Genomic DNA, 72,089 nt, shown 5'->3' on the forward strand with positions numbered 1-72,089 from the left:
TAAAGAAAAAATCTAAATAAAACTGGGGATGAATCCTCATAAAAGCTATATACAACAAAATTTTAGCGTCAACGAGGATCATCAAATAACATGGCTAAAAATATAGCATGGAGACAAACACTGCAATTGGGCGCTCAATGCAATGCTGCAACACTAGTAGTAGATCATGGAGGCTTCTTAATCCTTTTGGTCTTCCTCCGTCTAAAGCTAGGTAGGCCGGCTCTATCTAGCATGTAGTATCCTCGTGTACCCCGAGGTAGCTGTTGTAGGGTGGTGTAGTGGCCTGGAGTGGTAAGAGTGTGACTGTGCTTGGAGAGAGCATCCGCAGTGAAGTTTGCCTCCCTGTATACATGCTTGCAAGAAAAGAAAACAAATAATTCGGAAATATCAACAAGGTCATGAGTTATCCGGTGAAGGCTCCACGGAGGTTTCGTCTGATGATTGATCCATTTAGTGATCAACTCCGAGTCGACTTCTAGGATAACGTGCTGAAAGCCCTGTTGAATGCACCATTTAAGCCCATAAACTGCCGCCTCTAGTTCGGCTTGATTGTTGGTTCCCTTCCCTAACGGTATGGCGTAGGCGAAGATGAATCTACCCATATGATCTCTTAAGATGCCACCCCCCCAATTGCCCCTGGATTACCCAACGCGCTTCCGTCAGTGTTCAGCTTAACGAAACCGAGTTGTGGTTTAGTCCACGAGACTTGGGTGATCTTCATTTCATGAGCACACTTATCTATGTAGGAAATAGTGTGGATCCAGTTCGAAGGCCAATGGATATAGGGGTACGCGATTCTAAGTAGATTAGAGATGTCTTTGAAAATGGCAAATTTCACTCTCGCCAGGCTAGAATTCTTTCCCCCGTATTTGCTCGCGCACCTATTCTTCCATAAATTCCAATATACAAATATTGGGGTGGAGTGAAAGATAAGTTTGTGAGCTTCTGTGTGGTACTTGTGAAGCCACCAGCTCATAACAAGAGGTTTGAGGGGTGTGGCTTCATGCTTTATCCCTAGGGAGTCAGAGAAGTAGCGCCAAATATTCCTAGCGAAGTGGCCCGTGTTGAAAATGTGCTCTATGGTGTCTGGACCTAGACTGTGGCAGCAATAGCATGGAGTGGAAACCTGACCGAATGCAATGATCTTTTCCTCCGTTGGCAGCTTGCCTCTAAAAGCCCTCCACAGCAAAAAAGAGCATTTAAAGGGGATGTTTTTGTGCCAAGTGTAATGGTCGGAAAGTGTCTTGGTCCTATGTTCTCTCACAAGCTGCCATGCCGAGGAGCATGTGAAGTTCCCATTGGTATTCAGCTTCCAAATGGCCTGGTCCGGTGTGTTTCCTTGCAGCTGAAGTGTGGAAGAAGTGATAAGAGGAACTAGTTGCGCTGGTGCCAATTGATTTAGCATATCGATGTTCCATTGTCCATCTATAAGAAAATCAGCCACCCTAGCATTGCTTGCTCTTCCCAACTCCTGCCTATAGTTGGCTAAGGGTCCGATACCTAGCCAATCGTCCCACCAAAAACAACATGAACCCGAGTAAATCCTCCATTGAATGTGAGGTTCGGCAATGTATTTGTTGTGCATCATGTGTCTCCACACAAGCGACTGGCCAGAATGGAATTTTTTGATGATGGGGTTGGCTCTCTGACAGTATTTGGCTCTAAGGAAATCACCCCACAACGTTGGTTTAGCTCTAAAGATCCACCATTGCTTTAACTGGAGAGATTTGCACACATCTATAGTTCTCCTTAACCCAATACCTCCTTCGTCATAAGGGTAACAAAGTTTTTTCCATGAAGCCCAATGGTATTTTTTTTTGTTATCCTTCCACCCCCAGAAAAAATCAGCGGTGACTCTCTCAATCTGTTTGAGAGTGGTACGGGGGGGAGTAATGGCCGAAAGAAGGTGAATGGGGAGCGACTGAAGTACGTATTTCACGAGTGTAGCTCTACCGCCGTAGCTGAGGATTTTGGAGTGCCACCCTCTAATTCTGTTGACAACCTTAGAGACCATGTCCGTGTAGTACATGACTCTCTGCCTGCCAATGTACAGAGGGCATCCTAAGTAGGTAATGGGACTATGCTTCTGAGTGAAACCCGTAACCTGTTTTACCGTTTCCACATTGTCTTGGAGCGCACTGGGATGCATCATGAAGTGGCTCTTATTCTTGTTTATAAGCTGCCCCGATGTCTTTTCATACAGAGTCAAGGTCTTCATGATAATTTGAAGAATTTCCCTCCTTCCGGAGGAAAAGATGATAATGTCATCCGCAAAACTCAAATGATTAATCTATCGGCCTCTTTTCTCCATATGAAAACCACGGTAGAAGTGGTAACAATGAAGACTATTCAACATTCTTGACAGCACCTCCGCTCCCAAAATAAATAAGGCGGGAGAAAGAGGATCACCCTGTTTGAGCCCTCTGGTGGAGTGGAAAAAACCATGTCTAGACCCATTAACGATAACAGAGTACCAGTTGTTAGACATGATTCGCCAAATCATATCAATAAAGGTCTCACCAAAGCCCATCCTTCTCAGTACCAGACAAGTATAGGACCAGGAGACTCTATCATATGCTTTGGCCATGTCTAACATGATAACCACGTTGTCGCCAATAACAGGCTTTCGGATATCGTGGATAATCTCCTGTGCTAGCATGATATTTTCGGAGATGCTTCTTCCTTTTACAAACCCGGACTGATTGGGAGAAATAAGACCGGGGAGAATCGGAGCAAGCCTGAGCCAAATGAGTTTTGATATGATCTTATTGGTGAAGTTACTGAGACTAATGGGTCTATAGTCAGAGAGTATGTTGGGGTGATGTACCTTTGGGAGCAGGATCAAACAGGCATGAGAAAAGAACTTAGGCATAGCATACCCCCCAAAGAAAGAAGTAACCACTGCTAGTAGGTCTTCCGAAATAATCTCCCAACAAGCTTGGAAGAATTTTCCATTCATACCATCCGGACCAGCTGCAGAATTAGGATTCATGGAGAAGACTACCTGTTTCAACTCCTCTATGGTAGGCGTGGCTTGAAGGTTTTCATTCTGAACATCTGTGATCATTCTAGGAACGTAATTCAAGATGTTCTCCGGAATCGGAGACTCATCGCCTGTAAATATTTTCTAAAAATGATCGCATGTTGCTCTAGCAATGTGTTCGTCGCCTTGAATCCACTCCCCCTCTTCGTTGGTAACCTTGTGAATTAGCAGTCTCCTTCTCCTACCACGGATTAGAGCATGGAAATACTTGGTGTTAGCATCTCCATCCTTGAACCAATGTAGCTGACTTTTTTGTTTGAGAATGTTCTCTTCAATTTTAATAAATCTGATGTATTCGGCGTTGAGAGCATGCAATTGCATCCTGTTCTCTTCATTATTGGACACTATCAGATTTTCTTCGGCACTTTTCACCAATTCTTCATATTCCTTAACCCTGGCAAAAATGTCGCCGAATTCCACTCGCAACCATTTGCTAAGGGTGGAGGAAAGTCTTTTCATTTTATGGTGGAAGGACAACATTGGATTCCCTGTCATGGGTCTGCTCCAGCAGGACTCTACAGTTTCGAGAAAAGTAGGGTTATCCACCCAACAATTCAAGAATTTAAAATATTTAATCGCGGAATCCTGCCTAGCATTCATCTCTATTAGTAAAGGGTTATGGTCAGAACCAGTAGAGGGAAGATGGGTAATTGAAGTGTGAGGCATAACGGCTAACCAATTATCGGACACCATAGCTCTATCGAGTCGCTTCCAAATTCTTTTATGCATATCTCGTTGATTACACCAAGTGTAGTCTGAGCCATGATACCCTAAATCTGTAAGGCCGCAAGCTTCAATAACGCTGATAAACTCGAAGCTTTTTCGCATGTTATAAGGGATTCCACCAAGTTTCTCATTAGTGGAGGTAATGACATTGAAGTCTCCAACTGTGCACCAAGGAAGGTTAGTGGGAGTGTGGTGAAGGAGCCTATCCCAGAGTGGCCTTCTAAGAGTATCTTTGCATTTTCCATAAACAAATGTCATAAGAAATGCATTTTGATGCTCTACGTGTTTCACCTCGCAAGTGATCTGTTGGTCGTCAACATCAATAACTTTACAATCGACATCTTGAGTCCAGAAGATCCAAATCTTGCCATTAGGATTACAAGCGGACCCATCCATACCAAGGTTGATTCTAAAGCTTTGCAGATGAGCATTGTTAGAAAAAGGTTCTAGGATGGAAATTATGGACGTTTGATGGATATGTTTGAGAGAGTTTAGTCTATCTATGACTTCTTTGGTATTGATACCTCTTGCATTCCATACAATTGTGTTAATCATTGATGGGATCTAAGGTTGTGGAGCCTAGTGTTTGGTCTGCTAATAGAAGCATGAATAGTTGTAAATTTTGAATTATGATGAATGCCTCTAGGTGATAAGCCTTGCTCACTAGCTAGTTGGTTCATCTCGTCATTCGTGACCTTAGTAGTGGTCTTGGATGGAGCAGCTGTTTTAATGGACTGTTCAGTAGTCTCTCCTTCATCCTCAAATTCAACCTCACCTTGAAAGTCTTGGTCATATTCATCCTCCGAATGAATAACACCATATTCATCATCACTAGCAGGAGTTGAAGTTTGATCCTCATTGTTAGTGCGTAGGATGTTGGTGGCATTTTCAGGTTGCATAAAAGGAGCTGGCTGAATATTCAAAGGGGTAAGATTAAGGGGATCTTCACAACCAAAATCTGGACTTCTTATTGGAGTGGTCTGATCTAGGAGAACATACTGTGAGCAAGAGCTTGAAACCACCTCACCATTGTTATCTTTTTCACTTGTATGAACAGTGGTTGTAGGGGTGGAGGCTGCAACTTCTTGTTGCTTTTCTAGTTTCTTCTTTCTAGCTCTCTTTCTCCTTAGAGTTTTAGAGGTAGCAGGCTGATTAGAGTTGCTAGGGGTAGCTGAGAATTTCATATCATTAATGTTGTAAGTGTCTTGTTGTTTGGAGTTTGAATCTTGCACTTGGTGGGAGCAAGGACTAGACACTTGGTCACTTAAGATTGTGCTGAAACTGCAGCCAGTAGCTTGGTCATTTTCAGCCCTCTCAATGTGACCAAAACTTTGCCTTTGGTGCTGAAATGATGCAAGTGTAGGAGCCATAGCTTGCACATTTTTTTTTTCAAACTGGGGGCTGAACTAGCACCCAAAACCTGCAAATTTTCCTCCAAATCTGCAGTTGAGACCTGCCCCAAAACCTGCAGTTTTTGAGACTGCATATGGGCTGAATAACCTCCCAAACCTGAAGCTGCAATTTGACCAAATTCAATAGCAGTGCCAGCAGGTCTGAAATCATGCACCTGAACAACCTGTTGAAGTTGTTTTGGGGGCTGATTTGCTCCCACATCTGCACTCACAGTAGGGGTCAGTTTGGAAGCCATTCTTTGAGCATTAATAAGGTCCATTTTGTCACTTTGCTGGGAAGAAGGATGCTGAAACATATTTGTAGTGGTAGCAGGGGCTCTAAAGTCATTCCTAGGGTCAATCAAAAAATTCTCATGCAAAACATGAGACAAAACCCCCCCTCTGGACACCCCATCTTGCAGGTTAGTTGGCTTCTTCTGAATACCATCCTCACCTCCATCAGCTACAGAATCAGACAATATAGTTAAAATATTGTTCGGGGAGCCATGGGGGATTGGGAGCATTGAGTCAATACCTGGTTGTCGACCGCTTTGTCCTGTTTGCATTTTACTAACAATATCACAATTAAGATGGGGACTGGGGTCTGGGAGTATTGAGTCAATACCTGTAGTCTTGGCTTGAGTGGGTTTATAGACCTGTTGAGTGTTACTTTGTATCTTTTGGGTGTTTTGCACAGCTTGAGTCTTACCTTTGAATTTTCTTCGCTTTTGGGTTTCCCATTGGTCGTTTGAAACTTCATTCCTGTTTTGATTGGTTGAGTGCTCCTTAACCTTGCGGCTTCCTTCTTGAGTTGAGGTGGTGGTTTCTGCTAGTGGTACCTGTTGCCTGAAACTTACAGCATTAGTTAAGACAATAGGAGTAGAGATCATACCTGTGTTTTTTGGCGCCGCATCTTTCTTTGGCTCTTCTTCCTTGCCTTTGGCCTTGTTTCGTTCTGTATCTCTTCTGCTGATGGGGCAGGCAAAAGGAGTATGACCTTGGTGTTTGCAGTAAGTACAGTAAAGGGGCACATCTTCATATTCGATGTCCTGCCATCTTCCTTCTCCATTTGGATCATCGTTTTCGTCGAATCCAATCCATACACTTTGGATTCTAGGCTTGGTGATGTCCATTTAGACTTTTGCTTTTGCTACACTCCCCCTTGTCTTTTGCATGAAGGCCATGTCCAAGTACAACACTTGTCCCACGTCCGCAAGCAGGAGCGTAACAAATTCTTTATGGAAACAATGCCAAGAGAGTTCCGGGAGTATGACCCAAACAGGGAGAATGGGGGTTTCATACTTTGGATCGAAAGTAGGGGTCCAAACTTGAAATCTCATGAATACACCGTCTATGTACATTCTCTTACTGTCTAAAACAGTAGCTCTATCATGTTCATTGTCAAGATCAATATATATATGTCTAGAATTAAAATGGGTGATCTTGACCTTGCCCCTAAGTTCAGTTTGAGTAATGAACTTTTTTCGTATTACCTCCATCTTTGGCATTGGGCTGTAAAATTTGCCTACGAGAGTATACTTACATGATTCAGCCATCTTAATCATGTAGTCTTCTCTCTTAAATATGATAGCCGGACAACCTTGTTTTGTCACCCTTTTTGGGGGTGTTAGGTCAATTCTGGTTGTAGGCTCAGCTTGTTTGGCTCTTAGTCTTGTAGCCATGGATTGCTTTGCTATAGGGGGTGGAGGGTGGTTTGTGGTGGTGGGTTGGTTGGTAGGGGGCTTAATCTTAGGAGGTAGCGCGGTGGGGGTTAAGGACACTACCGGATTTTTAGAGTTTTTCGAGTTGAATTTTTGGAAATTGGATGAAATGGGAGGAAATTCTGAAACGGGAGGATGGTTGGTACGTTTGGGATTAGTGGAAGTGCTAGGATTGCTTGGGGTGGTGATACAATCAACCAAAACAGATTCGGGCACGACAAGACTATTTTCGGCTCTATTTGTGCAAGTTGGAATTTTAGAATTTGAGTTCGGGGTGCCTAAAAATTGGGATTTTTGATTTTTATCATTCGTAATGGTATGTGGGTCGTTTTGGGATTGCGAATTATTTTGGGCGTTCACCGGAATAGCGATTCCGGTGGGTTTTTCAATAGTTTCGACACTAGTTTCGATGATGGCCTGATCAACATGTTTCCTATTGTTAGGATCCTTAATAGTTTCCTTGTTTTGAATCTCTTGCGAGTGATTCTTTTCATGACCACTTTGATTGACAACTAAGGGAGTTTGAGTTCTATCATTCTGATCATTTCTTTTGTCATTGGTCATAGCTATAATATTATTCCTAGCAGTAGAACCATAAGTCATTTGTTCGAGTGTATTCACAGGTAGTTGACCATCAACATTATTGTTAACATAATGAAATTGTTCATATTGAGAGAAATTAGTGGGTTGAGAGGACTTATCTTGAATTTCCGTTGACGACTTACTGTTACATTCCTTCTCCGTACATTGAATTTCTTGAGTTTGTGCTGCTGAACCTGCAACTTCGTGGCTCCTACTGTTCTCAGAGGCCCAAGGGATATTCGAATCCAATAGAGGTGATTCGAAGTGGCGCTCTGAGCTTAGGAGAGGCGCATCAAGCTGAGGAACATTCTGGTATAACTTTTGTTTAAAATGGGTCGCCTGAGCAGCTGCGCCGACACCACTTTCTTCACCGGCGATGATTTCTCCGGTGAAGATTGTTCCTACAGCTGCGCCATGACCTTGTGAGTAACCCCCAGTAAGTTCGATGGTTCGAATCTCTCCGGAGCCGCTTCGAATATGAAGGCACGACGACGGCGACTGTGAGCGGCTCCTTTCAGTGGCTGCCATGTCTTGAATCTCGCCTGAAGTTGTTCGATTTTGGAGGCGCATTTCAGGCGACTCAGATGCAGTTCTCGCATAAATCGCCTGATGATTGCTCCCAATTTGATTGGGAAAATGTTGTGCATTTTGAATCAATCCAACCTCACTTGAAATTGCATTTTCAGTATCTTTTTGCAGATTCAAAGTGGTATTAGCTGGATTAGAGGATGAGGCTTGTTCTGGTGGTCTGGGAAGCTCCACCGGCGGCGGTAAGGCCATTCCGGCAGACCTGTTGTGAAGGTGTGTTGGATGAACAGTAGAGAGATTTAGGGTTGTAGAGAGAACAGAGACTAATTTCGAATCTAAGTTATTGTGCCATTAAGGTTTAATTTTATGCATTTAAAAATTTAGTTTTTCAAATATCCTTTTTTATAATATCAAAGTTTTTTTTTAATGATTTGATTATTCATTTGATCGTTTTCAAAAGAAGATTATATTATTTGATTTCACTTTTATCTAAATTTTTAAAATTTGAATTGTATAATATATTTCTTTAAAATACTATTAAACTTGTAAAATTGCTGCAATTCGAAAAGGGGAAGGGTGACATTTCTCCAGATCAATAATAGATGAGTAAATTTGATTTTAAAATGAATACATAATTGAGTTGGACAATTTTTCATGTGGAATTGTCTCATTTTGATCCCCGGCTTCAGGACTCATTCCTTGATTATGTAGGCCAACTTACTCCTTAGTGCCATGGTTTAAGCTTTAGGCTAGTATCGGTGTCCTTAGGCTGGGGGAAGAATCTTTCATTGTCTTTGTCACGCCCCGAGAGGGTACCCTAGACATAACCGGCACTCAGAAACCATTTCTGGCTCCCAAGCGAACCACATAGCCTGATCACACATCCGTTCATTCATTTATTCAGCGGAAAGTTTAAAAATAAAAAATAATTTGGCGGGCAACTCAATTCACCCATCCAACTCAAAGAATAAAGGCCATTGGCCGACTGATCAACTAAAATATTTGTATTTAAAAATAGTTTGACAAGAATAACTCAAGGATAGAAATACTCAATCGACTCATCACTATCTAGTCTATGAAGCCTCTATCACCACTATCTAATTGGTGCCAATGACATGTTCATGGCTACCTTAAATAAAAATGAAAAGGGCTAACTCAATGCAAGATTTCATAAGCGGTGTCCTCCGAAAGTAGGGGAGGACTCACCAATACGCTGAGTGTGAACTAGATCCCCAATAATGCTCCTATTGACGATCTCTTAAATCTGTCGCTGCATCATGAAATGATGCAGGTCCAAATGGACGTCAGTACGTGGAATGTACGAGTATGTAATATGGCAGAATGAAACATACCTCAAGGAAGAATAACATCGGTCCACATATCTCAAATCAGAAGGATAAAAGAGACTCAAATAAGGCATCGTAAATCTAAAGTAAGGATACAATTTAGACAGAGACCAATCATATACCATACAAGCCAATCCAATTATGTACAATGCAGTTCAATCAAATCATTTACAATTCGATCCCTTTCAATCATGTACAATCCGATTATATACACTCAACTCAACAATCAACTCAATAATCAAATCCAATCTAGTCACATACCATTCTATTCAATCCAATCACAATTCATCTAATCCAATCCGACCATATACAATCAACTCAACATTCAGCTCAACAGTCAGCTCAAAGGACTCAACTCAGTAAATATGCAAATCAAATTATGCAACATTTTACAATTCAACTCAAAGGACTCAACTCAATAAATACGTAACAACTCACTCAAGTGTCCTAAGTCTAACAAGAACTAGTTTAGACAGGACTAACTCATAAGCATATAACAACTCACTCAAATGCCCTAAGTCTAACAAGAAATAGTTTAGATAGGACCAACTCGTAAACCACTCAATTCAACTGACTCGGAGTACTATCAAGACCTAAATGGGAGTTTCTCTTATCCGACAACCATCACCTATGAGCCGGTGATAGTACAACAATCAGACGTTGTTGCCACGTCCGTCCATACCTTGCCAAGACATGAACGCCTCCCTAATCATGGATACCATCGATTAGTCAAGTCCTATCATTTCAGGATAATAAAAATAGGAAACATCCGACTTTAATGGTTTGATCCCACGGGAAACATCCGACTTTAACGGTTCCATCCCTCGGGAAGCATCCGACTTTAACGGTTCCATCTCTACCTACGTTGGCGGCGTAGTTTCTGGGGTTCGAGTATATACTATACTCTCATCCGCTTCGGTGCTCGATACTCCTCCCATGACTCCATGCTCATAAGACTCCCTCCAATCATCTCAAACAAGCCCTCACGGCTAGTTTCATGTGGAACATTACCACCTCATCAACTCTGTTCTCATTTCAACTCAAATAAGTCATAATGGCAAGTCTCATTGGACTCTTTTCAAAACTCAACTCAAATCATCAAACTCTTCTCTTTAAAACTTGTACAATCTCAACTCGATGAATGTAGAAAATATTATGTACATTAAAACATAATTTCAACCCCTCAACTCAAACTCAAAATAGATACTTTAATGTAAAAATACTCAACTCATTTAAAGACTCCTCATACTCAACTCATGTTTAAACTCTTTTTAAATCATAGATGAAAATAATCATTTCTTAAACTCAAAAATAGTGTATAAATAGTTTATACAAAAATGCTCACAAATTATTTATTTAAAACTCCTTCTCAAAAGATCCTTTATTTCCAAAATACTCATAAGACTCCAATCAACTCAAATTATGCAAATCACATATCACATAATCACATTAGACTCCAATTCGCTTTATCACATAACATCCTCATCAATATACCTCTTCATCAATCATACTACACATATTAAATAAGCACCATTCACGTCATCACTCACACCGTCATCAAAACATCATCATCACATCATCATATATATTATCATTTACGTCATCATCAAACATTATCATCACATCATTGTCAAGTATCATCATCACCTCAATCATCAAACATCTACTCCAAAATCCTTATTTTAGTCCTATGTTCAATTTGTGAAAGCAAAAAGGACATTCTTAACTATCCAATTCATTCTTTTCATTCCAATCAATACACATATACACAAAATCATCCATCTCAACTCAAGACAAATTATGACCAAAGAAATCTCATCTTGGGTTCATGTGAATGAAACATGAATTCATACTCTCAACAAAACTCAACTCAAGAATATCGTCAATACCTATAAATCTATATACAAAGATACATTTGTAGTTAATAATATGAAAAATAACTATTTAGTAACTCAAGTTATTAAAATCATCCATCAACCATTTGTATCTAAAGACATTCCATAGTTTTAGGGAAAACTTTCAAGAAAACCTTTCTAGAAGGTGCAACTCTTTCACAACTCCTAACCAACACATCTATGGGCATATGGAAGAACTCAATCCATATTTCAGGTTAGCTTTACATACCTTGTTTGAAGACTTTGAAGAAACCTTGATGTTAGGTCTTCAATAGAAGGCTTAAATTCTTGAAGCTCTTGAAACTCTTCTTGTTGGAAATGGAGAAGAAGAAGAAGAAGAGAGAGAGATAGAAGCTCCTAGGGCTTTTAGAGAGAGAGTGGGGGCTAAAAATATGATCTCAAAATCGTCTAGGGTGATACATATATAATTTGGGTAAGTTCCCAAATTGCCCCTTCTTAAAAGTTCTGAAAAATAGGCAAGAATGCACCTGACGCGATAGTGGCGCATCGCGCCATTGCAGCGCCAGGCTGATTATGCCTAAAACCTGCACACCTCGCAGTGGCGCGCCGCGCCAGAGACCAAACTAGTGAGGCATGTTTCTGGCGCGATAGTGGCGCGTCGCGCCCTTACAGCGCCAAGGCCAATATTTTCTAGGTTGTGGAAATTGGCTTGAAAAACCCTGCACACCTTTTAGTGGCGCGCCGCGCCAGAGCCCAAACTACTGAGGCATATTTCTGGCGCGATAGTGGCGCATCGCGCCACTGCGGCGCCAAGCCCAATTTTCTAGCAATTGCAACCCAAGCCTGAAAATCTCTATTGTGCTAGTTCATCTTAGGATCGTCATATCTTTCGACTCCGAACTCCAAAAATTACATTCTTGGTGGCGTTAGAAAGAAGACTCGACGACCTTTAATTTGATAGGTCGTGGGCCACCCAGATTTTCGCCTTTCAAAAGATAGGGTCTTTAGAAGTCGATCCCTTTTACGAACTCATCCTAAAGCTTAGCCACGACGGATCTTTTGGACTTAGCTTGGTCCTAGGGGTCCTTCATGACCCCATATCACCTCTAACGCTGTTCAATTTCTCAAAGACTCATCTTACTCATGCAATTGCTTCACAATACTCGAGTTCGACCTTACACGTGTACAAGAAAGGTCCGAATCTTAGGGAAATTTTTTGAGGGATGTTACAGTCTTTTCTCTCTTCTAGTTCGCCACTAAAATTGCGTATGTAAGGCCTCTCTTCCTAACAGTGCATCAGCAACATCAATGATTACAGTGGTAACGACGCATGTGCGACTGCTATTGAGGCTGATATGCGACATCCCTAACTAGAGGAAGAGATGGGATCGAGCCCACTGGAATTGAGACTTTCTTCATCAAAGGAATCAAACAGGTGATTTTCCCCTCGACTATGGATCCCAAATTTCCTGGGATCCTCTTCCTTTCGAACTACAAACATGAGAATTGAATAGTATAACATAGGAAGTTCCGTCTAAGCCCATAGTAAACATATGATGAGCCCAAACAAGAAATCCAAGACCATGTCACATACTACTATTTATGTGAAAAAATTGCTAGAACTTTTTCTATGTCGGTCAATCATTAGTTTAGAGGGGTATTTTTGGACATGCAAGTAACACCATTTTTTTTGTTATTTGGATATAACAAGATAAATTAAAAAAATTTCAAATAGTAAAGAGGTAAATTTTACCTTGGTCTTGCTACTTTTTCTTGCATTTAATTTATTTATCTAATTTTAATAATATTAAAATTTTATGATATTAAATTAAAAATATATAAAAATATACTTTAATTTTGTGTTTTAATTTAATTTAAATCGGAGAATTGTCTTTATTTTAAAAAATGAATTAGAGAATCGTTAAGAAAGAATTTCTTTTATATATAAAATAGATTAAAAAGAAAATAACATAAGTAAATTGAGACGGAGAAGGTAAAAAAAGACAAGACAAAAGAAACATAAAAAACAAATAAAAGGAAGTTGTCCGAATGATAAACGGGGGCGAAGCCACATGGTGGCTTGGGTTTCATTTGAACCCCTTCGGCAAAAATTATATTATTTATATATGATTAAAATAATTTTTTATATATAAATAATATATGTCGAAACTCTTCAATTAATTCATGTGTCTACTTTTTTAAATTTTAAACCCCTTATTAAATTTTTTAACTCCACTGCTAATGATAAATAGTCACCAAAAAAAGTAAAAAGGGAAGTTTCCGGAGATGGGTAAAAAGAAAATCCACAAGAAACAAAGCGCGCGCGCTAAAAATCCAGAACGTCACGCATAAATTTTTCATTTAAAGGTACAATTTTGCCCTCAACTTCATGGCTCAGTCCAAATGAAAAGATTGAAAAAATCTCCCCTAATGTCAAATCCTTACAAAACCCACAATTTTCAATTGCAAGCTGCAAAGTAAACGGATTGGGAGAAAAATAAAATCTTTGGGGGCTTACGTTTCGGGTTACCAAGTCCCTAGTTCCTCAATCCAATTTCAACATTCTTCATAGCCGATTTTGCAAGTTGAAGAAACGACCACTTACATATAGGCAAGTTTGGTTTCCTCATTCTCTTGTTTCGTTTTTATGCAAATCTTGGAATTTCTTGGTTTTGACTTTTGAAGGGGAACTGACTGTTGAATTCAAATGGGGTTTCACTATTTGACCTAATCCTGCTTTTTTTTTTGCTGGGGTGCGTTAAATGAGAGTCTTTCTATGGGTTTTGCTGTTGTCTGAGAATGAATAACTTTGATTTCTCATTTTTTGGGGGGACTTAGGCTTGCAAATCTAGAGTTCCCATTTTGATGATTTTTTGTCCCAATGGTTTTGAGTTTATTCATTTGAGAGATTATTGTTAGGGTACTTAATTAGTTTACTTATGTTTCTGTGCTATTGAGGTTCATAACACTAATTTCCCAGGTTATATGTATGAAGGGATCAGTTGACCGAGCTGAATTTTGCTGATAATTTCAGTTGTTTTCCCTACAATTGCCTATTTGTGGTTAGGAGCTGGTACAGTATAGAATCAATCACATGTGATTCAATCCCAATCTATTTGGATTCAGCTATATGAATCATCTGCGCCCATTCCGCTTTCATTTCAATGCTAAATGACTTGTCTTTAAAAGATAATTAGGATTCTTTAGAAATAGTGCAGTATAGTTAGTTATCATTATTGGAATTAAGGCTGCTATCCCCACTTGGTGCAGTCCTAATCAATTTATTTATACTATCACGTATGTTTGCAGGTTATAGCATCTGCGGACTATCTGTGGAGAAGTTCTCATGGCTGACTCTGGAGAAAATAGTGCCTTGTTCCCAATTTTTATATTGTCAATAATTGCCTTGCCCTTAGTACCCTATACAATACTTAAATTACTCCGTGCTGCTTCAAAAGAGGAAAAGAGTATTCACTGTGCGTGTTCAGTTTGCTCTCGATCAGGAAAATATCGCAAATCCATTTTTCGAAGGGTGAGCTTTCAGCCAAGCATCTGTATACAATTTTATGTTCGATGTAGGCACGGAGTTATGTTATTGGTCTTGCGACCCAATATCCTGTATTCTAATCTTTGAATTTCCTCATGCAGATCTCTAAGTTTTCAACCTGTAGCAACTTTACCGTGCTGCTGCTTTGGGTCATTGTGGTTTTCCTTGTTTATTGCATCAAGCAAAGTAGTCGTGAGGTGAAATTCAACCATGCTACAATTACTTCAGTTCTTTAAATGACATTAATAGGTTATCCTAGATTTTTCTCCTTGCATATCGTTGTTAAGAACAGTGGCAGAGCAAGGAACTTAAATAAGGGGATTCGATTAAAAACTAGATTCCATGCATGGGATTTGATTTGTGACTTAAAAGTAAAATTTGAACCTCCTTTTCCATTATACTAGAAGCCTCCCGTTGTGTCAACGTGATTCGAAAACTTATATATACATACACAACAACAGTTTTTACTCTATCTACTCAGTGTAATGTGTTGGCGAAAGGAATTAAATTGAACCCTTTTCACTACGCCCTTGGTTAGGAAAAGATATTTTGTGATTCCCCCTACCCCCACCCAGCCAAAAGAATTGGAAAAAGAAAAAAAGAGCCAATAAATGTTGCAAGTAAAGGTCTGGCTGACATTTATCTTTTCTTTTAAATCAGATTGAAGCTTTTGATCCATTCAGTATTCTTGGGCTAGAACCAGGAGTTTCCGAATCTGTAATAAAGAAGGCATATAGGAGACTTTCAATACAATACCACCCAGACAAAAACCCTGATCCAGGTGAGAGGTGTTATGGGAATGCAGTTTATGTGTCACTTCACCTCTAAATGATGAAGATCCACCTCTCTATAAGTAAGAAAGAGAGAGGAAACAAAAGAAGAAAGAAAGGGGGAAAAAGAAACTGAAATTGATGAAGAATGGGACATTCTGTATTATGATGTCTGCTAACCAGTTAATATTAATCTTTCTTCTCGATTTTCAGCTGCTCATAAGTATTTTGTGGAGTATATTTCCAAAGCTTACCAGGCCCTGACAGATCCGGTCTCAAGGGAGAATTATGAGAAATATGGACATCCAGATGGTAGACAGGTGTTGATTCTTATCCAGTAATAAAATTATACAAGTCATTTTATATGTGGAATGAGAGAAATTTGTTCAGTGCCTTGAAATCCGCACATAGATACTAACAGTATTACATCCTGCTGTAGGGTTTTCAAATGGGAATAGCGCTTCCTCAGTTTCTGCTTGATTTTAATGGCTCATCTGGTGGTATATTATTAATTTGGATTCTTGGAGGTTTTATACTGTTGCCAATGGCGTTTGGTGTTGTTTATCTATCAAGAGCATCAAAGTATGGGGGAAGTAATGTCAGGCGTGAAACTCTTGTCACTTATTTTGATTTAGTGAAGCCCTCCTTGGCTCCAAGGTAAGTTTTTTTTTGCTACATATATGCACTGTTATTGTTCAGCACATAAATATAATTTGACATGTTCCATAGTGAAGCCTCCTGTAAAAATATGATGGTGCGTTAAGCGAAGTAGTAATACTAACTCGATCAAATTAATTCTTATAGAATTTATCTTCAATGAAAACTTCCTTTTGAATTTATACATCCTCAGCAAAAAAAGAAATAGAAATAGTTACTCTTTGTTGGAGAAAACTCATACAACCATTGGTTGAGAGGCTCCCAGTTATCCCTTGGCAAATCTTATACCAGAATAGAACTGATCCTTTTTTCGATTAGAATGGTGGGAGGACTACTTTTTTCAGTTCTATAAGTGTTAGATCTCATCCGTTTTCATTCTTTCTCATTAGCTTCTGGTGAATCTAAAAATCAGTATAATTCCTTAATTAACCGTCTCGTATGCAGATTTTGGCCATGCTAGTTAAATTTGTGTTTCTTTACTCTACTCCATGCTACATATGCTTAACCAATTTAGATCAGCTATTTGTAATTGCTATCTAGCTTCTATGGTTCCTCTAGATAGATTATGTTAGCATCCAGTCAGAAATATAATTATTTATTTTATCAAGTGTGTCAAAATTGGACAGAGTTACCAAGTACTTGTGTTGGTGGGAGGTAGCAGGTATCCCGTGAAATTAGTCGAGGTGTACGCAAGGCCCCAACACCATATCAAAAGAATAAAAATAAACTAATAATTAGTTAATTACAACATTTTGAGTTTGGAGATATATCTCTTGGTATGTTGAAGGGCATGTTTGAGGCTGCTATAGTTCTCTTCAGGAAAAGCTTAATATTATTTCCTATGTACACAAGCGATTGTCTATTAGCCTTACAACATTGTTCAAGGCAAATGTCTATGCAACTCATATTCATTTTCTCTTCGATTGAGGTATCTGTCCATAGGACTTCCTAGGATTGAATTTTCATCTTGCGAAGCAATGCGATGGTCATGTTGCTCGAAAACAAAGAACCTTTGTTAGCGGACATCTCCCATTTTCCTAATTCAATCTAAACCAGCATTGTGTTACGATTTCCTGCCCCATCTGTGACTTGATTAGTTAAGGGCTCTTTTTTCTTTCTTTGAAGATCAAGTATTGGCCCTGACGTTCTGTTTAGTTTTCATTTTTAATATTTTCTTTATTGTTCTTGATCAAAATATTTTCTTTATTGTCAGCCTTTATCTTGTTCCAAATGTATTGTTCATGTTTCCTTTTTGTTAAACAATTTTCTTGATCTTCGCACACCAAAATCACATCCTACTGAAGGTGTGGAAGGTGAAAGGGCGTTTGAGATGTTTTAATTATGTCCTTCCTCAATCTTTGAAAATTAAGCATTTTGCCTTGGTTGATATTGAGTGCGTTCAGTATGTGTGTTATTGTTTTTTAAACTGCTTGTGACACTTGAAATTGCAGCAAAGTTATGGATGTATTCATTAAGGCAGCTGAATTCATGGATATTCCAGTCCGAAGAGCCGATGATGAACCTCTTCAGGAACTCTTCAAACTTGTGAAAAGTGAACTGAACCTGGATGGTAAGAATGCCAGGCAGGAACAAGCAAAATTTTGGAAACAACCTCCTGCTATTGTTAAGGTGAAGCTCAAAAGAGATATAGCGATGAATCATGATAGTTGAAGCATTTTATATTAACCATAAATCTCTTGTAGCTAAGTTTGGTTCCTTCCTTTTTCAGGCCGAATTATTGATTCAAGCCCATTTACTTCGTAAAGCAGACACTTTCTCTAGTAACTTGCAGCAAGATTATAAACAGGTGCTGCAGCTTACGCCTCGCCTTCTCGAAGGGCTAATGAAGGTAGTTTTTTCCGTTACTTTTAGTATCATGCAGTTTTTCATCTCAGAGCTTAAGTTTCATGCTATTATTATTCATCAGATGGCACGTATGCCGACTTTCAATACTTTGGGTTGAATCTGATTTATTGAATTTGTTACGGAAGTACCAGGTTACTGGTGGAAAGCTAATAGGCTGTCCAAATTGGAGTAATTCTCTTGTTTTTCTTGCTAGAAAACATAGTGCCTTTTATTTTCCAAATGGAACAACCACAACAAACACTCCAAAGTAAATAAAAGGATAAATATAAAATTGCTATGAATTTAGAGTAAGACATAAAAAGGCAAGCTCAAACTTGTAACATTCTCAGGAAACTGACCATGAACAAGTCTATGTTGACAAGCTTTTTAGCAATCAAGTTTTGAAGAAATGTCCTCACCTAGTTTCCGTTCTTTAGATTCTCTTTTCTGATCTTCAATAATCTACCCTTATCTACTTCTCGTTTGCATCATAGTAAAATGTAATTGTGAGGGCAAAGTGAAGATATTAGAACAGTATTTCACTTTACTTGACATATTTACAGAGGTTAGATGGTAACATTTGAAGAATATTTTTGATCAGTATTCTGTGTTCTCGATAGTGTTCAGCTTTAGTTAATTTCTTATAGATGTAGTTTTGAACTTATTTGGTCAAACAGCTTTTCTTTTTGGTTGAGATTGTCTGATGTTAATGCAACCAGCCATCCTTTTTTTGTGTGCGCGCATGAATACAATTTGCTGCTGTTCAATATGTGTTGGCTAATATAAGTTGACTTTAAACTTTAGCTTTTGGTTTCTTATGCCCTCTTTTTCAATTGTGACTTGGAGGTGGTCATCTTGTTTATTGTTCACGCAGATGGCAACTGTGCCACGCACTGCTAAGGGACATGGTTGGCTAAGGCCTGCAATTGGAATCATCGAGCTCTCCCAGTGCATAATTCAGGTCTTTGATTTAGTGCTGTTTAGGAATACTTCTGTGATCGTTTCAAATGACTTATTTACTACTACTAAAGTAACTGTAAGCATAGTTTTTTCATTCAACTGCTAAGTTTAGGTTGAATTAGGAGGTACTGTTTAGAAAAGTCTTTATATCCTTGAGGAGGTACTTTGATTATGTTTTAATTGAAAGGGAGGTAACCTACTATCTCTACCATACATATGGGAGCAAATTAGATTTTCCATTTTGATTAGACCTGGAAACTGAGACAGTTTGGCCCAGGAAACTGACCTAACAGGCCCAGAAAACAGGGTCCAAAACTGTCCCAGATGAAAAAAGGTGGGCTGGGCTGGTCCCAATTGTCACTCAAAATCAGTGCAGACTGTGCTAGGCTATTGGAGTGGACCAGGACCGGGTGGGCTTTTAATAAAAAGTAACTTTCATTTCGATAATATTTGAGGTTTCAATTTGAAGAATTCTGTAAAAAATGCCGTTAATTCGAGGTGGCAAATGGATGGGTTGGGCTGAATTTGGGCGGGTCAAGATGGCCACATGGCCCCCAAGTATTCCATTTGGAATTCATTTGAAAGTTAATAACGTTTGAGATATTTCTCTTCAATACATTTTTTTCAATTATTTATTAATATTTTACATTTTACAATGTATTGTTTTACATTCTTCAATATTATGAACAATAAGTTACAAACAGGGGCGGACCCAAGGCAAGTTTAGGGGGTTCATCCGAACCCCCTTCGTTAAAAAATTACACTGTATATATAAGATAAATTTTTTAATTTATGTGTATATATTTAATATTGAACCCCCTGAGCATAAGCCAAAGGACTAGCTTAGTGGCAAATGGAGTTCAATATTTCGCCTTAGTTTGTCTCAGCTCGCGGGTTCGAATCCGAATAAGCACATTTTTTTCTGATTAGCGTATTTAATTTTTTTTGAACCCCCTTCAAAAAAACAGGGGCGGACCCAAGGCAAGTTCAGGGGGTTCATCACCCCCTTCGTTAAAAAATTACACTGTATATATAAGATAATTTTTTTAATTTATGTGTATATATTTAATATTGAACCCCCTGAGCATAAGCCAAAGGACTAGCTCAGTGGCAAATGGGGTTCAATATTTCGCCTTAGTTTGTCTCAGCTCGCGGGTTCGAATCCGAATAAGCATATTTTTTTTCTGATTAGCGTATTTAATTTTTTTTGAACCCCCTTCATAAAATTCCTGGGTCCGCCACTGGTTACAAACAAACAAACCGGGCCTCGCCTAGTAAAAGCTAGTAAATTTGGGTCCTTGAGCCGGTTCCAACCCCCTGGAGTTTTAACTAGACCAAACCAGCCTAGTTGGTAGGTCAATGTCAACATGCCTCCTTTTCATTGTATCTCAAGGCGTGCAATCTTATATTATCCGCATTAAAATAAAAGCTTCTTTAGCTTTTTAGAAAATTGAATCTTGTGCGTCTGTTGTGGATGCAGGCCGTTCCCCTTAGTGCTAGGAAGGCAGGTTCAGGATCCTCTGAAGGTGTTACTTCGCTTTTACAGCTTCCACATTTTACTGATGCAGTCATCACAAAGATAACGAAGAAGGTAAGCATTCTTTTCCTATCCAGACGATGTTCCTTGAGAAGATAGCTATAGACAACTATTAGGAAAGTATGGTTGTTCGAGTGTCAGTACATTCAAGATTTTTTTCTTCTGTTCATATTTACCGCCCTCTAATTGCTTAATCATTATTCGTGACATGGTTCTTGTCATAGTCATAACCTTTACTCTCTTTTGTCCATGGAAGGTGCGTACGCTGCAGAATCTCCTGGACATGACCCTTCAAGAACGTGCTGAGCTGCTTTCTGATGTTGCTGGCCTATCTGCTGCTGAATTACAAGACGTGGAGAAGGTGCTGGAATTGATGCCTCATGCAACAATTGAAGTTACTTGCGAGACTGAGGGAGAGGAAGGCATACAAGAGGGGGACATTGTCACGGTGCAGGCATGGGTGACACTCAGGCGTGCTAATGGTTTGATCTCAGCTCTTCCGCATGCTCCATACTATCCATTCTCCAAGGGAGAGAATTTCTGGTTTTTACTTGCAGATGCCAATTCAAACGATGTCTGGTTTTCTGAAAGTATCAACTTTATGGATAAAGCAGCAGCCATAACAACTGCTTCAACAATAACTGAAGCGAAAATGGAAGCATCAGGGGCAAATATGGAGGAGATTGCTGCCGCTGTTAAAGATGCTGTTGCGAAAGTTAAGAGAGGGTGCCGACTGATCTTGGGCAAGATCCAAGCTCCACAGGCAGGAAATTACAATTTAAACTGTCATTTGATGTGTGATGCATGGATTGGCTGCGACACAAAGACAAACTTAAAACTAAAAGTATTGAAAAGGAGCAGAGCTGGAAGTCGAGGTGGTCATGTGGCTGGGGGAGCTCAGGATGAGAATGACGTTGAAGATGAAGATGAAGATGACATTGAAGAAGACGAAGAGGGTGACCAGAGCGAGTATAGCGAGGATGAGGATGAAGATGAAGACGAGGATGATGAGGCTGACAAACAAAACAATAATACTAATAGAAAGGGCTTTGCTAATGGCTCCGCTCGAAGAAAGGGTAGAAAGTAAGTTCTAGGCAAATCGCACGAGGGAGGGAATGGTCTGTATTTTGATATCCGCTGGAATAGTGCTATTCATTTTCTAGAGTTGGCTTCTTGGCACTGAATGAACCACATTTTGAGAAAGTTAATTTAAGAGTTTCACCTAACATGTTTACATGGTTTGGGTCCATTTTTATTTATCTCCATTCACATTTCTTACTCTGCATGTACATTGATTTGTAGTTCACCTCCTCTTGCCCTTAGAAAAATTTGTTCCTACAGTTCTCAACCAATGCCTATAAGACACATCACTTGATATATTTGTAGGTTTAAATTCACTTGATTCTCATCCTCTCATTTCACTTGAATATCCATTCCAGTCACGGGGCAGATTTAACTTAAATTACAGCTCAAGTTTTGGGTTTTCCTCTTGGTTCATTTGATAATGAGCAGTTAAATTCAGCACACGAGAGGAAACACAGCAATAAATGTCGAACAAATGATAACTTTATAGGAATTCAAATCATTAAGTTGACATAAAGGATTCCCTTGTTTCACTAGATACAATCGATATTTCACCAGGTTCACACTCTTCAACTTCTCTGAGTTGCTCTACTACATAATCTTCATCAACTTCATCTGCTTGATCTTGTGAGTTCTCGTCGAACTCAGACTCATCTACCTCTTCAGACTTACTTACAAGATCATGATCGTGAGATTTATCAAGATCTTTTGTTCTTATTTTGACCCTCTTTCCTTTTATGTATCGATATTCCCACTTAGGAGGTGGATATTTCTTATTCAATTTCTGGTACTTGTCCATCATTCCCAGCTTCTGAAAAACATTTCCCACCATTGTGACAACTGGCACAGTGGGCCTAATACCAAGTTCTTCCATGTCTGCGAATATCTGCAGATGAATATAAACTAGATATCAGCAATGAAACAGATATGGAACATTAATTCAATTAAGAATACAATACATTGATGGTTCATGTGGAAAAAAAAGCTTCCTACCAAAATATAGTGTCAATTGACAGAAGACTAAGAAAATCCCAAAGACTTCCAAATGCTATCAATACCTTCTCAACCAAAACAGTCGAGGCAAAAGTATGTAGAGGCATTCAGTGGTATGGTGGCTTTCTCCATCTCCACTCAAACTCTCAAAAAGAAGTTTGCTCTCAGGTCTTTCTTACGGGTTATTGAGGCCCATGACAACACCCTGCAATAGTTTTGGCATCACTTAATGCTAGAGCTCACTCTTGTAGAATAATGTCCCCCGCGATGGTTAGGTACCAAGCCTATCTTTTCAAAGCGGTTGTTGGTGCAACACCCTGTACCAACAACCCCGACCCAGTATAGCACTTACTTTTGCAAGCCAAATCTTGCCCTATGTAGAAAGCACCAACCCACTTTTCCAATATGGTTGTGACTGAGGGATTCACTTTCCATCCATCGCAACCCTCAAGATGGCTATGCATACAGGGAATAAACTCACATTCCCTCGTGACATTTAGTTATCGATGGAAGTGATAGGAAATACACAATTAAAGAGTACCAATTTTGTGAACACCACCACAGTGTGAACACAAAGCCTAAGGCTTTGATACAAGTTTGTTATGACAACAGATGAGATTGAACGCTATTTGATTGAACAAGATGACAAAATAAGATAGTAAAGGCAATAGGCAAAAAAGGAAGACACCGAGATTTACATGGTTCAGCCAATAATGTCTGTCCACGCGTTAGGAGGAGGAATTCCACTATGATAAGAGAAATACAAGTTAGAGATTCTATAAACTGTTTGGGAACTACATTCTATAAGAAGAATCACAAGGGCAGTCAACAAGGAACAACTTGACAAAGTGTCTTGAGATAACAAGACATTAGTGACTATGCCCATTGATGAGAGCGGCGACATAAGAGGTTTTAGCCTCGACTAACGAGAGCGTACCTGCTTGACCTCAGACATAGGGATTCTCGGACCAGAACAATGGAATTCACTTGATAGAAGGGAAGGGTGCGTAGTGCCGTAGGAAGAACCTAGTGTAGCAGAGCCAGTCGCGATCAAAGTAAATAACATTCAAGGTCTCTATGCTTTGATAATTGCTAATCAACTTGTATGACTTGAACACAAGTTGCCAACATTGAATGAAGAAAACTCATGACACTTCTCTAACAAAACTGAATACTCTTAGAGCCCGTTTGGATTAGCTTATAAGCTGTTTTCAACTTTTTTTTAAGTGTTTGACTGACCAACTGAAAGTCATTTTGTGCTTAAAATAAGCCCCCAAAAATCATTGGGTTTGTTTGACTTAGCTTATCTAAAACAACTTATAAGCTAAAAACAACTTATAAGCCAAAAAAAATAAGTTGGGTTACCCCAATTTTTTTTTTAGCTTATAATAAGCAGTTTTCAACTTATAAGCAGCTTAAAAAAGCTTATCCAAACAGGCTCTTAAACTTGGAATAGAATAGTGCTTAGCAGCTAAAAAGTCTACATGTAGTAATCAGCAACTGAAAAGGCTACCAGTCTATTAAAACCAGGACACAAGGCATTATCCAAGGTGTAGCTGGTAGATTTTCACAAGTTAATTGACTCAGCTTAAACCTACAATTAGAGATCATGTAAACTTTTACTTACAATTTTTTTGAGAAAGTTAGCATTTTATAGACAAAATACACCACTAGTGTATTTTAGTAAGTAATTACATCAGGAGTTGTAAGTAAGCAAAACCAAAGATATCTATCACCTATATTCCTCCTAAACTATCTAGAAAGTGAGTAATATCCTCCACCTTTTTGGGGAGGACATAGTTACACCAAAAATAAAAGGTTATAAGACAATTCAACTTCAAACTTTGGAAGGGGATGCTCTCGTTTTCAAAACATCTTTGATTCCTTTCCTTCCATATTGTCCACCAGATGCAAATAGGGACACAATCTTCCATCTCTCTTTGTGGCCTGACATATTTCCTTCTCTATTCCAGCTGTTAGAGCTTCTGAGGTATGCCTTATGGACCAACTGAGACCCCTCAAGTTAAAAAACACCTGCCACAGTTTCCCTGTCACTCTATAATGGATGAAGAGATGTTTTGTTGTCTCTATTTCTCTTTCACAAAAAAAACAAACACCTGGAACAAAATTGCCTTCCCCTTTTCATTAGATTGTCCTGAGTTAGTACTGCTTGCCTGGCTACCAACCAGGTGAAACAAGCCACCTTGTCAGGTACTCTAACTTTCCATATCATCTTCCAAGGCCATGGTAAGAGAATTGCAGCTGGCCTGTCAAGGTGTCTGTAGGCTGATTTTACTGTGAACTTCCCATTATTGGCCCTCAACCAGTGTAGGCTGATTTCTGTCAATTTTCAACACTACTTTCAGACTTCATATATTATATCTTTTCTAAAAATAATTTTACCAGTTTTATAGGGGCATTATTGATTATGTCAAAAGCTCAATCTATTTTACACGTACAGGTTCTGCTGAATCATCCACTTAAGCTGTGTTTATTATATGAAACACTCTCTTTTTGGCTAATTTCAATTTTCCTTCCTGTATTTCTGTGCTTAATCTGTGACTTCAACATATCAGATTTGAGCTAGTTTAGTTGTTGCAATTATAGATAGTTCTATTGGCAGTTACTAACCTCAAACTGCTCTCTTCACTACCCATTCCCTAAGCACCCTCAAACTCCCTCACATATAGCAAAATTTCTATTAACTCTAATATGTCTTATCAACCTCAATGAGTTTATATGTGAAGAAGGCTGTGGTGGTATTGAGAAATTGGCTTAAAAGAAGGGGTGACATGAGGCAAAAAACCAACAACGCATTTAAGTTTCTATATGATATAATTGACTCCTCTATCAAAAGAAATAAACTAGGATTTCATTCAAATGGAATAACTAAGTGTTCTCACTGTGGGAAGATGGACCAAAATATGAGCATGTTGTGTACTTCATTGAAAAAGCACAAATCTGCAACTGCAAGTCTAAGGAGCTAATAAGGCAGAATAGCTCCTGAACAATCAAGCAGAAAAATGTAATAGAGAGAGTATGATGTAGAAGAAGAGAAGAGAGAGATCAGTATTATTCATTCGATGCCTTCCCGAAGACAAGCTAGCCCCCTTTATGCAATTCCCAGTTGGTTAGACCCATATATACTAACTAATTTCCCTGATGAACAAACTGCCCCAACTAACTGAAATGAATATGAATGGATAAAATTTCTGTATATAACAGAACACACAATGGTTCGAGTGATAAAATGTAAGCTTTCCTTCATTTATTTGTTTTCTGAGAGCCACTTCTCTAAAATTCTATGTTTTCATTGCTTCCTCTTTACTTTAGGTTTTACACAATCCTTTTTGGACTACTATATTAATACATTGCTAGCTTTTTATGTTTATCAAAAAAAAGAAGAGGAAAAACACACACATAACGCTTCTTAATTGCCAAAGTCTTGTAGCATATATAGTTTGGTTGTTCCATTTCCATTGAAAGAAACCACTTATCAAAAGGTACATCTTTCAACATCAGGGGTGTGTGCTTGAGCTGACAATAGAATGACAATGGGAGATGATATGGTTCATATTTGATTCCAGAGGCCTAATGGATCATGCGTTGTGAAAGAAAAGGCACAATTCCATGGAAAAAAAAAGGAACTACCAAGGTATGACTGGAGCGAAACCAATTAATTGAAGAGAATGAGTACAGAAGCAAGAAAAAGGGAAGGCATAAAAAATATAGGATACCTCAAACATCTTCTCATTCATCTCCCTGTGATAGTATATGGATATCATTTTCTGAAAGAAAATACGAGGCATGCTTTCCAGATTCTGAGAGAATAGTTTCAGCCAAAGCTCTTCAGCTTCCTCAATTCTTCCATCCTCAGCCAAGGCGTTTAACAATGCAAAATAGCTTCCCATTGTTCTCCCTTGACCCTTACTCAACATCCACTTTGTCACCTATAATTAGATATCCTCGATTGATACCATTTATACTAGGACCTGATAAGCCTTTTAAGGAATAAAAACTTAGGGCACCAGATAAGATGATACCTGAATTATCCTTTTCCACTCTTTTTCATTCTCAAGAATTTTTAATGCTTTCTTCACTGTAATCAAAGGGAACTCCAGTTCCCATGCAATGAAAGAATCAAGCGCTCCATAGACTTCTTCCTTGACATTTGATAATCCCTTTATCTACAAAGAGAAAATCCAAAAGTAAGCTAAATTCTGTTAAACCAGACTTATATATTATAGCATTATTCAGGATGCAGGTGCCTGTTCATGTGTGTGTGTGTGGGGGGGGGGGGGGGGGGTCAACAGTACAATTTCTTGATTATGCGTATACACAAGGGCAACTAAGACAAGAACCTGATGCAAACACTCATGTTAATGCAGAGAAATTGGAACCTTTTGTCTTGAAATCATACCCAAAAAAAATATGTACAAAGAGAAAATCTTACACACTCAACAAGCTTCAGTGACTTGGAAATGGTCCCTATTTTCTTTTTCGTTTTCCACACTCGAGGATACCTCGGTCGTGGACCTTTAGCTTCACACACCTGAGAAACATCAGAATTACAGAGAGGTGACTTCAAGAGCAAGAAGAGAGGAAATAGAAAAGAGGAAGACAAGGCAAACAATAATGAATCATAGAAACCCAAATTGAGCATGTTTCTTTTAAACGTCCAAGTCAGGCAACCTGTGATTCTTCCTGAAGTAAAATTGAAGTCCTTTACAGTTACCATAGAGTTTCTCTGAACTTCTACAAGTTTTTTTCTTTTCTGAAATATTATATCCTTTTCTCTAATTACTTTCAAACATATTGACATTAGCACTGCAACTAGCAGCTCAGTCTATATAGAGCTTATGACATAGCAGTGGGAAAACAACAACTTTGTTAGGCGTCAAAAAAATAGCAGAATCTTACCACAACATTACGATTATAGTTCTTGGGGAGTTGAATTGTTTCCTGTCTTCTTGTAGTAAAAATTACCGGAGAATACCTCAAACAAAGCATTCTCAGTGGGGACGAAAAAGCATCAGTTGAAACTCCTGCAACAAACAATTCAAGAATTAGATAAAATAATACTCAATTTGGTTAAAGAAATAAGTTCCCTCATTTTAAACCTAATCCATACAGTCAATACCCCCCAAAAAATTTATTCTATTATTTTTTGGATCAATAACCAAAATATGACAATCTTAGTTGATTGAGTAGTTAAACTTTGTTATGGGTGAGATTTCTATTCCCCACTTTATAATCCCCTCACCCATTTTCCCTTCCCGTAGCCTCAATTAAATAGTAATAAAAAAAATAATCCCAACATGGATGAGGGAAAAATCAATAAGACTGAAAGATTTACCAGAAAATGCTCACAACTAATTGATAGCTGAAAGTGAGAGTTGTATTCTAATGGCTTCCCAAAGCAGAAGTTCCCTTCCACACATGAACCGAGATATTTTCTCAGTTGGAAGGTTTAAACCACATGACAGCTAAGGGCATTACAGTAATTTCACACCGTTAGTTTGGCAGGTGGACTCAGCTGTAGGGACGGTATGGGAGCAGACATGGAATCTTTTATCGCATAAATATTGCTAATGAATAAAGAAGAAGAAACAAGCGAGCGCTTTCAAACGGATAATAAGAGAACCACAACACCCAATCACAGAGCAATGGACGAAGAAGATCTTTGAAGAAACCTTCTGCTTTTGCTTCTACTCCATCGATCTCTGCCTGCTAATTCAATTTCTCAGTTGCTGAAAACTTGAAAAAATGCTTATGGTTGAACCTGCCGCCGTCGCCGTCCGTTTCCCCGCCGGTAACTTCAACCATACCTCCGCCAGCTTCTTCATCCCTCGGTACTACTTCTCCTATTAATGCCTCTATTACTGATCCGGCTGATTATTATATACTAACGGTAAAAAGCACACAGTGCAAGCTCAAATGATGTTGTAAACTCGTTGCGGTATTTGTACTGTTTTCTTGTAGGAATAAGTTTAGGAGGTTGAGGACGGAGCATTATGGTGGAAGAACAAGAACGGGTAAGGAAAAATGTGGAATTAAAGCAAGTGCTAGAGATCAGCCTAGTGCGAGTTCTGGACCGGTGAAACAGAATGCGAAACCATCCAGGTATCATCCGTGTGAAGACATTTCGGATTCGGAAAATGGGAAGAATGAGGAAGCTCAACTCTCGCCAGCTGAAACTTCTAGAACAATCATTGAGGTACCAGTAAATACTATTGTATCATGGTTGCTTTATTTAATTGAATGTTGGATGCATATACTGCATTGAATGCAAAGGCAAAGAGATTTTAGTCATTAGCTGTTGGAAAAATATAAAGAAAGAAAGAACAGAAAGTTTGGGATCACTTAAGATTTTATTTCCTTACTGAACTATTGTTTTACAATTCCCTTGGAAATCAAGTTTTTCACTTCGTTTACTTGTTAAGTTTTTTGAAATTAAACAAATTTACTGGTAGTTGAATTCAGTGTTGATTTTGCACTATGCTATCATGCTTTTTGCTCTTAATTAGAGCTGGATAGCATCCAGGGTCGTCCATGGTGATCAGGGAGTAGTCATACAAACTTCCAGTGCCAGGACATCTCTCCCAAGCTCTCAATATCTTTCCGCTTTCCCTCTACCCTGTCACGAGCAAATATAATAGTATTTCTTTAATCACGTGATCTTTTAGTTATACAGCAGAGCAACACTAATGTTTTCAGGTTTAGTAAATGATGGAGTGCATGGAAACTTTTCCTGGCCAGATAACTGATGAACTCGGATAGCTACTTATCATTGTAGCTAGTTGTCTTCAGAAAGCTAATATTGGTTTTCCCACTTGATCTGTAGGTAAACAGCAAAGCAACACTCATGTTTTCAGGTGTGGTCAACAATGAAGTGCATGAGAACATTTTCTGGCCAGACTTGCCTTACATAACTGATGAACTTGGAAGTAAGCTGCTCAATTCTTGTCATTTAGTATATTTTCCTGCCGCTAGTACATTTTGGTCGTTATGAAGGTTTATGTGCTTTGCCTTTTGGTCAGACATCTACTTTCAAGTAAAGAATGATGAAGACATCCTGCAAACTCTGACAGCTGAAGAAAATGTTGTGGTATGGACATTGAAGTTAAAAAGTTCTGTTTGTTTTCATGTTTGCATAATGGTCAATTGATGCATTATTCCTTTGCATATTTTTTTTTGATTGAATCAGACAGAGCATACTGCCTTCTCTAAGTACTTCCAAATGATTCTGCCGTATTTGATACATGTTTCTTGATTAGTCAACGGTCTTCCAGGGTGATACGTACTAACCTTTTGCAGAATTTCATGTCATCAATGTATAATGATGCAAGTTGTGTTATGCTAGTTTATCTACCATGCAGGATAAGTTTGTCTGAGTAATGCAACTTCTTGATTGTTGTTTCGATAATCATCTTCCCATGGAAAGACTGTTCTATCACATAATTACTTGCCAGTCTTCAAATATCAATTATTTTTAGACGAACTGGAAGTTTTCTTTTAAACATTTTTGTTGGTTCCAACTATCTCGGTGCTCTTTTAGCATTTCAGGGAAGGAAACAAGAGATGACTTTTGAATAGTGAGAGGAAGCTATGTGTATGCATAATGTTAGTACCTATGATGAAGCTGGCATAAGTCAGTTTTTTTTTATTTATAAAAAAGGGTCTACTTTTTTGTTACCTTGCTAATTAGGAAATGACAAAAAGTTGATAAGAAAAGAGTTCTGATGCTTGCTTAAATTTCAAATATGATGCAGCAAGTAATTATTGGCCTAGATACTGCTGAAATGCTAAGTGAACTAGAGTCATTTGGTCAATCTGAAGTTGATTATGGCATAGATGATTTTGACGATGAGGACAGTGATATTGATGAAGAAGATGACCTCGATGAAGATGACAATGATGATGATGATGGTGACAGTGACGAGGTATTTATTTATTTCAACTGCTTTACTTTTTAGAATGCGAGTAACTGCACTTTCCATTTAATAAAATCAGTTTAAATGCTTGTTCACAGGATTGGGTTGCCATTCTTGATGATGAAGATCAGGATGGGGATTCTGATGGCTCATTGGGGGACTGGGCTAAATTAGAAACCATGCGCTCTTCTCATCCAATGTATTTTGCCAAAAAGATTGCTGAGGTGATTCTATACATCATTGATTTCACGCCATGAAAAGTCAAAAGTTAAATTAAGGAGAGACATTAAATCGACTTCCTATTGAGTGAAATTAGCACAATTAAACTTTTATTTTTCTGCACATGCATATGCCATGCTGGCATTAAACCTTCTGTATCTGCTATCTAATTGGTAATTTGTGACCCACTTCGTTTGTGGTCTTCTTTGTTTCTCAGGTTGTGACAGATGACCCTATAGATTTCATGGACCAGCCTCCTGCAGGTCTTGCTATACAAGGCCTTCTAAGGCCATCCTTTCTGGAAGAACACATTACTATTCAAAAGCAGATATCTGAAGAAAAATCGAGTGACACTGACTTAAATCAGATAGAAAAAAATGACGACCACAAAGAAAAGGGTGGTATTCAAATAAATGGCCACAAACATGAGAGTGGATCATCACAAGATAGCCCAAGTTGGGAAGAATTGGAAAAGGATGAGAACTTAGGAAATGGAACTTTATTTTACAAGTTAGAGATGATCAGAATTCAGTTAATTTCTTCCAATGGGAATCAGGTACCTGTGTGTAGATTTTGTGAGGTTCAACCTTGATTGTTGTTGGTTAACATTCCGTTCTTCCCTCTGCACGTGTCTCAGTTTATGTAGTGCAATTTCTGTATTTACAGTAATTATTTTGGTCATCTCAAAACTTATTGTCATAAACTATGGAGAATCATTGTGGACTTCAATAAGTTCTGGTGGCATAGAGAGCAACAATAAATGAATGACACTTAATTTAACAAGACAGGAATATGAGGGAATAACTATCATTAGCACAGAAAAAGGAAAAAAAAAGGTTACTCATTTTCATTCAATTGCTTAACAGGAAAAATGTCTATCCTGGATTATACAAGTTTGTATGCCAAGTTAAAATCTAGTTTCAGAATTGGCTCCATAAGCAGGATTCTGAAACTGTTTTGTGTCATGGTGGATGATAAATGATATGATAATTTCACTGTGGATTTCCCTACCAAGTAAATCTCGTAGACAAGATCCATGGGATATTCTTTCTTTTTTCTCTTTCAATCGTTTTAAATGAAATTTGACCAGTTCTATATCTGCATTCTTTGACCATTTTCTTCTTGTGGGAGATTCCTGTTTACATTTTCACCATTATTCAGGGATTACCGAGTTTATGTTTTTTATTTTGGTGCTCACAGATCTTCGTTGAGTTGGATGATTTTAGGAGAGCTAGGTCTGATGCAATTGTACATTCAGCTGCCAAAATAATATCTCGGCTTAAAGCTGCTGGAGAGAAGACTATGCAGGCTCTTAGATCTCTCTGTTGGAGATGCAAGGGAATTCAGGTGGAGGTAAGGCCCTTCAGCCTGTAATTTCAGATTCAAACATTGTCCTGAGATTAGTAGATTTACTTGTTTTTCTGTCCTCAGAAGTTCATTGCTGTACAGCCCAGGGATTGGTCTACAGAGAAAATAATTTAAAGAAAACCATGCAACTCAACCTCCGTTTCTCATGCACTGGAGAAAATTTTAAAAAGATAAGATAAGAAGAGAAACCTGAACATGTGATTGGAAGATAGAATGTCCTAAACCTCAAACAAACTTTTTTACCTGATAACAATGTCTAATATTGTAGTCAGCATTTTAAATTGAAACATATGACTTTTGGTTCTGTTATGTATTTATTTTTTGGAATTACGAGTGTGCAACACTTACCTGTGTTTACGATGGAAATGTGTCTTATATTGAACTAGATTTTCTATTAAGTATGATGCTCGCTGGGGTATTCATCTAGAGTTTCTTCTTGTGATTAATGGCAGGAGGTGTCTCTGATTGGTGTGGACAGCCTTGGTTTTGACTTGAGAGTTTGCTCTGGGACACAAGTCCAAACACTACGGTTTTCATTTAGAAAGCGGGTAAGATATTGTAACACTTTTTCTTCTTAGGAGTTTAGGGACTTGACTTGTTGCATATATATATGTATATATTGTGTCGTAAATGAGTTCCTTCTTTGTGGATCAAAGTCCTTGACATTAACCTGAAAAACAGGCCCGTTGATGTGTGTGGTGACCTCATCTAAAAGTTTAATCTGTGAAAGAGGCATAATTATGCCTTGCATATCCTCACATGCATGCCTAATTCTTTGGTATTGGGAAAACATGTGTGGATTTCTTTTCAATGAAGAGTGGTTGTGAGAAACATGACCACTAAGGATTCATATCCGACCCCAAATTGTTTGGGACTGAGGCATTGTTGATAATTTGGGGTCTGAGGCATTGTTGATGTTAGGAGGGTGACAGTGAAACATGAACGAAAGACTTTTGCATGCTCTGATGCGAACGTGAAGCATGTGACCACTTTATTTAAACCTCAAGCAATTAGAGAGAGCTCATTTATACTTAGTTATGTCTTCAACAACTAAAAATTGAAATTTAAAACCAATTAAGGGGTATCCTATGTGAAAATTTGAAAACCAAGATTGAATAGAGAAAAGGGAAAGGCAACCTGCACACACATTTTCTTATATTTGTTCATCTTAAATCCTATACCTTCTAGGTTATTGGGATCATATGTTCTAATATCGAAGGTAGTCCATTTTTGTTCTTATTTCTTCTCAGCAAGAGAAAAATTGAAACCTGAAGACATATGGTGTCTGGTACAACAACATACCCAGTGTAGTCCCACACAGTGGGGTGTGGAGAGGATAGTGTGTATCCAGACCTTACCTCTACCTCAGATGTAATGTAGAGAGATTGTTTCTGATAGACCCTTAGCTCAAGACAAAAACAATCTAGGAAAAGACATAATGGAAGTACAATAGACAATAGATAGTAACAAAAACAACATATAGTAACAAAAATAACAAATAGTAACATAACAGTACTATAACAAAATAATACTTCAAACAAACTACACGGAATAATAGACAATCGTAGAAGAACAAGGAACTAGAAAAGTAGTTCTACGACTAATAGTAAGGGCAACAAGACAAAACACTCTTACCTACTAGTAGTAACGCATTCCTACATATTAACCTTCTACCCTAATTCGCGCCCTTCACACCTTCCTATCTAAGGTCTTGTCTTCAGAAAGCTACAACTGTGACATGTCCTGTCTAATTACCTCTCCCTAATATTTCATTGGTCTACCTCTACCTCTCCTGGATCCATCCATAACCAACCTATCATACCTCCGCACTAGGAAATCTGTGCATCTCCTTATCACATGCCCGAACCATCTCAACCTCGTTTTTTGCATCTTGTCCTCCACCAAAGTCACCCCCATCTTGTCTCGGATATCCACATTTTTAATTTCATCTCTCCTAGTATACCCACACATCCATCGTAACATCTCATCTCTGCCACTTTAATCTTCTGAATGTGAGAGATAGCTGGTCTAACAACCACTTTGTAGAACTTGCCTTTAAGTCTTGGTGATACCTTTTTATCACACAAGACTCCTGAAGCAAGCCTCCATTTCATCCACCCTGTACCAATATGTTGAGTGACATCCTTGCCAATCTCTCCATTTCCTTGGATAATCGATCCAAGATACTTGAAACTACCTCTCTTCATTGAACTTGCACTCCAAGTATTCAGTCTTGGTCTTACTCAACTTGAACCCTTTAGACTCCAGGGTCTGTCTCCAAAACTCCAACTTAGTTTTAACCCCGTAGCGAGTTTCGTCAATCAAAACTACATCATCCACAAATAACATATACCATGACACCTTACCTTGAATATGTGAGGTCAATACGTCCATCACCAAGACAACTAAAAATGGGCTAAGGGTTGAACCCTGGTGTAACCCCAGCAACACAGGGAGATGCTCTGAGTCTCCTCCCATGGTCCATACTCGGGTCTTCATTGGAAAATAAGTGATTTTCTCATATATTTTTTGGTATTTGGTAAGTAAGCAAAAATATTTTTTAAAAAAAGATAACTGGTATAACTAACTTTTAAGGGGTGGTGGGGCCAGGGGGTTTGGGAGGGTGGTGTGAGGGAGTGGGGGGTTGGTGGAGGTGGGGATTTGGATGAGGGTGGGGTGGTTGGGTTGAAACCATCAGTTGGAAATGATGTGGAAGAGTTACGGAAAATGACTTCCCTCTTAGATATTGTGCATGTCCTAATAACCCATGTGAGTTATGCCTAATTTTTGCCTAAGCTATAAACCGTATTACTTTACCTGTTTCTTCTTATCCATTTATTAGTGTAATAATTGCAGTAAAGTAAAGACACAGTGTTTTTACGTGAAAAACACCCTACTCACAATGGAGAAAACGACGACCTTCACCTCTGTAGGATTTGACCCAAATCCACTAAAACACCTTGTTGTGCTAGTGCATAATCTTCTTCTGTGAAGGAGTTCTTTATTTATACCTTCAGAGCATCGAGGTATAGTTGTTCACAACCACCTTGTGAAGTCAAACTCTTCCATATGTGTGTTTGAGTGGAAGACTTGTTTTGATGGAGTTCACCTCTGATCTTTTACTTCTTTGGTCTTCTGATTCTTCTAGTCTTCTAGTTTTCATTGGACTTCTATTCCTTCCAGTAGTCCTGCTTCAGCTAGACTTCTGATGGAACAGATCAGCATGGCACCTGATTCATTAACCTGTTCCAAGTCCATTCTTGATCCAGCCCATTTAGCCGGCCCAAAAAGCATTTTGTCTGTCATCAAAACTACAAGAAACCCAACATTCCTCTTTCTAGGAAAGTTATTTTCCAGATATAAGAGGAAATTGTGTTCTTAAGAAAATATTTTCCAAGCGTTAAAATTAATGAGGGTAGGTGGCTGTGGGGGTTTGGGTGAGGGTGGGTTGAAACCATCATTTGGAAATGACGTGGGACGGTGCAAGAGTTTGGGAAATGACTTCCCTCTTGCTAGGAAAGTTATTTTCCAGAAATTAGAGGAAATTGTGTTCTTAAGAAAATATTTTCCAAAATGTTAAAACTAACCAAACATGGTATTTTCGAGAAATGTGTTCCTCCATGCTAAACACACTCATATTGTGTTCTTTTGTGCCTGCATTTTTCTTTTACCTAACGTACGTGAAAAAGGTAATAGAATGTTGCTTTGCAGGCCTCATCGGAGTATAGTGCTGAAAGACAACTTAATGATCTACTGTTTCCCAGGATCCACCACAAGTCCCGCCAAAAGAAAGAAAGTCAGCAAGCTGAATCATGAAAAGCTTAAGAAGACCCGAAAACTATTCTCTAGATCTTGTTGTACTACTTCTGACTCAGAGTTGTACATAGCATGTAGTGATTGTTTGATCCATTACATCATATTTATTTCAGTGAAGAGTCATAATTACTTGGTCGCTTTAATTTTAATATAAACTCGACTTTGTACAGCGAAATTCTCATGCTGAAGCAATTTTGGTAATGAGTATTCTTTTAAACCTATGTGAAACTTCGGAACATTTTGCTTATTTGATCGGAACAAAAGGTGCGATCGGTTGTACAGATACATATTCATTGGAAATAAAGGGGTCATCGTTTGTACATCTGTTTCAATTTTATATCTGTTGAAGAATCAGGGTAAGTGTTTGCTTGTCCTTGCAATCAGCTACATTATCTATTCTGGACAAAATGGATCACTCAACCTCAAAAACTAACTTATAGCTTGAGGATCGTCAAATCAGACAAAATCTCTCATCCCTAACCGACGTGGGGCACTCAACATCAAGTGTATCAGAGCTCCATATATGAAGCTAATTGAGTCTGTTTGTTTAATAAAAAACAATTAGAAAACATATAGTACTATTTAACTTTAAAGTGAACTTCGAGGAAATTTCTACACCATGGCTTTTGGTGTTTGAGACTATTTATATGTCCTAAGCAAATGGGAATATTTTCCAAAAATACTGCCATTTTCGTAAACTCCAAAGTCCAAATTAATGTTCTCAAAAATTTGTATTTACTAGTACTACGTACAGATACGGCTCATGTAAACTATAAAGTACTGCATAATGACTATTAATTTAAGCTAATGCCTAGGTAGCATTGTGCGTATTCTCTTGATTGTTGGTATAATATGCTGTTTACATTCTTATATACTTTCCTCAATTTTATTCATATGCCTTTCAACTTTAACAGTAATACATCGTCGTGTATTAAGTGTCTATTAAAATCAATCTTTTTACTTTATTAAAAATATGAACAAAATCTGTTTAATACATATATCCTCCTCTTTTTAAATCTTTCAGGTGGAATGTATTGGGTATTGTTATTGTTGTTATTTGTTGTCTTTCACTTACTTCATAATTATTGGTAATTACTTGAATCCATGATCAAATTAACAAAAATAGACCAACAGAGATGTGAGTGGTCATGAATTCATGCTTAAATTTACACCACTCATCCTAAAGAAACACTCCAAGAAAACTCTGAAAGTAAATAGTGGGAGAGCACAACATTTTCGTATAGACTAGCCTTTATCCTCCAAAAGAGCAAGTATAATTTCCTATGTTATCTAATTTATCGTCATTTAAAGCTTAGAGTAAATATTATTACTATTAAGTAGCATGACATAGAGATGTGACACTAGCGAGCCGGTTGCCAAAAATATAAAAAATTTGGATCTAACTTATGCACTTTTACGTTGTCGACTTTATTATAGCGTATTGTAGTAGGCGTAGGTAATTTGTAATTTTTATGCTAGTGGCAGATAAAGCACCCCTTCTGTCTCAATTAATGTGATATGAATTCAAATTTAAAAGAAAAAATAAAATTTATGATCTAAAATAAGTTATTAAAATTTGTATGATAATAAATCATTGTATTTACTATTTACATATATAATAAGAGAATTTAATTCACCATGGCGCTATGAATTAAATACATGCATACCGTGAATAGCAACATATATATTTGCATCAACCATATGATGATTGCATTTTAAATTGCTATGAATTAAATACATGCATACCGTGAATAGCAACATATATATTTGCATCAACCATATGATGATTGCATTTTAAATTTAATTTATTAGTCAACTACTCCAACAGACATTTCAAAAGGTTTTTTTAAAGTATACGTTATTATTGTTTTATTATGAATTGTTGTTTCTGTATAGCAATATTTAATGGGAGGATGATCTCACATTATTGTCCAGTTCTGTTCATCTTCACATGGGAAAATACCGCAAAAGTACCAAAGATGATATGGAAAATGCTTAAAAGAAATGACACGATCGAATAATGGTAACTGAGAAAGACGTCTACCAAGAAAATGCTTTAGGCCATTTAACAAAACTGGTGGCCTAAAATTAAATTTCAATAAAAGAGCTCAAATTTGATAAAGCGCCCCCCTCACCCGCGCACCCCGCCTCTCTCTCTATATATATTTGCAATTCATTCTTCTAAATTTTTAAGGTGCAAAACGAAATATTTACAGTTCATGTGTATTTTTATTGACAATTTATTCTTATTAGCTTATTTAGGCAACGGTGTCAAAAGTGAAAAAACGAAATCGCTACAACATGAAAAAAAATAATTGAATCTATGCGGAGGAGGAATAATCATAAACAAAATGGAGATAAGTATTTCAATTAACGAGAGATAAAACTTATTACAATTTGCTGATTCATTTGAACGATCTCAATTTCAAAACAAATATATAAATTTTGAAATAGTAATTGTATAAATAACACATTATTATATTTGATACAATCAAACATCTTTATAACAAACTCGTTCGTTCAAATATTTTTTTAGTCTTTATAGTAATGGACTGTTATACATGTGTAATAACATTTGATATTTAGCTCTTATTTGCTTATTATAAACAAAAAATATTTAGAATTTTTTATTTCCTGATAAAAATAACAAAATTATTTAAATTTAAAATATCAAAAATATTCCTTTTTAATAATTAAAAATTAAAGCAAGCTAATTCATCATTAATTAACTTTGATCCTTACAAGATCGAAAATGTTTGTCCAATGAAAAACAAATATGTGCAAATCTTTCAACAATTTATTTAATTGCTGAAGTATATAATGATGTAATATTCTTTGTGAAAGTGAATATAATATAATTAATTTATAAAAACATTTGGTCAAAAATACTAGACCTATTATTAGTTAACTTAAATAGTCTATTTCCATATATGACTTTATGACAACAAAGCATTATTTAGTAGTGTTTCTTTTTCAGGAAAATAAATGTTTAGCAACAAAAATGGAAAATATTAAACTAAAATCAACTAATATTTGAGTAAGATTGTTATAGAGAGCTAATTTTACAAAGAATAAACTGCTATAAAGATGAATATTGTTATTATAACTAAAATGTTATTATAAAGTGATACATTATAACATAAAAAGTTGATTAAAAAAATTAGAAGATCAGTTATTATAATAAAATATTGTTATAAATAATGATTTGGCTTTATCCTTCAACCGCCACGCACTATAGCGTTTTGTGGTAGAGACTTAATGAATTTGATTTATGTAGTAAATTTTAAAGTGTCTTCCATGTCAATGCTCACTAGCAATTTCCCTGATTCGAATAAATTAGGTTTTGAGGCACATTAATGGTACATAAGAAAGCGCACAAATAGTCATTAAGAAATCTTAAATGGCTTTGTTTAACCAAATTTGTTCAATTAACGAATGTATTAGATCATTAAATAATCATTTTATATGGTAAGGGTGAATGCCAAGTGTTACATATAGTATCTCAGATGATTAGACTTTAAAATGCACTAGTATTATATTAATTAATCCATCTCACCATTTTTTTAAAGAAAAATTTAAAACTTATCCATCTATTCCTCCTTATATAAGTTGTAGTAGTTCTGTTCCAAATTCCAGTCTTTTGTGCGGTAACAACTTTAATATCAATAAAAAAAGTTGTCAAATTAACACAAAAATGGCTGCAAATGATGTGCCATGTTGTGAAACTATGTTTTGGGTGTACTTAATTATCTGTGTGTCACTTGTGTGTTTTGCTGGACTTATGTCTGGGCTAACACTGGGACTCATGTCCCTTAGCCTTATGGATCTTGAGGTCCTCATTAAGGCTGGCCAGCCAAATGATCGAAAAAACGCTGGTAATCCTTATTTCGATTCAATAATTAATTTTACTTGCAAGTCACTACTAAAAAAAAACGTGAATTTCCAATGAAAAGTTTGTCAGAAACATTTTTGATGAGTCAAATTTCTATAGGAAGTTTTTTTTTTTTTTTTGAGTTCTAATTGCCTTCTTGATTTGATTCAATAATTCATTTTTTGCTTTGCTAGTGATGCCACTTTGAGTTCTAATTGCTCTGCTTCTAACTGATCACAGAGAAAATTCTGCCCATTGTAAAGAATCAGCACTTGCTCTTGTGTACCCTTCTAATATGTAACGCCATGGCTATGGAGGTATGTTACTAGCCGCGGATCCAACAATGAGTTCACGGGTTTGACATATATATATATATAAGTTTCAGAACCTGCTTTTCAATTCAAACCCCATAATGTTTGAACTATGGATTCAGACCTCACAACGTTTAAATTTTGGGTTTGTCCTTCCCAGTTTTCGAGCTGATATATGTTTTTTTTTTTCGTGAAACAGGCTCTTCCAATATTCCTAGATGCTTTACTTCCTGCATGGGGTGCTATATTAATATCAGTCACCCTCATACTAGCCTTTGGAGAGGTTATTTCTCAGGAATTCATCTTTTTTTAATCATAGGATGGAGCTTATTTCTTTAAATAACTAGTAATTATTAAACTTCAATTTTTTGCCTCCCACAGATTATTCCTCAGTCCATCTGTTCGCGCTATGGACTGAGCATTGGTGCAAGATTGGCACCTTTGGTTCGTTTGCTCGTCATAGTTGTCTTCCCTTTATCTTACCCCATTAGTAAGGTATAGAGAAAATATTTTACAAGTTATATATATATACTGACATTTTACAAGTTAAAAGTTAGTTATGATCAACTATTTATATTTGTTCACTTGGTTGCAGTTGTTGGATTTACTCCTGGGGAAAGGGCACTCTACACTTCTACGCCGTGCGGAGCTGAAAACTTTGGTGAATATGCATGGTAATGAGGTTAGTATTTTGTACCTTTAACTTTTCTTGATTTTAAGTTAGTTCTAAGACTAGACTAGCTCTGAATCACAAATTGGTTAGCAGTCTGAGGTGTATCTTAGATAAGTTATTTATCCTATGCTTTCGTCTCAATTATGTACACAAATAATAAGATGATTAACTCTAGATGATAACAGGCAGGGAAAGGCGGGGAGTTGAGCCATGATGAAACAACCATAATTGCTGGAGCATTGGACCTATCTCAGAAATCAGTTAAAGATGCAATGACCCCAATGTCCAGAGTCTTTTCCCTTGATCTTCATTCTAAACTTACCGAGTATGCTACTCAACTCCGCCAATTTTTTTCCTAGCTAGCATCAATTAGCACTTCATGTTTTATATGTATATGTACAACCCAAACTAATGTTTGATGATTTTCAGTGAGTTGATGACTCTGATTATAAGTAGCGGCCATAGTCGAGTACCTGTATACTCTGGTATTCCAACAAATATTGTAGGCCTAATCTTGGTAAGTTTTCTTTCAGAAACTTTACAAGTAACAATTATCACTCTGCAACATTTTGGCTGTTCTTTTTTATCTATTTATTTATGGTATTTAACTTTTTCATCAATTTCTTTACCATTCATACAACCTCTAGGTGAAGAATTTGATAAAATTTTCTCCTGAAGATGAGGTGCCTATCAAAGATCTCACTATAAGAAGTATACCAAAGTACGATATTGTAATTTCATGCATTTGATATATTATTTTTCTATAATGTACTCCATTTGTTCCAATTTCATGTGTTGATTTTGCTTAGACATGATTTTTAAGAAAATAGTTCAGTTTTCATATGGTCACTTAACTATAGTTATTATCTCAGAAAGTCAGAGAAAAAGTGTTTTTTTATAGATAGTAACGGTTAGTTGAGTGATCATCTGAGAATTCAAACCCGAAAATAGTTGAAACAGAAGTGAATCCATAGTTAAAGTTGACTTAATCTTTATTTAATCTCCTGCAGAGTCCCAGATTCTTTACCATTATATGATCTTCTTAACCAGTTCCAGAAACGGCACAGCCATATGGCTGTAGTGGTGAAGAGTAGAAGGATCACTAAGGAAACTGCAGAAAATGCCACTGCTAAACACGATATAATCAAGATAAATATCCTTCCGCTCAGTCCAATTCAACAACATCAAGCTGTTGAAAAGGGTACGTAATATACATATTACTACTACTAACTTACTTATTTCCCATAACAACATTGTTTTCGAAAAAAACACAACTTGTGTATATTTTTTATCTGGGTCAGATAGATGTAAAAATAGTGATAAATTGAAATACAACAACATATATACCTACTGTAGTCAAACAACTTCTGGAGGTAAATTTAATGATCTTTAATTTTAGGAGAAGAAGTAATTGGTATCATTACAATGGAAGATGTCCTTGAACAACTTCTACAGGTAAAATTAATAATTCATGTTGATTACGTAATTTTATTTTTGTTTCCCCTAACCGGTGATCGATTGCTGATTGTCTGCTATAACTCTTATTTTTCTCCTGGAAGGAACCAATATATGACGAGACAGATGACTATGTTGATGTACACAACAAGTATGTTAGCAATATTAGCTTACAATGTCTTAATTAAGAATCATGATAACATATTGATCTATACAAATTTGCTATTTTTGTCCAGAATTAGGATCAACATTCCTCCGTCGATGATATTTTCACCTAGAAGATCTCCAGGAGCAATGACAACAGGGGCTACTACTAATAAACCGAAGTGGCAAAGTCCGATAGCATCTCCAGTACATTCAAGTGGACATCAAAGTCCCATGTTGCGCTCACCAGTATCCCCATACGTGCAGTCCCCGTATACAATGCCAAATCGATACGCTAATTCCCCTGCACACTTAAATAGTACAAATTCTCCAACCAGATTTTCACGCAGCTCTCCATCATCTAATGATCAGGTAGTTATCATTTAAGAGATATAACGGAACCTTAATTTGTACCTTAGATTTATTAATTAAAATTAAAATCTGTTTCAGGTTTTTGCCAAGTCTTATGAGAAGTTGGACAAACACGGCCTGTAGTACTTGCAGAAGCTTGAAGACATTCTATGGTCTAAGTTTCTCTGCCAAAAATTGAGATGAATTTAATTTAGAGATGCATGTGAGGAAAAGATATTTTATGCTACAGCATGGATGGGACAAAGTCATTTATACAATTGAGAAAATGTTTTTTCACTAACAAGTCTATCACAGTTGAGATGTTTTTACCCTTAAATCGTACAATTGAATTTGTTAACGAAGCTCAAGGACGATCAGGTTGAGATGACCATATTGAACAATAAGATTGTTTATGCTAAATTGCTTATAATTAGATATGATTAAGATAACATAAGGAGATAAATAACAATGAATCGAATGATAATATAAAAATGTGGTTATCCGCCAAAGTGATCACCAAAAAAGCAAGAAGTAATAATATTTGAGAGCTGTTGGTTATAGAACTTGAGAGTAATAGCTTGTGAGTTAAAACAATGTGATGGCGTATAAAATGAAGGATAGTGACATAAAGTTAATTAAACACTAGATAACGCCTTGCATGAATCTCGATCACCCCCGTAGTTGCACATTATCTTCAATTACGAATTGGAGTATGTAACTAATGGAGGGGATCCGGATTATGCAGGAATGACTACACTCTTGAGCCTATCTCGACTTGCCATGGGGATGTGTCCCGGCCTTGTGACACTGGAATTAGATCAACAAGGATGACAGATCCAGTCCTTCAAGAAAGATATACAATGATATCAGGTAGGCTCGTACGAGGCACATACTGCCTTCGTCACATCTGATTTGTCTTCAATTTCCACTTGTCACTATCCAATGTCCAGCTATCAAATCTGGGTTTCGACCTGTATAATGGCCACCTTTTAAATAAAGAAAATACAATTTTTCGAGATGCATTTGAAAATTTTACAGCCACTAGTTTTTGTTTTCTAGATTAAATTAAGATAAATAGAGGCTTGCTTAAGTTTTCCACTAACATATAAACTAAACTATCTTGGCCTTCCAGCCACAAAATCAAGAACTTGATGACATATTAGATCGTAGGGTTCTGCAAAGATTATGCCAATAATTTATTTAAATCATAAACTGCAGAGTCCAATAACATATCCACCTTAAAGTAACATCCACGAGGCTTTTGTAATCAGTCATCTTTTATTCTAAAAATTGTACATCTGCCCTTTCCCCAATTATATTATTCGTTACAAACTTCCAAGAACAGGTGTTGACGAATTGAGCAAAACTAAATTTTGGGATCCACCAAAACTAGAGTCGTGGAAGCTAACAGAAAACAGTTAAAAAATCTATACAGTTAATCCTGCTCGGATGCAACCCGCTGCTTCTTCCATTTATAAGCAGCTTCCAAGAGGTTAAAATTGATCGTTTGCATCCTCCATCTCTATTTGCCTTCTCTTCTTCAGTTTCTTTGGTAGTTTAGCACGGACTAGATTGTCATCCCCAAGCTCACCAAAACTGCTTTCCATATTTAGCCATTCTTCCAGAAGCATTGCTCTTTCTTCTTTCAGTTCAGGAGCCAAATTTCTCAAGTAAGAAACGGCCCTCTCAAAAACATCTCGGGCATGTTGCAGGCACTTCTTCTTCTGTTCAATATCTGAATCCATAGCTGAGGCCTCAAATTTGGCATAACTTATCCACACCTTCAAGTGTTTTGTGCGGTTAAGAAGTCTTTCATATAGTGCTCTTGTTCTTTCAAATTCACCCTCAGAGATCTCCAAGTCAATGTAAGCCTTCCATAGTAACTCTGGCCTATCCAATGCAGGTTGGCCAATTGCAAGCTCAAAAACAGTCCTGGCTCTCTCCGTTTCATACAAAGACCTCTCTAACCCAGTGAATTTGTTTCAAGCATAGCAATTTTCTGGTGACCATTCTAAGTACTTCTCATAAAGCTTTCTTCAACGATCTATGTTTCCAAAATGCAGCTCTATCTCAATGTACTTCTTAAATATCTTGTCTTTAGGAGCCCTTCCAATCGATTCTCCAAGTAGAAGACGTGCCTCCTTCAGTCTCAACTGCCGAATCTCAAACTGGGCAGCCAACAACCAAATCTTTGCAAATGAGAACTTGTGATGTGGAATCAGCTTAAGACACTCCCTGTAGACATGTCTGTCCCTTTCCATGTCTTGTGCATCAAGCTCTTCATATAATGCATAATTAATCCATAAGTAAATGTATCGCTGCCAATACCTCTTCTCTTCAGCAGGAGGACATTAGCAATGGCTCTCTCAAAAACCTCTCTAATCCTCTCTTTATTTCCAATGCTCTCTTCTAGACGAATATAATCAAACCACGTATCATAGTTACGTGGATTCTTCCTTCCTTGATCCTCATACAGAAACCTCCTTTTTCCAACTATAGCATCCTCAATACCTTCCCTATCTCCATACTGCTTTTCAAATGCCACAAACTTGCTGTACAAATCCTCAGCTCGCCCTTTCGGTATGTGATAAAGCGCAAATTTACATATGCACCTTGCCCTGTCTGTCTCCTTACACTTGTCCTCAAACTCTGCAAATGCCACAAAAAACTGCTCATCATCATCTGCCAACTTATCCACAGCCCTCTCATAACAATTCCTTACCCTCCCTATCTCTCCATTCTTCATCTCAAATTTTGCGAAACTAATCCAAGCACTAACTTTCAGATGACACTGCACGAATCTCTCAAAAAATTCTCTTGCCCTCTCTATTTCATTATACCTTAACTCAAACTTAATGTAAGACAACCGCCCTTGCTGGTCCGGTATCCACCCCATCCACCTCTCAAAAATCTGCCTTGCACCGGCTACATTGCCGAGCATCTCTTCCATATGAATATACTTGTACCACAACTGATCAACCCTAGGCAAACGGATAACATCTTGATCCAATACATTACGAGCATGATTAACAAACTTATTCTTCATCTCCACATAGACATACTTCAACCAGATGGTATGGTCACGGCTAAGTGCATCGACTCCAAGTGCACGTTCCCAGATAGAACGAGCACGGTTCAAGTCGTTTTGTGATTCTTCCCATTTAGCATATTTCACCCACACACTCTTGTTCCAGGGGACACGGCTAATTAATGCCTCGAATTCCTTTCACTTGCAAAGGCGGTAATCAGCTACTTCTGTTGGGTCACTGATTCTCTGTTTCGGCGGTCTGATTTCCACCTCTTGACGTTCCCTAGCTTCTCGGAGAATTTGCTCCGCCGTGATTTGGATTGGGGCTGGGTTTTTGTTCTTCACCCGCATAGCTCCAGGAAGCTTTACATCCGTTTCCGAAGCCATGGAATAGGATCTCCTAATCGCAATAATGATTATATTGAAAGAAATTGATTAAACTAAAAAGAGATATTCGAAATAGGAAAATCAAATTCTAACTATAAAATAAAAATTAAATAATAAATCCTAAACATTTCTAGTCTTTGATTTATTTTCTACAATTTTCTTTAATCATTCTTTAAAATTATATAAATTAAATATGATTTGAAAATTTGCTCTTCTTAATATTATTATATTAAAATAAAATATTAAGAAAAATCAATTAACTACTACTTTTTATAAAAGAAATCTGCATGTATTTTTCAGCTTCTCTTTTATTTTTTTAAACATTTTTATGCTCTTTTAATTGCTGTTTTTTCCTTTTTAAGAAAAAAAAACAAATCAAATACAATTTTATAATCTTTCTATTTTTTCCTCAATGTGATGACGTAAATATATATGGGGTGTCTTATTTTACTTTCTCCATTTAAGTAACCTGTTTTATTATTATTATTTTGCACAAATAATTAATATTAGACAGTTTTTAGGTGAAAAATATATTACTCCCTCGGTCCTTTTTTTTATGTGACATCATTTTATTTAGCACGGTGTTTAAGAAAAAAAAACTTTTAAAACTTGTGGTCTGAAACAATTCTTAAATAATTATGTGCTTGTAACTTATTTCATTCAGGGTAAAAATAAAAATTTAAAATTAAATGGTTTCTAGTTATAGTAAGCAAGGGCGAGCCAACTTGTGGTCAGGGGTTCATCTGAAATCTCTTCGACGAAAAATTATACTATTTATACATAGTTAAAATTAATTTTCTATATATATATAGTAGATGCCGAACCCCCTTCGGCTAGTTCATGTGTTTACTTTTTTAAATTTTGAACCCATTTAGTGAAAATCCTAGCTCAGCTATTGATAGTAAGGTGACATTTTTTTTGAAACGGATTAAAAAGGAAATGGTGCCACATAAAATGAGATGGAGGGAGTATTATTATTTTGCTTCTTCTGCTTCTACATTCAAACACATGTGATCAATATTTTAGCCAGTTTTAATATATGTTTCAGTCATGTTTGATTGGACGCATACAAAAAATTGAAAGAATTTAAATGAGTGATAAGAATCGGGTTACTTGAATAAACAAGAAATTAATGTGGAAGCGAAAATAAATAGATTAAAGACAAGAATTGAAAGATATGCGAAACTGAAGAAGAAATTTTCAAATTCAAAAGATGTGCTAAAAATCCTAATTGATCTCAGTATCCAAAAATTAGTGGATTAAAGCTAATTTTTGATACTATTAGAGCCAATTCAAGAATTTAGATCAAAAAAGTGATCTAGACCCCTATTTAAAAGAAGCTAGAGACAATAATTAGTATAATACTAATTATCTTCTTTAATTTACGAATGAGAACCAAAAATATTAAGTTAAAGAATTAATCTTACCTCCTAAGAATTGTTCTTATAAAGTTATAAGATAAATCCTAAGTACACACAAAGTTGCAAACAAGAAAAACTCTCAATTAATAATAATGTTGTCTTCTCTCAAAATAATAAAATCCACCTCTTATATATCGAGAAAAATTTATCTCAAATAGAATGAGATTCAAATCTTACTTATATGAAAATAATAAGTAGAAAACTTTAAATTAGGAAACTTTAAATTATGAAATCTTTAAATAAGGGAACTTTGACTTCGAACATTCAACGTTTTGGGCTGGCTCCCTTTTGGGCCTCATGTGGCCCCAATATTCTTTCTTTGGGCTTGAATTTGTACGCTTTTTTCGTTATAAATTCTTGATTTTTCATTGAACCCCCCCAATTTTAATGAAATTAGGCCAACGCAGATACTATCAATGAGTTTGTTAAATTTGTTTGTTATATTGAAAAAATGATGATTGAGGTTTGTTCTTTATGAGATATGGAACTTATATTTTAAACTTGAGCTTATTTAGCGTAAATTTGAGTATTGAAATTTGAAAAATAAAATTAGAAAAAATTACTTAATTGAGTGCTTTTTAAAAATTAATTACTGATTCTAGCGATATTTTTTATTTATTATAATTTATAGCAATACATAGCAATATTATGATAAATCTACACTTGTATTAAAAGTGAATTATGCATACAATATAAATGTATTATAAGTGTTTTAAAATATATATTATGTTTGTGTAGTAAGAAATTAACATAATGTATTATAAATCTATTAAAGTATGTGATAAATATATTATCTATCTATAAAACTTGTATTATATATGTTTTATAAATAGTTCTCTGCAATATGTATTAAAACTGTATTATAAATGTATTATAAGTGTTCAGTGATTTTTTTTTTATTGCTATAGATGATAAATATTTTCTTAATATTGTGTATTTATGTAAGTTAAACTTTCACACTCATGTACTAGAAATTTTAGCCCATTTTTACATTTAGTTCAGTCATATATGCATGGCTAAAGTTTTGGCTTGAAAAAATTAAATGAGTGTTAAATTAAATCACTTTGTTAAATTTATTGTGTTTTTGATAAATTGATGCTTGTGTTTTGTACTTTATGATATATGAAATTTATATTTTAAATTTGAGCTTATTTAGAGTATATTTGAAGGTTGAACTGTGTGTTGAATTGTTAAAATTTTAAGAACAAATTATCATTATTGAGAAAATCACACCATATATTTATTTAAGAGTATATATTACAGGTTATAAATATATTATTTTATAATTATCAAGAATAAAAGTTTAATTACAGATTTTAATAGATTCGAATTAAATTAAATTACATTTAATTTTATTTATTAATTATCAACATTCAATAAATGTAATAGAAAAAATAGGGGTACATTCAATTTGAGTAAATCTTTTATTACAATCTAGGTATTTAATTATACTTACACACATTTCCTAAAATGCTAAGAACTAGTCAACCTTTTTCCACATCATTCTGTCCAAAGTTTTCTTCTTCAATTCATTTTTTTGTTTTTTTTTATTATTTCATTTTGCTTTTGATATTATGTCTAAAAAATCTAGAATTTTTCTTACTTCTAAAAAGAGTCCTAGAGTAGTCGAATAAAGCAATGAATTGATTGATCCACCAAATTTTGAGTTACTCACTCAAATATCTGTATGCGCTGAATCAGTTGATGATCTGGTAAAAAATTTTTATTTGAATTTGTTGAAAGAGTATAGTCTAGCTAACAAGAAGTAATTGAAACAGAGCAGAAGAAGAGAAGAATGAAACAGAAGAAGAAGAGAAGAGTGAAACAGCAGAGAAAACGTGTTGATCAACCTCAATGTTGATATACAGTGTATTTCTATTTACACAAGTAATTGATAACTAACTAATGATAATTAGACTAACAAATTATAACAAACTCTTAACTAACTTCTAACAAACAGTAACTAACTCTAACAACCAGTGAGTGGCACTAACTATGTTGACAGATATACAGTGTAGTGTGTATTTCAATAGAATTAATGGATGGTTTCTTTTAGTTCCACTCCTATGCTTATTTTTGCAGGGAATTCCTTATGTGATGTACTAGAAGAGCATATCTTCCTGCTATGCAGCATCCCATTTTCGGCATGCATTTTTATGTGTGGCACAGAGGTATTCTAACCAGTAACTCTAATATGCAGTGATTTGATGTATTATTCTGGACTTTTAATATATTAATTTTTTGTACTTTCCTTTTGGTGCATATTCTTTGTGCTAGAGATTAACGATACTAATACTAGAATAGACAAATCGACAAAAAAATTGGTGAATATGATAATGTGGCAATTAAAATAAATTTAACAAATTAAAAGGGCCAAAAAAAGGGTAAGATGGTAGCCTCTCCATTATTGAATAGGTACGACCAATCCATTTCAATGGAAGATTCAGATTTCGATTCGAATTTTTTACAACAAATTTTTCCTAAAAAAGCAAAGAATATTCGATATGAATTTGGTATGAAGTTTTTAATTTTGTATCCATAGTTCAGTTACACACTCATTATATATACAGTCTATATAATGCACAATTTATTGATGATATTAGATAGAAATTTGGTATGAATTTGATAAGTGGAGTGAGAGGTTGTATGCCATGAAAGTCCAGTTTACATACCCATTATATGCACAACCTATTGATTATTTTTTCAATGAATTTGGTATGAAGTTTTCAATTTTGTATTCATAGTCCAGTTACATACTCATTATATACACAACTTATACAATGCACAACATGCTGGTGATATTTGGCACGAATTTGATATGTAATTTTATATGAATAAGTAATTTGGTATGAATTTGATATGTCATTAGATATGATTTTTCCCCTCATTTATTGTACCGTAGAAATAAAGTTATAGAATGATTACATACCAAAGTTGAGTTTTGTGTGAACCAGTTGAGTTCATTTACATATAGATTATATATACAAACTATTGATTATAAGTTGGTATAATTTTAATATGAATATTGCGGGTTTGCATCAAGCCATCAATATTAGTTGTACCTTAGAATTCTAGTTATATACTCATTGTATACATAAAATGAGTTTGTTTATATTGTTTATTGAACTATTGGAGTCCATTTACATACAAATTATATATTCAAACTATTGGTTATAAGTTGGAATGATTTTAGCATGAAGATTGCAATTTTTGTATTCATATTTTGGGAGTATCCAACATCAAAATAAATTGACGAAACAATTAGCGAAAGCGAGGTAATCGGCACTATTACAAACAAATTTGGTGGACCACATATTATAAGAGAAGTTGTTACAGAGACACAAAAATTTCAAGGGCTCAAACCAAGACCAAGACCAAGAATGAACAAATAAACATAAAAGATCGTCGCAAATAGCTTGCAAATCATTTTTTTTTTTAGAGTACTTCTGCTTAATTTTTTACTACTATTTCATGAAAACTTATTAATTCTATTTTTGACAGTGAAATGACTTAATCAGTTTGAATTTTTATGTATGATATTAATTCTGGCGACTCCAAAAGCAGGTATTTGTGCACTCCCCCAATGGAGATAGAGTTGGAAAAAGCCAATGCACTGTAATTCTTGCGTCTATTTTTATATAATTTATGTGCAATAAATATATTCTCAATATATAATGTATACACTATATATATATTTTTTAAAAATATCCCTCAGTAGAAAGCAAGTAAAGATTTAGGCACAACCATTCATGTATTTGGATAAGACTACTACTCCTCGTTTACAAAGTAACACAAATTCCATGAGAAGAATAACCAAAATTAATTAGCTAATATGGAAACTCTCATAGGTCTTCAAAACCCATATCTCTTTGTCACAAACTCATTTCCTCCATTGAATAAAAAAATCCCAATCCATTTTCATAAAAACATAAACAGAATTCCAAACATCCACCGAACCACATGGAAATTGAATGCCGAAGCAAAAGGCTTCGGCAATGGAAAACTCGAAACTTCAAAAAAAGATAACAGAAGGAACAACAATGACGACAACGACGAGAAAATTCCCACGGAAATATGGGAAAGGATTATCGGAAGGATTCTGTTTTACGTCGGAGCTCCGTTGGTTGGTGGTGTGATTTTGCTGCAGATTATCGATATAATAAAGCAGCAGAAATTGTTGGATCTGCCAATTTGGTTGCCATTTTTGACGACGTTTATCACATTTGGGGCTTCAGCACTTGGAGCTGCTTATGGGACTTTGTCAGCCAGTTGGGATCCGGAGAAACAAGGGTCGTTTATTGGGCTGGAAGAAGCACAGAAGAATTGGGTTGATATGTGGGCTGAAGATGGTGCTGATGATGAAGAAGAAAATAGGTGGATCAATTAATTAAGCTCTGTTAATTAAGAGATGTAAAATAATGATTGTTATTCCTTATTTGAAAAGGAGTAATTTAATCCAAGTTTTTCTTTTCTTGATTGTTGATTGGATGCGTTTAAGTTATATTCCATATTTAGATACACATAATTAGATGTATCTAATTCGCATGTATCCGAGATACTTATATTTAGATGTGCTGGATACATATATCCAGAGATCAAAATATGTTAGGAATTGTAATATTGAAAACTCACCGAAAAATAAGTAATTAATCTCTAAACCAGTGAATTTTTTATTGTTTACCCTTTTTATTAATACACTTTTCTTATACACTCATATTCAATTTTTATACAATTTATATATACATTTCATATTTATTTCATCTCTTCAAGTGTGGTGCAAAAGAGAGGCCTTAACAACAACAAAAACTGGGTTTTCCTTCATTTCTCCAATTACTGAGTGAGAAATTGAAAAGGGGAAGCAATATCGGGGTCCAGTTTGCAATATTACGTATCTTACTATAGGTTTGTGGGTCCAGATACATTTAGATACATCCAGATATATTCATATATGTTTTAGATACATTGTATTCAAGTGGATTCGCATGTATCGGAGATACATAACAAATCTCGCTCGCCTCTCTTGCCTCTCTTCCATCTCAATTGCCACTCTCACATGTATATGATATCTCAGATACATGTGAATCACGCTAAATACATACAGATACATGATACATGTGTGTATTTAGTATGATTCGCATGTATCTGAAATACATATGAATCTCACTCGCCTCCTTCCCCAATTTAGTGTATATGGTAGAAAAATTACATATATCTAGTAGAAAACTCTTTATTAATGGTAAGACACTTAATAATTTAAAAGTATATGTAATAATAGTAATATGATAATGAAGTATGTGTAATTACATAATTTTTCCTTCTAATAATCATATCTTTTTTTCATTTTCTTGCTCTCAATAAATATTTAGGTAGTGCTATGCTTCCGCCGATTATTCTTTTCCTTATGAACATATTATAACTTATAAGTGTACTACTATGCAGACATGTTTTTACTGAAATATCTTTTTTTTTTGGGTGGGGGGTGGGTGGGGGGAATAAACCACTAGACAAAACGTCTAGCGATCATTTATAAAAATGCAAAAATCTCAATAGGGATAAGTAAAAGTAAGAAAGGAGGTTAGCTCTTACCTTATCAATCCTAATGAGGTAAAAAAATCTCTACTATCTAACAAGCATGAAGAAAATAAGAGTTAGAGAGAACCAGGTATTTTGTGATCACCGCAGAGTTTGTAATACACTTTATGATGATATTACAAATGAGAATGCTAAAATATTGCAAGAATATAACAACCAAGAAGAGGGTTGAGTTATCGACCTCAAACTTCCTTTTACAAATATTTGAACTAAAAAAAATTGATTGCTTATCTAAAATAACCTAAAGTATTTTTCTCTTGTCTTCTTCTTCAAACTTGTCCAACAATACTTGGTAGTACATCACTTCTTCATGAAATTATTGGATCTTATTGAAGATATTAATACTACTCTATGATTCTTCTTATCGTCCCAACTATGTTGCCTTCCATATGTCTTCTTTTTGCTTTTGTTGCTTTGTTCCCTAAGTAAGATATCCCCTTCCCTAGCCATTTTATCAAATCATATATCCGACGTATTGTCTTCCTCATCTTCATTAAACAAATCCTCACCCAAATCAATTGTATAAGCATTAATTCGATTAAATCTTCACACTAAGGTCCTTGACTTATTCTTCTTTGTAATCTCATTTTTAGGTACAAATCCGAAAGCTTCTGGACTTAATTTTCAATTCAAAACATGTGAAACCTATTTTTCTTTATCAACCAAAATAGCCCCTCTAGGATCACTCTTCTCCCCTTGTTTTTGTTTCAAAATAATCAAATCATTTGTGAAATTAGCTTGAGAGAGTGATGGGATACCTTTCACCAAATCGTTGTCATTCCCTATTAACAATAGTAGCTGCCCAGATTCACCTTGATATTCACCAAGTGACTCCGGAGATTGATAAGGGACTCATGAGCCGAGGTGTTCAATGTGACTGCTATGAGTGGCTTGATCGTTGGATTGAATTTAAGTAGCATGACATCCGATTTTCTTGAATAATCTTAGCTTCTGGATTAAAAATATGTAATGTTGAAGCCATAATATCACTATCTTTTCAAGAAACCATCAAAGCTATTTGAACATAATAGGTCTCTTGAGGCATTACTAATAGCGTGCCTCTTCTCACGGCGTGGAGAAGCATTAGATGTTGCCTTCTTGCGTATTACCTTGTTTCAATCTTCTTTGCTGTTAGATTCTCTCCCTTTTTTAAAATCCTTTACTTGCATTAATGCTAATAATGAACCTTCACTATCCTAAAAATTTTCAGTCACACCCTTTTCATTAACTGTGGAATTATTTTGATTAGTCGAGGAAGGTGTTCGACAAAGAGTTAGAATTTTTTTATGTGCAGCTAAAGTTTTAGTTGCATTATCATTTTCAAGTTGCAAAGCATGTTGCCCAAAATTTTCAACATCTTCACCATTAGTTGTATTAATTAGTTTTTGTCCTGAATCAACTCCGATACATCAACCTCAACTCTTGGTGTTTTCCCTGCGTTTTCAGTTACATTAAACATCAAATTCAGACTAATTCTCTCAATTGCACTTCATTAGTAGCAGCTTGCTGATTATTGCAAAAACCTAAAGCATTCATAATTTTTTTGTTGTTGCAGTATCTATCTACGTTTAGGTCTTAGAGCTAACTCTTGAGCATCGGAAACTTCTAAAACACATTTGTCTCCAGCAGCTATTTGATGACTAATATTACATGTATAACATCCAAAGATTTTACACAATTTTGCTATTTTAATTTTTTTTCGAGATCAAACGACAACTACCTTAATTATGACCTTGATGCTTACAATAATTGCAATACAAAGGTAAATTACCATAAATAATCTCCTAATAAATCTCTATCAATTTATTAGATTTTTCATCCACAGACTCCAACTTTATGCGATTTGAAAGCTTATCTATTAGATCAAGTATAATCTTTACCTTAGTTGTGTTAGGTTTCAACTTGATTTGAGTAGTTTTATTTATAGATATTGGTTTCCCAACTGCTAATTCTATAGACAGTAGAGATTTCTTTGCAAACAAATCAGAAAATAAATTAGATAAAGAAATCCATACCAAGCTAAAGTCGTTTTCTCCTTAGGATTATATCCGATGGATCATGAAAATATCCTATATCGGTGCTCTTCCCTATCTTGGAGCAAGTAAGCCAATTAAAACATTTGCACTTGGTACTAAGATATTTCGACAAAGTTGACATTAATATGTCACGATCTAATTCATCTGGCCGTGCGAGCACCCACTATATAACTTAAGTAGGAGAACCCTTAACCCCTTATATAAACAGCATTGAGGAATTCAAATCAAAACTTGAGTAAACAAACCAGATGTTTTTAGAAATCTGTAATAATACACTTGTACAAAAATGACACATAAAACCTCCATGAATACTGGTCTAAACAGGTACAAGAGTTCTACAGGAACAAGATATAATACAAATGAAAGACACAGCTCCAACCACAGGAAAGAAAAAGCAGGAGCTGTCAGAAGATCATCTTCGCCTTCACCTAGGAAACTCCACTGACCCTGCAACCAGACTATGTCAAGTGGCATATCAAGAATAGTATCAGTACAAACAACACGTACTGGTAGGCATCATCGTTCAATCTAATACCTACCGCAATAGTATATGAACAGAAAAATAAGAGAGATCATAATAATTAAACTTTATTAACTTGTCCACCCCAACCAATAAGTACACTCCTTACCCTCACCCTTGAGGTCTTTACCACTCTACACTTCAGAGATTCACTACCCACTCTAGTTATAATTTAAGACCTGTGGGTTATGGCCCCATCTTACTGCTATTCATTCACTCCAACAGTCCCTACCTAATAACCTTAACTGCTCAATGATTTCACCCAGCCTTCACTGGTTTGGCACAATTGTCTCACCACATAAGGGCTTATTCATCTCACAACTGCACTTTCTAACTAAACCCGGTTTAGACAACCACCACTACTCCCACAATTACTCATGGGAACTTCAATGATAAAACTATCTGTTACCGAGTAACCTCCACCTCTAAGTCTATGAATATAGAATATTCACTACCAAAAAATGCCTTTTAGCCACGATTTATTAGCCATGGTTATAAATACCGTGGCAAAATTAATTTAAAAGTTAAAAATCTCTACGCATTAGTAACTGTGGCTAACTCTCGTGGCCAAAAAAGGCGGAAAATAAATTTCACTCCCTCCTTTTTTTCTATTATTTCCCTCTTATTCACACACTTTTAGTCTTTTCCCTCACTTCACCCAAAATTGAAGTCTTCTTCAGTATACCTAGCTTCAAATAGCAGGTAAATTTACTTCTTCTGAGGTAATAATTTTTTGCAATTTAGAGTTTCTTTCTAATTTTTTTTGCTTATTGAAGTTATGAGCATATAAAATTTATAATTTGATGTGTTTTGGTGGGTTTTCTAGTTGTCAAGAATAGGAATTTTTATTGGTTTTCTTAAATCAGTAAGATTTCATAACTCGTAATGTGTCTACTTGAAAAACACTTTGCAGTGGTAAACTACAGAGTCGATCAAACGACCACCACTTTTCATCGGCGGCGAACTTCCTCCGACGAAATTTTTGTGATCTCCTTCTCCGGTGAACCTAAAAATCTGCAGTTTGGGTAAATTGAAAATAGAGGTAAATGTTCCTCCAAAGCCTCAACTTCAAGACACAACAAAATTATTCATCGAATAGCAATTCCATGTATGTCATGAATTATGGGAAATTAATAATTTAGATAGTGCTGTAAAATTTTAAATTTAACCGGAAATAACTCTGTGATATACCAATATATGTATCACCTGATTGAAAACACTGGACTGATTCAGATATAAGGGCATTTAAAAGTGATTTCAATAACTTAAATTATATATGGTTGGTTATCTCTATGTCCAAATTTTATGATACTCTTTCAATAACGAGGGTCTTTCGGAAATAACCTTTTTATCTACATGAGGTAGTGATAAGATTTGCGTACATCCTACTCTCCTCAGACCCCACTTGTGGAATTTCACTGGTGTGTTGTTGGTGGTGTTGTATCTTCATTTTGTATGTTGGTAAAATGGGGGTGTCAGTGAATGAGAAAATAATGAAAACAAGTTCAGTTTTTGTGTGAGCAAACTTCATTGATTCAGTTTTCTTTTAAAATGGCATCTATTTATTTTTCTTCAAGATTTTACCCCTTTTTGTTGATTTCATAAATATTTCAGTAGGGGGTTTCTCTGTTAGGTTGCTGATTTTTTCAATTGATTTGGAAAATGTTGAAATGGGTTCTGTTTTCTTGTGATTTATTAGCTAAAATATATTGAACCCAGTTCCTAGTTTTGGCTTAATGTGTGAGGGTGCATTGCAAACTCAATTTTAAGTTCTTGGAATTAATGGGTAATTTAGATTATTTAATCTCCATATTTTTCCTTAAGAATCCTTCTTTTGCCTTTTTTGGGTTCATCAAGCATTATTATACTATAAGTATACGATTAAATTTACTGAAAAATTTTCCACTTAAGTTTATAAAAAACTTAGTCCTATTTTTTATTTGTTCATATCTTCAACAACTTTAGTCCAACATGATTGAGAAGAGTTGGATTGAGAGTCCAATTAGATCGAAAGAATTCTCGGATGATGTTGTTCAATTTTTGAAATTTGCCTTTTAAAATGCATCTATTAATGAAATTTTTTTATGTCCTTGTATTTTATGTGGATTTTCTATTATGCGCAATAGAGCTGAAGTGTTTAGTCATCTACTTCAAAGGGGATTTCCAGAAAAGTATACATGTTGGCATATGCATGGCGAAAAACGTGCTCAATCAAATGTAGAATTATTACCCCGAGTACATAATGAGGCGGCTAGACAATATCCTATGCATGATATGTTGAATGATATTTTTGGTGTCTTTGATAATAATGAATTTCAAAATTTTGGTCCATCAAATCTATTAAATAATGACAATCCCAGAGGTGATGAAGGTAAGAGTCAAGAAGAGAGAGAGGAAATCAAGAAGTTGTTGGAGGATGAGAATCAAGAACTTTATGATGGTTGTACAAAATATAGTAAATTATCATTCATTGTTTGTTTTTATCATATTAAGGTCTTATGTGGTGCAACAGATAAATCATTTTCAATGATTCTTGACCTTTTAAAGAATGTTTTTCCCCAAGCGAAACTACCATCGTTATATTATGAGTCAAAAAAGATGATTAAGAAATTAGGTTTGAGCTACAATAAGATCGATGGATGTCCGCACCATTGTATGCTATATTGGGGATCATCAAGGGATGAGAATAGAGATAAATGCAAGGTCTGTAATACTTCCAGATATATATCAGATGAAAATGGTGTTGGTGCAAATGTTGTAATTGATGATCAACATAGAAAAAAAATGAAAGCCAGCAAAAGTGTTGCGGTACTTCCCACTTATACCTAGACTGAAAAGGCTATACATGTGCTCTAAAACTGCAGAACTCTTGAAGTGGCATGCTACAAAAGCTAATTCAGATGGGTTATTACGGCATCCTAGAGATGGCAAAGCGTGAAAATATTTTGATTCATTCTATCCAGACTTTGCTTCAGAGACTCGTAATGTGCAACTTGTTTTAGCTACGGATGGTTTCAATCCATTTGGAAATCTAAGTTCCAGTGTTAGCATTTGACCTATGATGTTATATATTTATAAATATCCTCCATGGTATTTTATGAGGCAATTTTTTCTTGTCATGTCGATGATAATTTCTGGTCCTAAAATGCCTGAAAATAGCATTGACGTTTACTTGCAATCTTTAATTGTTGAGTCAAAACAATTGTGGAATGGTGTAAATGCTTATGATTCCTCAACTAAGGAAATCTGTTCTAATTGCGTGCTGCATTGATGTGGACCATAAGTGATTTTACAGGTCTTGATAACTTGTTTGGGTGGAATACACATACATTACTTGCTTTTTCATTATGTAATTATGATACAGATTCTTTGAGGCTAAAGTTTGGTAGAAAAAATTGCTTTATGGGACATCGCCAATTTTTGCCACATGATCACAAATATAGGTACAACAAGAAGTCTTTTAATAGTTTTGAGGAGCATAGACCTGTTCCTATTCCACCATCAGGATTAACCTTGTTAAGACAAATTGAGGAGAGTCGAAAGAGGCCTCGTGATGATGGTACAAGTAAGATGGCCCAAAAAAATGGAAGAAGAAGAGTATCTTCTGGTATTTACCTTATTGGAAGAACCATCTTATTCTTCATTGCCTTGACTTGATGCATGTAAAGAAAAATGTTTGTGACAATGTATTGTTTACAATACTTGGTGACAAAAAAAATCAAAAGACAATTTGCAAGCTCGTAAAGACTTGCAAGTGATGGAAATTAGAGAAAAACTTCATCCATATCCTAAATTTTCTATGTTTCCTCCATCATGTTTTAACATGAAGAAAGATAAGAAAGATATCTTTCTAAAAGTTTTAAACAATGTGGTGTTTCCTGATAATTACGCATCAAATATTTTAAGATGTGTTGATCTTAAGAAACGCAAGATCTCTAATTTAAAGAGTCATGATTCCCACATTTTGATGGAGCATATTTTGCCAATTGCTTGTAGAAGATCTCTTTCTAAAGAAGTTACTTCAGTGTTGATTGAGTTATGTAACTACTTTAGAGAAATATCAAGCAAGGTTTTGGATGTTAAGCATGTACAGAATCTTCAGCAACGAATTTGGTTGAATCATGCTAATATGAAAGCAATACTTCCTCCATCCTTCTTCACTATTATGTTTCACCTGGTCATTTACATTGGAGAGGAAGCAATTCTTGCTGGTCCTGTACAAGGTCATTAGATATATCCTGTTGAAAGGTATATTTTTTGCTTAGTAAGTCTATGTATTTTTAATTTTTTTAATCTTACGATTTGTTTTAATATTTTGTTAGAAAAATGGGCCATTTTAAATCTTATGTTTGTAACAATTCCACTGCAGAAGGTTGTATAACTGAAGGTTGCCTTAAAGAGGAAAATCTTACTAATTATTCTAGATATTTTGAGGATGATGATATTGAAACAAGGTTTAATCGACCAAGGCGTAATGATGATAAAAGTGAAATTAATGCTAGTAGTGAATCTGCTATCTTGTCAAATTTCTTTTCTGCATTGGGCAAGCCTATTGGGGCTATTAAGACTCTATTCATATCTTCCTTGAAAATCATACAAGCTCACCGTTATGTATTAACTAATTGTGAATTAGTTGATGTATTTTGAGAGTAAGTTATATGATCTTTCATATTGTTCATTTTCTTATTCTAATATATTTTATATCTTGATATATGATTTATAATTACATTCAAAAAATTTAGAATTGAGGTCACTAGGATGCATCATGGCAAAAGAAACTCCTCAAAATTTATGGAAGAATATGTGCACAAATATTTTCACGAGTGATTTAAGAAATATGTAAAATCCCAAATATTTCATTCCCTTTTAAACTCAAAATCATGTAATTTATATATAACTGTCCTAATATATTTTATAACAAAATTTGCAAGTCAGAATGGTGTGGAGATTACACCAGAAATCGAATTGCTTGCAAATGGACCAAATAGTGTTGTGAGGAGATTCAAGGAGTATAACATTCATGGATTCAAGTTTCATACTATGTGGAAGGAGCAAGGATTGAAAATATAAAAGAGTGGTGTTGTTATGTCTGTTGTTACTAAAAGATTTTCAAATGGTAGAGAATCTATTGAACAATCAAGTGATGACATGTACTATGGTAAATTGATTGACATCATAGAGTTAAATTATTATGAAAAGTTAAAGGTTGTGTTATTCAAATGTCTTTGGGTAGACACTACGCTTAACAAGGGAATCAATATAGATGAATTTGGAATTACAAGTGTAAACTTTTCCCCTTTGATACAGACAGGTGCAAAAGAAACAGATGAATTATTTATACTTGCAACTGATGCTAGAATGGTGTACTATGTGGATGATCCAATTGAAGAAGATTGGTCTTGTGTTTTTCATATGAAGCCTAGAGATATATATGATATGGGAGATGTGGATTTTGTAGATTTAGAGGAGCCATCAATGGAGGACATACCTTTTTGTGAGCAACATTTTGAAAATATTGAAGACTTAGCATTAGTCCGAGATATTCGTGATGAACAAGAACAAGATGATTCCAGTAATGATGATTATGAAAGTGACAGCAATAGAGATGATGACGATGGTGACAATGATAGAGATGATGATGATGGGAGTGATTGAAATGGTGAAGGAATACGAGATTAGTTCAATTTTCTTGTTATGAAATTGAAGAATTACACTAAGATTCTAGTCTATTTGCCTTGTTTTAATTAATTGTGTATGTTTTGCATCTTTAGTATATTTATCTACTCATTTGATAGATATTTTTCATAATCTATTGTATGAATGATTTCATGTGTTGCTTGCTAGTGACTTGGAATGAAAACTTACAATTTAAGGAATTTTATAGTTTTGTGATCATGTAAAAGCTTTTTGCTGGTATGTGTGCAGAATAGTTGCTGATTTTTACTTTAAGCTTATTCCTTTAAAGTAATCTCTACAGGATAAGTTCCATATAAAGAAAAAACGTAAGAAGTCAGTACAGGAACTATTGGCAAGCTTACGAGGACAACAAGCTGACAACATTAGCATAACTTTTCAAGATCCTCAACAACAATTTAATGGGGATCAACTAGAAGACCAACTTGAAAATAAGAACATAATAACTCCTTCACTCAGTGATAACAACTTAAATTCTTCTTCAAGCTCTAATGAAGCGAGCAGACAAGAGAAAGAGCAGCCCTTAGTTGTCAAGGTTAAAGGTTAGAAGTAATTTCATATTAGAGTTGATTATTGTTTTTGAATCTCAATCTTATTTTGGTATTATTTATTTATTAGCAGATCTGTAAGAGATCATATTTCTCTTCTTCAAACTTTTCAAGTTTTATTATTAATTCACAACTGATTAATGTGTTTGCTTGTTACAATGATAGATACTTCGATCGGAGAAGTTACTACTCAAAAGATGCAACCAGATCGAGTTAGGAACTTGGAAAAAAAATGGTGCAACTCAATGGGGATGGACAAAGAAGTGATAATCGTTCAAATTTGCTCAAGGAATTCTTGGCAAACTTTCTCAAAAGTCGATATTTTGCCCCATATCAATTGAGAGATGGGATAGGATACCAGAGGCAAAAACTGCCTTCAATGGCAGCTTATGGAGGTAATACATTCTTTCAAGTTAATTTAATTAATGTATCTTTTTTCATTAGATATTGAATTATAAATATAAAAATATTTGAAGGAGAATTTTGAGTTTGATTATGCGGTTGAAATTAAATGGGTGATGCATTCTCTATGCGAAAGATGGAGGGCCTATAAATATAAGTTAAGATGTGAGCGCTTCTATCCTAACAAAAGTAAGGAAGAGATACTTGCTAATTGTCCGACAAACGTGGATTCTAATGATTGGACTGCTTTTGTTCATCACTATAAAGAGGACAAGATAAAGGTAATTGTTCTTCATAATTTTATTCTCTCTTTTTCTTCAGTTTTGATATAGATTTTGGTATTATTTTATAGATTTTTTTTTACTACATTCCTTTCTATATTACATTATTATTTAGATTGTATTCGTCTAAGTAAAGATCTTAGGAATGTATTGTAACTTGAATTTGCTTGGCGGTCTGAATTATTGTCTTGCTCCTTAGTAGTTGAAGTACGCTCTTATTTTTTGGTCAAATTCGAGTGAAATTGCAGCCATATTTTAAGTAAAACTACTGCAGTTTTTTTGAGAAAAATTTGAGTGATATTGTTGTTACATTCCGAGCAAAACAATTGCATCTCTTTTATCCAACTGTTTCTGATTTTGGGCTCAAACTAATACTGCATTTTTTACAGATTTGAGCTAACTTGCTGCTATGATTTTTAGCCAAACTATGGCAGCTCCTTGAGCTAACTACTTCTACATTTTTGGCACAAAAATTATTGCCTTAAAGACTTTTAAACAACTGTTATGCTTCACAAATTGCTATGTCGCTACTTTAATGTATAGACATTGCTACTTTGAGTCTATATATTTGGACGAATGTTTGATTATCGCAGACACAAAGTGCACAAAATGCGAGAAACAGAAAAAAACTTAAAGCTTCACATACCGGTGGAGGTAAAAGTAATGCAAGGAGAGGTCGTCAAATGGTAAGTTTCTTTACCTTGAAGTTTATTTCAGAGCCACTTTATTATACAAAATAAAATGTGTTGCTTGTTAATTATTTTTATCTATACTTGGTTAATCATAGGAGCAAAATTGGGAAGGCCCGTGTGCCGAAGTGAAGTTGTTTTGTCAAATTTACTGAAAAAGAATGACAATTATGTTAATGAAGAAGGAAAGATTTTAGCGATAAGATTTAAATACTTATCTACTTTTGTGACTGTCTTGATCTAGAAATGACATCTTCTTGTTCTGTTTGGAATTTCAATGTTTCTGTTAATTCTAATAGTGTAAGACAGTAGATACTTTAGTTTTTCGTTAATTGTTAATGAGTTTATTAACTATTCGTTGTTAGCAACATAGGTATGAGGATATATCATGTCTTCTATTTTATTTGTAGGATAAAATATCGGAGCATCTACCTGAAGATCAAGAACATGCTTCTATTTTAGGTGTTCCGTTGAAGATATTGGCTCATCCTAATGACGCCATTGGAAAAGTGTTTAGAGTTGAACATTCTGATTGTGTGTGTGGTATAGGTGGTAATGTTTGTCCTTCAAAAGCTTTTGGATGCCTAGACATTCAATTAGTCATGCTAACGTCGGTAGTTCCAGTAACATATCTCATCAACGTGTTGAAGACCTAGATAAACATCTAGAAACCTTGGAAGAAAAACTGATCGAATATGAAGAGACTAAGGAAAAGCTTGAGGAGAACAAGAAACGACTTGCGCAAAATGAGAATCACTTGGCAACTCTTCATAGATTTTTACAAGCTAAATTTGGTAGTGAATTGCCTACTTTGAACTTAGATTTTTCTTAGTTTTTATATATTTATATTTACATATGGTGTTCTTCTACCTTTTTGCATTTTGATTACACTAGCAGTACTTGTGCTATTGATGAAACTTACATTTTGTTAGTAATATATATGATGAGTAGATAATTAAAGTAATGATTTGTGGATTTGTTAGTGTATAGTACCAGGTTATTATAGAAAATTAATTGCCTTTTTTTAAAAAAAAAACTGCACATTTTAGCCAGGGTTGAACCGTGGCTAATAAAGCTTTAAAAATGAAATTTATTTTTTGGCAATTAACTTTACCTACGACTTAAGCGTGGCTATATATTAGTCCAACCATGGCTAAATAAATGTTACCATGAGTGTAAAAATTATGGAAAATTTACTCGCGGCGCCCATTATGGGGACACTTCTGACTGTGGCCAAGTTTCCTTGGCCAAGGTATGGTAGCCACGGTTTATGTACCAGATAGCCACGGTTTCAGCCGTGGCTAACTAGCGTATTATTTGTAGTGACTTCATATAACACATATGTCACATCAAGCCTAATACAGCCCATACTCTTACCCACAAACAAATTTATACATGCTCGCAACTATTTAGAACTACCTCAATTCAAGGGTTCCTTTTTAGGTCCTTAATCCATGATTCATCCACCACTAAACTTACTATTACATGTAAATACCAATATTGTCAGTTCCTCTAATGAAACCATCCACACGCACATACTTGGCCTTTTCAGGTAACCCAGTGCAGTCATATATGTGTCAAAACGTGACACCTGATCCAAAAATATATTGGAACGTGCCACTCGATTCAAATATGTGTCGAAAAGTGACACTCGATCCAATTATGCAAACCAACCACAACTCTCAACAATAGACCATCTTATATCACCAAAAACAGATTCATCACAAAACAAGCCAGCAATTAATCATTGCATCAAGTCTAACTTGTTTCCTTGATCATACAGACCTATACATATCATGAAGCAATTAAACAAGGATATGAAACACATATGAGAAACAAGACTATCAGCTACATTACCAAACCTTTAAGTTTTATCATTAATATCTACTTAGTTTTATATTCTTGTACACAATACTATACCCGTTGTAAAATAACCGTCTGTATGCAATAATATCACAAACAATACACTTTCCCATTCATTACAATGCCTTTTTACCCAGGTCACATTCAAATTAGACCCTAACACCACCAAATTTCTGCCCATGACTCATGGCCACAACTTAGTTATATGATTTCTCATTAAATTTCCTTCTATACTATACAATAGATATAGATTTACTACTCAGAAAAGAGAAGTCTAGCCTACCTGGACGCCAAGTAACCGTGGAGAGATAATGCTGCTGAAATTATTGATTTCCAACGTTCTACGGGCTAGATCCCGTTGGATTCCACAGGTTGAACCTTCCAAAAGTTGTGATTCCCTCTCCTCCTCTTCGCAAGTCAAGAGAAGCCTTTTTGAAGGATTTTTTAGAAACACTCGCCTCTAACTTACACTTGGAAAAAGTGGGAGAAATAAAAATTTTGCGACTTAAGTTCTGGCGGCGCCGCTAAGGCGGGTTCATCCCACTCTGGTGGGATGATGGGACCCATTCGACTAAAATTTTTATGACTTTTTTAATATTAATTAACAACGAGTCGGGTCATTACATAATACCTTCAAATCTGGCACACCGAAAGATAATTTATGCATCACTCTTGATGCTATTCTTCTTTGATTATAAACTCTAGTCTTTTCTACATTGAAAACGTGATAGTAGGTTCTTCATGGCCAATTTTAATTAATTTTACAATTCTTTTTGTGTTAACTATGATAGATTGTTTGGGGCTTAGAGTATTGGAATTAACAAAAATGGTGTATGTGGTGGGGTGGATTGGACAACCTGGGGAGGAGGTTGACCAATGATCATAGCTGCCATGGGAAGGCTGCGCAATTTATGCCGAGGAAATCACCATAACCGCCCCAAAGAGGGTGACCTTTTTACATAAAAACAAAAAAACAAACTTTGTTAATGCAACTTCATTCAATTATTAAGAGTTAATTAAGATAAAATAAAATAATTCTTTTTTATAGTAAATAAAAATATTATGTTATATAGAAAAAGACTATAAAGTAAAAGTATCAGAAAAAAGTCTATAAAGAGATTGATATCTTATTCAACTTCAAACTAATGTTATAAATTAACTGAAATGACTTTCTATTTATAGAAGAATTAAAGTTGTTGGCAAAGCTGCTTATAGGAACCTGCTTACAGAGCTGGTTGTAAGTTGCTTAAGAAATCTGGTTGCAGAGCTGCTTGTAAGTTGTTTAAGGATCCTTCTTGCAGAGCTTCTTAAGTAACCTGCTTGGAGAGCTACTTGTAAGTTTTTAAGGAACCTGCTTGGAGAGACGCTTAAAGAACTTGCTTGAAGAGCTGTTTGTAAGTTGTTTAAGGAACCTTCTTAGAGAGATGCTTAAGAAACTTGCTTGGAGAGCTTTTTGTAATTTGTTTAAGGAACCTGCTTGCAGAGCTGCTTAAGGAACCTATTGGTAGATCTTCTTATAGGAGTAATAAATGGGCATCTACAATTAAGTGTATTCATAGCATTCCTCCTTAGATGTTCATTAATAGATAATGTGTCTTGTTAAAATCATACTAGAAAAAATACAGTGAGAAAAAATTCTTGTGAAGGAAAAAAAGTATACGTATCTAGTAATATGCATTTGCTAGCTGCCTCATTAAAAACCTTACCAAGAAAATCCAATGAAAAAAAACTTGGTTAAAGGAAAAAGATACAACACATATTTTACTCCCCTTGATGTTGACTGCGATCTAAGTGATGGAGCCTTTGCATTTCAATCTTGTATACCATCTTCTCAAGGGTTGAAGTTGGTGAAGATTTGAATAAGTCCGATGGTTATCACTTGAACAGACTTGTTGTACATTAATATCATCATTCTTTTGGAAATCATGTGTAAATAATAATTTTGGTAAAATGTGATTCGTTCTATCTCCTTTTATGAAGCATCCTTTTAATTGAGTTATGCATGCAACATTGTCTTCGAACATGACCGTGGGTATTTTGATATCATACTCCAGACTGCATCTTTCTTTGATGAATTGTAGCATTAATCTCAACTACACACATTCTCTACTTGCTTCATAAATCGTTATTAGCTCAACATGATTTGAAGAAGCAGCAATAATGGACTGCTTTGTAGATCGCCATGATATAACAATTCTTCCTTATGTGAACATATAGCCTGTTTAAGATTGAGCTTTATGTGAATCCGATAAATAACCTTCAGTTGCATGACCAACAAGATCTGTACAACTTTTGCTACTATAAAACAGACTCATATCAATAGTTCCCTTTAGATATCACATAATATGTTTGACACCACTTCAATATCTTCACGTCGGAGAAGAACTATACCTTGTTAGCAAATTAATAAAAAATATTATATCAGGTCCGGTTGCATTAGCAAGATACATAAGTGCACCAATAGCACTGAGATATGGTACTTCAGGACCAAGAAGTTCTTTATTTTCTTCTAGAGGTCGGAGCATATCTTTATTCACTTCAAGGGATCGAACAACCATTAGAGTACTTAAGGCATGTGCTTTGACTATGTAGAATCGTTTTAAAATTTTCTCAGTATAGGAAGATTGGTGGATGAAGACCTATATGCTAAATGTTTAATTTGCAGACCGAGATAATAGTTTGTCTTTCCAAGATCTTTCATATCAAATTCTTTCTTTGGATATTCAGTTGTGTTTTGGATCTCTTCAGGGGTTCCAGTGAGGTTTATGCCATCAACATAAACGTCGAGTATAATAAACTTTGATGCCATTTTTTTGATAAAAATACATGGACAAGTAACATCATTTATATAACCTTCATTAATTAAGTACTCACTAGGGTGATTATACCACACATGTATTGATTTTTTTAGACCATACAATGGTCTTGTGATCTGATTGAGAATATCTCCCGAAACTTAGAATTACATACTTCAAGTAATTTGAATCCTTCTAGATTTTTCATATAAATTTCATTATCAAGTGAACCATAAAGATAAGCTGTAACCACATCCATTAGATGTATTTCAAAGTTTTCATGTATAGCTAAATTGAAGAGATATCGAAAAGTTATTGTATTCATAACAGGTGAATATGTTTCTTTATAGTCGACGTTGGTTCTTTGAGAGAATCCTTATGCAATAAAGCGTGCCTTTTATCTTACAATTTTATTTATCTTATTTTGTTTTTGCAAAAAAATCATTTATGGCCAACTAATTTACATCATCAGGGGTTTGGATTACGAGTTCAAAAACTTCACGTTTAGTAAGTGAGTCTAATTCTTATTGAATTGAATCTTGCCACTTTAGCCAATCACATCATCATCGACATTCTTCGACAGATTTGGGCTCAAGGTCCTTACTGTCTTGCGTAAGATTAAAGTGCAACATTATATGTAAAAAATATTATCCACTATTATTTTTATTGAACTAAATTTATCCCATCACCATCAGAACTTATTAAAAGTTATTCATTCACTTGAGTCTCTGATTTACTAATTTCTTCTGGAATAAGTATTAGTGAGATCTTGAACTTCTTCATGAGATTCTTTTATAATGTCATCTTTATAATTTCTCGTGATTTTTTTTTAGATTTTTTATCCTTTGAACCCAATGGTTTACCATGCTTCAAACATGTTTGGGATTCAAAAGCTATGACACTAGTAGATGGTCCTTTTAGGACGTCAATCCGAATAGGCACATTCATTGCAGGGATATGTGACTTGGTTATCCATTTCAAATCAATAAATTCATATGGCATTTGATTTTCTATTTTCCACTCAATTTTTCTTTTCGGTTCATTTTTCTCTCCCCTAATTGCGTGAAATTTATTTCATCAAATCGATAATCTACAAATCAATCAGTAAATAAATCTCCTATCAACGGTTTAAGGTAGAGAATTATGGAGGGTGAGTCAAACCCAACATATATGTCTAACCTTCGTTGAGGGCCCATCTTAGTGTGTTGTGATGGTGCTAAAGGCACATAAATTACACAACTAAAAATTCGTAGATGACCTATATTTGGCTCATAACCAAATATTAATTATGATGGATAATATTTATTATAATTAGTTGATGTGAGATGAACGAGTGATGCTGTATGAAAGATAGCATGACCCCAAACAACAGTGGGTAATTTTGTTTTCATAATTAGTGGTCTTGCTATTAATTGTAGGCACTTAATAAATGACTCTGCGAGATCATTTTGAGTATGAACATGAGCAACATGATGTTCAATTCTTATTCCAATTGATAAACAATAATCATTAAAATCTTGAGATGTAAATTCTCCAGCATTATCAAGGCAAATAGTCTTAATAGGATAATCTGAAAATTGTATTCTTAATCTTATCATTTATGCTAGTAATTTCACAAACGCCTGGTTGCGAGATGATAAGAGGCATACATGAGACCATCTTGAAAATGCATCTATTAGGACCGTAACATATCTAAATAATTCACTAGGTGGATGAATATGTCCACATATATCTCCACGTATGCATTCTAAAAAGTTAAGGAATTCTATGCCGACCTTCAGTGATGATGGCCTGGCAGTTAGCTTGCCTTGATAACAAGCAGCACACAAAAACTCATCACTTGTAAGTATTTTTCAGGTTCTTTAACGGATGTCCAGTTGAATTTTTAAGAATTCGTCTTATCATTCTTGATTAAGGATGACCTATTCGGTCATGCCATAACACAAAAGCATTTAAATTAGTAAACTTTTGAATTATGATTGAATGTGTTTCAATTGTACTAATTTCTGCATAATATAGTCCAGAGGATAAAGTTGATAATTTCTCCAAAATATATTTCTGGCCAGAAACACTCTTGGTTATACTAAGGTATTCAATATTCATTTCATGTAGTGTTTCAACATGATATCCATTTTGGCGGACATCTTTGAAACTTAACAAGTTTCTTGGGGATTTAGAAGAGAACAACATATCTTCTATAACAATTTTTGTTCCCTTAGACAGAAATATAGTAGCTCTTTTGGAGCCTTCAATCAATTTCAAATTATCAGAATTTGTAGTAACATTTGCTTTTTTCTTTTAAGCAAGTAAGAAAAGTATTTCTTATCTTTGAATATGGCATGTATTGTTCCACTATCAATCACACAAATATCTTCATGATTGATTATTGATCCAAATAAAATTTGAGGGATATTGATATTTTCTTCAAAAAGAAGATATAAACAAAGTAAACAGTACTTAAATTTCAGCATGTAGCACCTATGATGAGTAGCATTTGCCCGATATATCCAGGGCAACAAATTCAAGTTTAGAAATATTAGAGTTTATTTAAGGAAATAAAATACTTACTTTCGATACTTTTCAAAGTATTTGCTTAAGGTGATAGGGACTCGTACTAATAACGTGTTATAAAAAAAAGACTATAAAGTAAACTAATGCACAAGAGAAAAGTATGTAAGAGAGATTGATACTTATTAAACTTCAAACAAATGTTACAAATGAACTGAAATGACTTCCTATTTATAGAAGAATTGAAATTGTTGGCAAAGCTGCTTATAGAAACATACTTGTAGAGCTGATTGTAAGCTATTTAAGGAATCTGCTCGCAAAACTGTTTGTAAGCTGCTTAAGAAATCTGCTTGCAGAGTTGTTTATAAAGATAATAAATGGACATCCACAATTAAGTGTATTCATAACATATTGTAAGTATTATATATTTACCACTTATATTACTATACTATAAGAGGGAGTTGCCTAGGTGATGTAGACAGGAGGTCAACATGCCCGCCTGTCCACCTAGGGATAATTTTGGTATTTTCTATATTTTGTGGTTTAATGTTGTTGTGCTTTAACGCTTTATGCTTGTACTATTTACATTTTAGACAAAAATATCCCGTAAATATGCAGTTTTTCTTTAAATAAAATGGGACCCATTAACTTTTGATTGTCCTGTGACTGCTGACATCATTAATGTATTGAAGGACGCTTTGGTAATATTGTTGTCCTAATTTGGTTGTCTTATTCTTTAGTTTTTTTATATATTTGATAATTGCATAAAAAAATTTATAAATTACGATAATTAATAATTTAAAATATTTAAAAGATATAAAAAGCATATAAAAAATTTGATTGAATTTTTATATTCTACTGATGTCACATAAATTGAAACAAACGGAATAATATATACTATTTGAAAATTATATAAAAAGTACTATTTATATGCATTATTTAATCTGAAAACTATGTAAAAAGTATTATATATTATAAATCTCAATAATTAGTAATATTTGATTGACTCATAAAATTCTATATGTGCTACAAACATTGCGAAAAACAGAGTAATATATATTATTATTTGAAAATTATATAAATAATACTATAAATCACAATCATAACAACTAAAATATTTAAAAGACATATACAAATTTTGATTGATCCTGAAATTAGTGTCACATAAAGAGAAATAAATGAGTAACATATATTATTTAAAATGACGGAAAAATAATATAGATCACAATAATTATAAAATTAAAAATTAAAAAACACATAAAAAAATTAAATTAATTCTAAAAATTTTATTTAGTGCCTTGCAAATTGGAACAAGGGGAGTTATACGTAAAAAAAAAAAGAGACTATAAATCAAAATCATTAACTCAAAATATCTAAAAGTCATGTCTAGTATAAGCCACAAAAGAGATGAGCTTGGGGTTGTCTTGTATACTTACATGACACTAACTTTGCGAAAAATCAGTGGCCAAGTTCTACTTTTTTCCACGCGCTTGCAGCCCTCTTTTATCGATCAATTCGGTTTGATTGTATATATTATTTATTTGATTTTTAATTTTTAAATATGTTAAATTAATAATAAAATTAATAAAATATTTTTT

At 35.3% G+C, this 72,089-nt stretch overlaps 6 protein-coding genes across 6 annotated transcripts; 4 read left to right on the plus strand and 2 right to left on the minus strand.

Annotated features, from left to right (window-relative positions):
• Positions 1-13,567: 13,567 nt before the first annotated feature.
• LOC129893930 (dnaJ protein ERDJ2A-like) lies at positions 13,568-21,743 on the plus strand. The gene is made up of 11 exons (XM_055969373.1): positions 13,568-13,804; positions 14,503-14,725; positions 14,842-14,937; positions 15,401-15,521; positions 15,724-15,830; positions 15,950-16,167; positions 17,619-17,796; positions 17,897-18,016; positions 18,887-18,973; positions 20,453-20,563; positions 20,766-21,743. Exons 2-11 carry the CDS (start codon positions 14,540-14,542, stop codon positions 21,594-21,596), a joined length of 2,055 nt encoding a protein of 684 aa, XP_055825348.1. The 5' UTR covers positions 13,568-13,804; positions 14,503-14,539; the 3' UTR covers positions 21,597-21,743.
• Positions 21,744-22,057: 314 nt separating this feature from the next.
• Positions 22,058-28,039, minus strand: LOC129893932 (pentatricopeptide repeat-containing protein At4g21190). Its single transcript, XM_055969375.1, has 6 exons — positions 27,942-28,039; positions 27,506-27,630; positions 27,039-27,137; positions 26,629-26,772; positions 26,323-26,535; positions 22,058-22,478 (listed from the first exon to the last, which is right to left on the minus strand). Exons 2-6 carry the CDS (start codon positions 27,593-27,595, stop codon positions 22,095-22,097), a joined length of 930 nt encoding a protein of 309 aa, XP_055825350.1. The 5' UTR covers positions 27,596-27,630; positions 27,942-28,039; the 3' UTR covers positions 22,058-22,094.
• A 99-nt stretch (positions 28,040-28,138) lies between these two features.
• Positions 28,139-36,242, plus strand: LOC129893931 (uncharacterized protein At3g49140-like). Its single transcript, XM_055969374.1, has 10 exons — positions 28,139-28,437; positions 28,568-28,802; positions 29,430-29,532; positions 29,626-29,693; positions 30,358-30,528; positions 30,618-30,743; positions 30,956-31,294; positions 31,939-32,091; positions 32,559-32,654; positions 35,818-36,242. Exons 1-10 carry the CDS (start codon positions 28,352-28,354, stop codon positions 35,920-35,922), a joined length of 1,482 nt encoding a protein of 493 aa, XP_055825349.1. The 5' UTR covers positions 28,139-28,351; the 3' UTR covers positions 35,923-36,242.
• A 3,340-nt stretch (positions 36,243-39,582) lies between these two features.
• LOC129895499 (DUF21 domain-containing protein At5g52790) lies at positions 39,583-43,025 on the plus strand. The gene is made up of 13 exons (XM_055971222.1): positions 39,583-39,797; positions 40,034-40,110; positions 40,304-40,387; positions 40,486-40,599; positions 40,700-40,786; positions 40,963-41,102; positions 41,207-41,294; positions 41,425-41,498; positions 41,788-41,978; positions 42,177-42,232; positions 42,337-42,383; positions 42,469-42,748; positions 42,827-43,025. The coding sequence occupies exons 1-13, from the start codon at positions 39,617-39,619 to the stop codon at positions 42,869-42,871; spliced, it is 1,464 nt and encodes a 487-aa protein (XP_055827197.1). The 5' UTR covers positions 39,583-39,616; the 3' UTR covers positions 42,872-43,025.
• A 980-nt stretch (positions 43,026-44,005) lies between these two features.
• Positions 44,006-46,127, minus strand: LOC129895673 (uncharacterized). The gene is given in 3 exon segments (XM_055971408.1): positions 44,006-44,937; positions 44,940-45,077; positions 45,080-46,127. Coding segments are annotated over 3 exon segments (1,212 nt in total). The 5' UTR covers positions 46,107-46,127; the 3' UTR covers positions 44,006-44,890.
• Positions 46,128-51,282: 5,155 nt separating this feature from the next.
• Positions 51,283-52,046, plus strand: LOC129895110 (uncharacterized protein PAM68-like). The gene has a single exon (XM_055970761.1). It carries the CDS (start codon positions 51,396-51,398, stop codon positions 51,948-51,950), a length of 555 nt encoding a protein of 184 aa, XP_055826736.1. The 5' UTR covers positions 51,283-51,395; the 3' UTR covers positions 51,951-52,046.
• The last annotated feature ends 20,043 nt before the right edge of the window (positions 52,047-72,089 follow it).

Source organism: Solanum dulcamara, chromosome 7 (assembly GCF_947179165.1).
Source record: "Solanum dulcamara chromosome 7, daSolDulc1.2, whole genome shotgun sequence".
Lineage (NCBI taxonomy): Eukaryota > Viridiplantae > Streptophyta > Magnoliopsida > Solanales > Solanaceae > Solanum > Solanum dulcamara.

What these genes read in the sequence shown, in the direction of transcription:
- LOC129895499 (XM_055971222.1), top strand. Translation starts at nt 39,617, where the DNA reads ATGGCTGCAAATGATGTGCCATGTTGTGAAACTATGTTTTGGGTGTAC. An exon ending in GTAACGCCATGGCTATGGAG is followed by an intron (nt 40,111 to 40,303) that starts GTATGTTACTAG and finishes TTCGTGAAACAG; the next exon opens with GCTCTTCCAATATTCCTAGA. An exon ending in TATCTTACCCCATTAGTAAG is followed by an intron (nt 40,600 to 40,699) that starts GTATAGAGAAAA and finishes ACTTGGTTGCAG; the next exon opens with TTGTTGGATTTACTCCTGGG.
- LOC129893931 (XM_055969374.1), top strand. Translation starts at nt 28,352, where the DNA reads ATGCTTATGGTTGAACCTGCCGCCGTCGCCGTCCGTTTCCCCGCCGGT. An exon ending in GCCAGCTTCTTCATCCCTCG is followed by an intron (nt 28,438 to 28,567) that starts GTACTACTTCTC and finishes GTTTTCTTGTAG; the next exon opens with GAATAAGTTTAGGAGGTTGA. An exon ending in TTTCTTCCAATGGGAATCAG is followed by an intron (nt 31,295 to 31,938) that starts GTACCTGTGTGT and finishes TGGTGCTCACAG; the next exon opens with ATCTTCGTTGAGTTGGATGA.
- LOC129893932 (XM_055969375.1), bottom strand. Translation starts at nt 27,595, where the DNA reads ATGCTTTGTTTGAGGTATTCTCCGGTAATTTTTACTACAAGAAGACAG. An exon ending in ACTATAATCGTAATGTTGTG is followed by an intron (nt 27,138 to 27,505) that starts GTAAGATTCTGC and finishes GATGTTTCTCAG; the next exon opens with GTGTGTGAAGCTAAAGGTCC. An exon ending in TGAATGAGAAGATGTTTGAG is followed by an intron (nt 22,479 to 26,322) that starts GTATCCTATATT and finishes ATTCATCTGCAG; the next exon opens with ATATTCGCAGACATGGAAGA.
- LOC129895110 (XM_055970761.1), top strand. Translation starts at nt 51,396, where the DNA reads ATGGAAACTCTCATAGGTCTTCAAAACCCATATCTCTTTGTCACAAAC.
- LOC129893930 (XM_055969373.1), top strand. Translation starts at nt 14,540, where the DNA reads ATGGCTGACTCTGGAGAAAATAGTGCCTTGTTCCCAATTTTTATATTG. An exon ending in AAGCCCTCCTTGGCTCCAAG is followed by an intron (nt 16,168 to 17,618) that starts GTAAGTTTTTTT and finishes TTGAAATTGCAG; the next exon opens with CAAAGTTATGGATGTATTCA. An exon ending in AACCTCCTGCTATTGTTAAG is followed by an intron (nt 17,797 to 17,896) that starts GTGAAGCTCAAA and finishes TTCCTTTTTCAG; the next exon opens with GCCGAATTATTGATTCAAGC.